The 60,948-nt window shown below is 36.6% G+C and overlaps 2 protein-coding genes and 1 long non-coding RNA gene across 3 annotated transcripts; 1 reads left to right on the top strand and 2 right to left on the bottom strand.

Annotated features, from left to right (window-relative positions):
- Nucleotides 1-370: 370 nt before the first annotated feature.
- On the bottom strand, nucleotides 371-2,716 carry LOC136798813 (uncharacterized). The gene is made up of 2 exons (XM_067055488.1): nucleotides 1,176-2,716; nucleotides 371-383 (listed from the first exon to the last, which is right to left on the bottom strand). The coding sequence occupies exons 1-2, from the start codon at nucleotides 2,714-2,716 to the stop codon at nucleotides 371-373; spliced, it is 1,554 nt and encodes a 517-aa protein (XP_066911589.1).
- Nucleotides 2,717-11,830: 9,114 nt separating this feature from the next.
- On the bottom strand, nucleotides 11,831-13,119 carry LOC136798766 (uncharacterized). Its single transcript, XR_010845432.1, has 5 exons — nucleotides 13,060-13,119; nucleotides 12,746-12,817; nucleotides 12,474-12,575; nucleotides 12,104-12,163; nucleotides 11,831-11,869 (listed from the first exon to the last, which is right to left on the bottom strand). It is a non-coding gene; the product is annotated as an uncharacterized lncRNA (long non-coding RNA).
- A 17,558-nt stretch (nucleotides 13,120-30,677) lies between these two features.
- On the top strand, nucleotides 30,678-34,031 carry LOC136798812 (uncharacterized). The gene has a single exon (XM_067055487.1). It carries the CDS (start codon nucleotides 30,678-30,680, stop codon nucleotides 34,029-34,031), a length of 3,354 nt encoding a protein of 1,117 aa, XP_066911588.1.
- The last annotated feature ends 26,917 nt before the right edge of the window (nucleotides 34,032-60,948 follow it).

The following is a 60,948-nucleotide window of genomic DNA, read 5'->3' as shown; positions in this document are numbered from 1 at the left end:
CGTCCTTCGAGAGTCGTCATTGGTCCGCCGTCCTTCGAGAGTCGTCGTTGGTCCGCCGTCCTTCGAGAGTCACCGGGTAAAAAAAGAGGGATATTTCAATTTTAGAGTGTTTATCTAGTGTTTATTTTCCAGAAAGCCAATTTTTCAAATTAGTGAGATCATTCTTACCTGTCAATTGCTTATTCAGAAACTTTTTACTTATTAATTTATATGTCCGTGTATTGGGTCATAGAAGGATTCTGTATCTATTATTACCTAGTACTAGGTATGAATATGGTCGTATGTCTTGGAAATATATGGAAATACATATGGGATAGCCAACATGAGGCTAAATAAATCTCGTACACAATTTTATAAAATCAAAAATAAATCATAAATAAATCCTAAATCAAAAGTAAATCAGAAATCCAGTGATTTGCCCCTCGCTCTCGGGTACCTAATAAACTCTAAAAATTAAATATCCCTCCTTTTAACCCGACGACTCTCGAAGGACGGTAGACAAACGACGACTCTCGAAGGACGGCAGACCGACGACAACTCTCGAGGGACGGAGGACCGACAACGACTCTCGAGGGACGGTAGACCAACGACAACTCTCGAGGGACGGCGGACCAACGACGACTCTCGAAGGACGGTGGACCAAAGACGACTCTCGAGGGACGGCGGACCAACGACGACTTTCGAAGGACGGCGGATCCACGAAGGACGATAATAATATATATTTTTATTATTAATATTTTAAGGACCAGATTAATTAATTAGATTAAATTGAGGACGAATAAAATGAAAGAGAGGCTCCCACGATGTCCCTCCCAACGACCTCCTGGTCCGACGACGACTCTCGAAGGGCTCCACCCTGACCAACGACAACCTTCGAAAGAAGTCGGCGACCCGACCCACGACGACTAGTCTGGACCGGCATTATGAGACGAACCCCCCCCCCCCTCAGACCGCCCACCGGCGAGTCTTTAACAAGTGCGCATGGAGATTCGTCAGGCAAAGCGGACAAAAAAAATGGAGCAAAAAAAAAAATGGAGAAAAAAAAATGGAGCAAAAAAAAATTGAGTAAAAAAAAAAAATTTGAACAAAAAAAAAAGATGATCCTTCTGTTGTAATGGTGTTTCTTCTCTCTCTCGTTGGCTTCGAAAGCGCTTCTGAGGCTCTTCCTAGAGTACCGTTGAGCATAGGCGTTGAAAACCCGTATGTCAAAAAATGCTCGTTGGCCTCTAGTCCAGAACCCCATTGCAATTATATCAGCCCTTGCTCCTGGTTCTTGGATCGTTCCGGATGGTAGTTCCTCTCCTGTGATGGCTTCGAGAGGGGGTTCGATCATGACATCTTTCTTTATGGTGCTGACTATATTGGCAATAGTATCACGTAACTCGTTGTGTCTCTGGTAGACGAATCCTCCTTTGGCACACGATAGGGCATGATCTACTGAGTATGGTTTTCCACAAGCGCAGTGTGTTGGAAGGTGCTTAAGTGGCCAGCGGTAACGAACAGAAATGGCGTCAAAAAATTCCCTTTTACTCAGATCTGAGTTTTCAGATTTTAAGGGGAGGGCGGTCAACCAATTCGATGCACCGTTAGCTTGGGCAAGTTCATTTGCTTTCAGTTCATCAGTGTTCATTTGTGATCGTAAATCCTCTACTTTCTGTTTATTCCGGACCTCTCTCTCTTTTGAAAGTTTGTATTTCATATTTTGTTCATTACTTTGGTTCAAATCTCTTCTTTGATCAATAATATTGTTTTTCAGGGTTTCACTTAAACGTTCAGAGTTTTGGTGTTCTAGTTTTGCAATTTCTGATAGTATTGGAATACCTAGACCTCCCATTTTTACTGGTAAGGCGAGCAGTTCTCTCTCCAACTCACTACAACGATGTCCTTCTGTGATGGCAGGAATAAACAAATCATCAATAACATTATCGACAGGACCTAGTAGGTCGGAAATGTCACTCATTACTCGGAGATGGTAGTTGAACTTGTGCACAAATCCTCCGACGAACGCGGCATAGGCACATTGGGGTTGCGATTTAGCGATTTTACTTAGTTCCGAGATTTGATCCACCCAGCTGGAAACTTTGGTCTTAAAATATTCTGTTTTGGATTCCTCTGTCCCGATTATTCCTCCTAAATATTTTCGACCAGCACTAGTAATTTTGATGTTAGTGCCTTGAAAAAGTTTTTTAGCCTCCTCTAGTTGGTCCTCCTTTACAATAAGCCAGGATTTTGATGCTTTAGGAAAATATCCGAGACTGGGTCCAATTCTGTTGATCTCGTTCCACCATTTTAACAGATTAATCAGTTTTCCTCCTCCGGCAAGGTCATCCGCAAAGGCGGCTTCTTTTACTTCTGCTGAAATAAGGTCCTCTTTTAGTAAATCAAGGAGAGGCATTAAACCAATGGCATAAGTTGGCATTGCCATGGGGTCTCCCTGTGTAGTTCCTTCACAGGATGAAAGTTCAGAGCCTCCCATTACAAAAAGTCTAGACTTACGTTGATAGCAATTTGAGACATAGGTGGATAATGCTGGGCATAATCGTTTGATGTTGTGTAGAAAAGCATTTCGGTTTAGGGTATTAAAAGCATTTGAAGCGTCTACAAGCAGTATGGCATCTGTACTTTGTTCGTTAAAGATCGAGTTCATGGCATGTACAGCTGCCTCGCTCCCAGCCTGCTGGCCTGCACAAACTTGCAGCGAACCAGCAGCATTCATTATGTCTCCTTTAATCACATGAATTAGAGTTTTTCCAAAAATACGCCTTAGCACCTCTCCTATACCTATTGGTCTTACACCAGGGTTCTTGTCAAGGGGCACAAGTCTACAAGCAAGAAATGCTTCTATGTCTCTTTCCTCCGAGTTTGGGTCTAAAAGGCGTTTGACAAAGGATTTTCAACATGTTAGCCAGCGAAGTTCGAAGATCAGAACCCACGGTACCATAATTCCTCGAGGCAAGGATTCTTCGCCAGCCATCAGCATCAAGGGCGGAGGGACCAGCAGATCCTCTTGTTTTGAGTGCAGCGGACAAGATTGCGGTGCCGTCAATCGATTCATATACGATGGGGTCAATTTGAGCAGGTTCGCCAGTTAACAAAATGTCATTCTGTGCATCAGATCCTTCAGGGTGTAGCTCTTTGAGGGATCTGAGAGTGTCTTCATTTAAACCAAGAATACCACCATTAGGGGCTTGTTCAAGAACACGAAGAGCTGCTTTAATGTTGCCCCTAAGCATGTGCTTTGTAAACTCAGCTGTAGAGGATTTAGTTGACTGTCTTTGAAATTCATTTAGACGATTTTGAATTTCTTTTGCTTCATTTAACAGTTTTTCAAATTCTCCTTCTTGCCACCATTGTAGCCTTCTCATCAGAGTTAAAGAGTGTTCTTTACTGGTTGATCTAGCATGTGGTTTCTGGAGTAGAAGGTTTGGCATACACATAAGCATTTTTATGGACACCTTTGAAAAGTTTGCTGAGTTTGTGTTCCAAAAATCAATCAATTTCGTCATTTCCAGAATGAAAGTCTTTCCAGCTTTACCGGAAGGTAGAAGGAATAGATTTTTCCGGAAGAAAACAATGTCATTATAGCAAGTGTTCATAAAATTAAGGAGTTGGTCACAGGAGTGGGGACCCCATATGGGTTTAGGCGGTGGTGGGTGATTTGATGTAGCGTGGGTTGCTGCTGGTTGAGTCGGGTTTGCATTGGATATAGAGGGGGAAGCGGTAGAGCTGATTGGTGTGCAATTGATCTGTTGAGGAGTGCTTATCGGTTGGGTTGAGGTTGGGTGGGGAGTGGTGGCAGTTGAGATGGGTGATGATGGCGGTTTATCAGTAGTCGGTGAGGGTTTGTCTTTAAGATGGTGGTTTCTGTGATTGGTTCTACCTGACTTGGTGGTAAAAGTCCTGTCGCACATGTCGCAAGGGTAGCTTTCGGCTACTGGGGCTCTTTGTGATTGGCTGGGTTGTGTTAATGGTAAAATTTTCTCAGGATTATTGTCTAAAGATTTATTTGGATTGATACTGTTTTTGTTGAATCTGTGTTGAGTATGGAGGGCATTTAAGAAACTCTCTCCCTGATTCAAGCGTTTTTGGCAGAGGAGAGGGTCCTTGGTAGTTGGTATCAGAAGAGTGGTTGGTCTGTTGTCTGTCTCAAGCAGTGGTGGGGGTGGAAAAATCGTAAAAATCAGACCGTAAAAATCAGACCGAAACAAGACCAATATCAGACCTAAGCAAGACCGAAATCGGACCGGAACAAGACCAATGTCAGACCTAAACAAGACCAACGTCAGACCAAAACAAGGCCAAAATCAGACCGGAATCAGACCAAAATCAGACCGGAATCAGACCAAAATCAGACCAAAATCAGACCAAAATCAGACAGGAGTCAGACCAAAATCAGACCAGAATCAGCATTGCAATCACATTCAACCAATAGGAGGAGATGTAGCTCAACTTCCATTACCGTCTCAGAGCATTGGAGGAGATCTTCATTTCATGATAGGAATTAAATACCTGAAATACTATATATAGGCCATTTCACGGTCGAAATGGATCATGGGTAATCAGGACTGATTGCGCCTCCATTACGGCTTCCCGTTGGCTAGACGCAAAAATCTTCAAATTTTTTCAAAACTTTGGACCAATAGTAAGTCGTTATTAGCGCGCAGTGGTCCTGATTACCCATTACGCTTTGCGACTGTGAAATGGCCTATTTATCCTATCTTTGAATCTTCAGTAAGCAATATCAACTATACAGAATGGGCATCCAAGTTAACCCGGACATCAAATCACCAATCAGACAAAACCTATCAAGAGTTTGGAAACTATTCTAGTCGCGAGTTAGGGAGTTTCTAGTTTCGAGTTGGGGAGTTGCTAGTTTCGAGTTTGGGAGTTAAAAAATAACCGGCTACCGAAAAAGAATAACATACATCAAAAGTACGATTTTGAAAGTAAATGTAATATGAGAGTAATATATAACACATATAATACGTATAATACATATGCCACCTGTAATATGCTTATTTGCCTTAAACACGTGCGCTGAGAGCATGGAAAGCTATTTTCTACAATCAAGGTCATAATATTTGAGAAAAAAGAGAAATCCAACGGGAAGTTTTTGAACCACAATCGATTTTTAAGTGGTCTAAAGTAGGTTGGAAGGGTAGAGTTTTAACTCTGAGTTTTAACATGAGACTTAACCCTATTCGGCCTAGGGGGGGGGGCTCTTTCTGTTCGGAGGTCAAACTATTGTTAATAGCTCCTGAAATAATAGAGCTTTTGCCGTGAACTTTTCTGTAAATTTTAGGAATTTTTATTTAGCTTCAAAAAAAAAAAAAAAATTGACACCTAAATATTTTCACACCTTGAGCATGATGACATTTCTGACAGTAAGGTGTCACAAAAATTGACACTTTTCCAATACAAATTTATTTTCAATGTCAAATATATCGTTTAAACCGTAATTTATTGAATATTTAGGATAAAATAAGAGCATTTTAAACTCAGGGCATCTTTTTTCTAAAGCCTTTGTTAGAATATAATAGCTATTTATAAGAACAAAGGAAATTTTCGGTTTTTGCTCACTTTGGGCATGATGAGTGACGTCATCAAAAATTTTTTTTATCAAAAGCTACCTTACGTCACAAGGATCTTGTGTGCCAAATTTTATCCAAAAAGACCTACTAGATCAAAAGTTAAGGGGTGGTACAGGAAAAGCCCCCCCTAGTTCTGAACCGCCCCTAAAAGCCTAGGTTGAATAGGGTTAAGACTTAGGACCTTCTTAGGATCTGAGGATCCAAAAGTTCAAAAATGGTCCAATAAGACTCAGAATATAGCCTGGAAGTCTGCGAACCCCTCCCAAATTGAAATATTCGATTAAATTAAAAAGATAGCCAAAAATCGACTTTCTCGCCGCAACTTTAAATCTTGAAAAACGTTAAAATAACCAAAATTCTCAATATATTATGACCTTAATTGTACTGTCAATTCATATCCATTTATATTTCCTGCATCACAATGAGTATAAATATAATTTTTGATTAAAGTGACTTTAGAACCATTGTATTTTATAATCTGATCAAAATTTTTATTAAAAAGTGTCAATTCCAATGATAAAATGACAAAGGAAAGTGTCATTATTTTTCTAGCTCTATAAGCTATCTTTACGAATTTTTTGAGGCTAAGATGACTGTCAACTTATATCCTTTTATACAATAAGCATCACTTGCAGTATGATCAATATTTTTTGGAGAATTTGTTTGACAATCATTGTATTTAAAGATTTTGTCAATATTTTTACAAGAACGTGTCATGTTGTCAGCATTATGACAATGTCATAACAGTATTTTGGCTTTGCTAGCCAGCACCTTACCATTTTCATGATCTTAAAGTCAATAATATGTTTGATACTGGCCAATTTGAAATTTGTACTTTTGGGCTACATTAGTTTAAATTAGAAAATTTTCGGTCGCCGTAAAGTTTTACGAACTCCCCAACTCGGAACTAGCAACTCCCCAACTCCCCCAACTCACCAAATAGAACATTACCTAGACTCACCTATCAATGATATCAAGAATTTAGAATCAGTCATCGAGATCTCATCAGATCAAAATCAGACCGGAATCAGACCAAAATCAGACCGGAATCAGACCAAAATCAGACCAAAATCAGACTGAGCAAGACCAAAATCAGACCAAAATCAGACCAAAATCAGACCGAAACCAGACCAACGTCAGACCGAAACAAGACCAAAATCAGACCAAAATCAGACCAAAATCAGACCAAAATCAGACCAAAATCAGACCAAAATCGATTCTTCAAACTTTACAATCCAATTCAGAACTTTGAATCAACCCATACCGAGAAGTCACGAAAAATTCTGTTCGGATTTTGATAAGTGCCCCAACAAGTGCCCCAAGCTAAATGATCAATTGAAAACGCTTTCGGCTGACGGCAATTTAGTATCCTGAAGCTCGCGCTCAAAAATGTAGTGAGGAATGTAGCGAGAGGGTCAGTTTAAGAGTGGAACTATGAAATTTCGTGGACCTTTGGATGTATCTTTTTTGGACGTTTCGAGCATTGTACGTTTTTTTGACAAGTAAGAATTTGAATTTTCATATGGGTCAATTTATTTTAATTTTCAATATTCATCCTCATATGAATCAGGAATAAAGGCACCACCAAACTTTTTGTGTTCAGATTTTTGTAGCTAAATATCCAGACCAGTTTTCAGAGCATGTCATGGCTGCCCCCAAGGAAAAATTATACCATTGAAATCCTGCCCTTAAACTTTGTGTACCCACCAAGAAAGGCTGCTAAAAAACCATATGCAAGTTTACACAAGACAACCAGGCGGGAATGTCACAATCAAACACAGTCAAATTTGATTAGCAATCAAATCAAATATATTGAAGTCAATCAAAGTGATTGGTGTCGAAGAATTTAAGTCAATCAAACTTCAAAAAATATGTAAATCTTTGATTGGCTCTGATTGAACGTTGGATTCGATCGGCTTTGCTCTGGATTATAAAACCAACAAATAATTTCATAAAGAAATGATATACTCATTTAGAACAATATAAGATAGAATTTCAATTCAAAAAGAAATACTTATGAAACATAAAAAAAAAGGAACATTTGGCGAGTTCCTGTACAGTAACTTTTCTTTCCAGTAAAGAGCAGAACCCCGTCTGTACCTTAGAGGTGAAGCAATCACTAATGCATCTTTTAGAGCAGCTGATGTAGACGGACCAGAATTTTAAATGCAATTTTCTGCTTGAATGAACTTTTCTTCTTGCGTATGATGGTGAACATTCAAACCATTAGCTGAAATCCCAACTTTCTTTGCTGCCTTTTTCAAAGTGTTTACAAAGTATTTTTCAAAGTGTCAGGAGTACCCCATTTGTCCCACATGTCAGCTATGGTTACCATGAAAGATTCCCAACCAACTCGTCACTCGTATCTCAGTAACTGTCCCTATTCCAGCTCCATCAAAATTCTCGAACATGCTTTAAAGGGAACGACGCATGGTATATTTATGAAATGCTGATCTAGCATTGGCACAAACATCCATACGGAGGAGTATTTAGGAGTGCTGGATCATAACAAAAACCAAAAGTGACTTTATTCCAAAAAATATATTCAATAAAGTGAATATAATTTACTATAATGTTCAACAACAACACAAAAAGACTTACATAAAACTGAAAGAAAAAAGAATGTCTTTTTCTTTTGAATGAAATCGAGTGTTTCTATTTTTAAATGAAAGACATTCTATTGTGAATTTATTCGGAAACGTCTTTGCAATCTTTTTGTTTACATTTTGTCTTCATTCACTTTCGTTTACTGTTGAAAACATAACAAAGTTTTAGCTATACTCTTAAACCGCGTATAACTGTCGGTTAAGCCAATCAGCTTTCGGGCTGACATCAGCATGTATTTCAGAGTATACCATGGAAGTACCAGCAACTCCGACCCCTACTATAAGTATAGCGCTATTCCCTTTAATATTCTTCAAAAAGTTATTTTATTCGTCCGTCAAAATGGACAGCCCTGTATCATCAGATATTCAATCTCCACTCGAAGTTCAAACCATACCAAACCCACACTCCCGATAATCATTGTGAGGGATCGCGCTCCTTTCATCGGTGGTAGCAGAATTCACGAATGGCCACGAGGTATCACTTTTCCATTGTCATTTTCCATGGAAGCTTTATTTACATTGAGTACACGTTTTTTTTTATAAGGAACACGTTTATAAGGAACTCGAGGCAGAAAATGGTCCTAAAAAAAAGGAATTGTTAAAGAACTGCTCAGGCTGAGAATAAGAAAACAAGTTTTAAGGAATCCAATTTTTGCGAATCCAAACTTAGCAGCTATGTAAATAAGGAATTCAATTAGGAACTTTGAGGCTGAAATTCTCTGTAAAAATAAGGAACTCCAGGCTCAGAGCAAAGTTAAGGTTCCTAATAAAAAAAACAAAAACGTGTATACATTCTCATTTTCTTTTTTTTTTAGTATTTTTTTGAAAACTAATAAATGTGATTTAACGCTTGGTGCAGGTAACTCGCCTGCAAAGAGATTCATCCCTGCAATGCAGGTTCAGTCTGATTGGCCAGATTTCCGAGATATTATTTAGCAGTACTTTCGTGCACATTTTGATAATTTCGATGCGCTCACATAATTTATGGCAAAAAGGATAATAAACAAAATGGCTTTTGGCTGAAAGTTTGTAAATGTGGCTGATGTTTTGATGTGTTTTTTTAGTAGTTTTGAAAGTTTTTAGAGCTCGTGAAAAGGTTTTTGTGGTAAATTGTTTATGTGTGTCTGCCTGGGTTTCGAAGTTCAGAAAGTCTGTCAACAAGGGTTCACACACAGACTGTTTCAAACATTATTCTGTATCAAATTGTTCTACCTGCACCAAGTTCTATAATTTTAGAACTTTGTGACTTGAGATATATTGAGTTTTTCTCTAAAATTTTGAGCTTGAATTCCCAGGACATTTCAAACAATGAAGAAGTCATAAATTTTAAGGGGTTTTAATAATTTTTGTTTGGTTTAAAAAAATATAATTGAAATATATACCTAAGAAATTTAAAAAGAACTATTTACAAAACAAAATATAATTTTTTTTGGCAAAGGAAATTCAAAATTGGATGATTTCATTGTAGTCTATCTTCTGATCATCATCATATCTGAAAAAATTAAAATTAGACAAAGGAGATTAGGATAAACAGCTACCGGGTGATTCGGTGACTTTTGCGGTGGCTTTCTTTTCCTTGTTAGTGCAGACGTAGGGGTCGGATTTTTTACCTTCTCCAACAACAAATTCAAAAGATTATCTGTAAAGGTCCCACTTTTCATCATTTTAGTTTTCTCCTAGAGTGCAAAATTATGGATACAAAATTTATCCTTTTTTTCCTTTTCAAAAGGTATCATTTTCACCTTTATTCAAATTTAGTAGCGCACTCTTATGGGCACAGTTTTGGTCTTCGTTAGTTTTTCATTGTTTGGTGCATAAAATGTGGCTAATTGGTTAGAATAAAAAATAAAACTTACTCAAAGTCTGCCCAGTCAACACTGTCAACTTTAACGCAGTTAGTTTTGATCACCGGGGTAGGCAATGCAAAGATATCAACCAATTGACTTTCGTAGGACGAATTGACAGGTGCTTCTGAAAAGAATAAAGAAGAAAAATTATTTTCATTGTGAAAGAAGATGTCTTTACCAAGATAAGAGAGTAAAGTACTCAAGAGAAGAAAATTCTACCCATGAAGATGTGTTTTTAAAGTTTAAAAATCGCTAGTTCAAACTTTGAAAGGTTTATACCTCCGGATCAAGAAGGAATTAGAAACTCGTTTATAGTCCGTTTGATAGCTTAGAGTATCCTCTTTCTTTTAAGCGCTTTCGGCGCCGCCGCCGCCCAACTTTAGTCTAGCAAGCTAGACGACTAATTTATACATAGTAGAAATAAAGCAAAAAGTAACGAATGGAACAATTTTAGTCGTCTAGAAACCTTTGTGTACTAACTCCAAACAAAAGAAAAGTGTCAATATTGCAATTATAATTCTTTCCTGCTCAAAACAATTCTTGAGAAAAAATAATATGTGTGGATTTGTGTATTGAAAGTTTTTCATTTGAGTTGATTTCGTTTTGAGAGTTTGTTGTTGCTTGATAAATTGTTTTCTCTCTACGCAAGTTTCTGCGTAGCTAACCCCTGTATCTATAAGGCTGGAACACCGGATTCTTCCAGTCGTTTATACAAATTATTATTAGTAGTAGTATTGGTATTATTAGTATTACACGCATTATAAACGACTCCAGTCTACCCAACTTAGATTTTAGCTGCGTGGACCTGACTAAATGATAGAAAGGTGCCGAGTAGTTAAACTTCAAACTGATTCGCTGGAAGACAGAATCAAGTTAATCAGGGCCAAATTTGGAGGTTCTTCGATCACTCGTTGATAAAAAATGGTTAAAAAACGGTCAAAATCTTTAAAAAATGGATTTTTGTCAAATTTTTGCATTTTTTGACATTTTAGCTTAAAATCATGCTGACTTTTTTTTTGCTTTGCTGCGTGAAGTCCAATCCGTTACCTACGAGTAAGACCAAAAATGACGATTTCTAACTCAAACTGGGCATTACAGGAGGGCTTCGCCCTCCTACACAGCCGATGTCTGATATATACGACATTGGCACTTAAAGGATTAATGGGATGACTTTCCTGAATATTTCGCTTGGCATGCATTGCTCCTTAAAATTGGCAAAGACGAACGGTATTCCAGCTGTCCATAACTAAACCTTTCAAAATACTGATAAGCATACTAAGATGAATTTACCTTTCTTTATTGGCTTGATAATTTGTCGATTGATTTTTTCCTGTGATTGGGAACTGAAATTAAAAAACGATGAAAAAAGTTATAAAAGGATCTAAATTATTAGAGAAATTTCGGCCAATATATGATTTGACCAAGTCACATACTTCAATAGACATATAATTTAGAAATTTTATTAAGCCCTACGCGTTTTTTTATAAGAGCATAAGGTTCGATGGCAAAAAGAAAAACAAATTAAAAACATTTTAGACAAATGAATAAGGGTTAGACTGCTGGACGCAATATGCTTAAAGTATGACCCCGGGAATTTTTTCTTGTCCGTAGTAGCCATTTGAAATATATAAACTTCATATTTACAGTGACTTTATAGAAGAATTATTATCTAAACCAATGGGGCGCTGCACCCTAAAAACTTTCCAAGAACCATTTCAACTTCCCTGTGAACTTAGAGTTATAAAAACTTCATGAACATTACCTGTTCAGCCGAAAGTCTTGAGACGAGCCTTTAACCTTTGGAATTTCGAGCGATCCAAAGCCACTACAAGAGAAAAATATAAAACAATCATTATTTGGGCAGATTAGGAGGCTGGGAAAATGCTAAAATTCTGCAAAACTTAGTGCTTAGAAGATAATCGTTCCATCATAAATCACCAAAGACTTTTTTGGCCTTGATGAAAACAACAAATATGAACACAGCAAATAATTTTATAGTGCGGTTAGTAAAAAATGGAAATTTAGGTAAAACAGAAAATCAATACAATATTTAACTTACGGCATATATTGGACATATTCCGCCGGAACAAAAAGATACCCCTTCATTTGTACGGGCTTCCTAAAAAGTGAAATCGAAACATTGAAAGTAAAAGTAGTTAGCAATCCACGTATGTTATCATACCTGACATTAAAACAGTTGATTCGTTCCCAGTGAGGCTTACATAAATAAAAAACATCCTTGAAGGAGTATGAAGCTCTCTGTATTTCAAAAACATGTAATTTCAAGGGCGTTTCTGACTTTCAAATCTAATCTAAACTCGAAAGTGAAACATTCGATTCAATAAAAGTTCAAGCAAATAGAGGGAACAAGAGAAATATCAAAACTCAAGAAAAAAATATTGTTTCAGTGAAAGTTTGATATTACTTACGGGATTAGCAATTTGCCTTTTGGTTGAAGTGCATTTTGTGATGATAGTTGTTTCTGGATTGGCTCAGGTCCACCACAAACTTCTCTTACGACAGTAATTTTCCTAAAACAAGAATCACCCTTATTAGAAGTAGACCTGTTTGTTGGAGTTGTTGAGATGGTAGTTTTACCGTTTTAAGGTTATTCATTATTCTATATAGGTTATATTATTATTCCTGGGACACAATATTCTAATTCCTATCATCGATCTGAAAATGTTCCCTTGAAACTTACTGTGACGGATCGTTCATGCGCCAGTCCCGTGATTTAAATACTACTTCAGATGTATCTTTTGATTTGACAATCCTGTAAAAATAATATTGATTATTTAAACTGAGGATAACTAAAATATTTCAGACTGTGTAGTTTTAAGCTAAATAGAAGAAACGTTAAGTCATTGCCCGCAAAATGTACCACCCACTTTCCGGAAAGGTGTAACGCCAGTATAATCATATCAAACGGATATATTCGCTTGAAACCCATCAATAGCGCATACAGTACGCATTTTTAGATTTTTAAATCAAAAAATTTTTTTTATAAATTCTTACAGTTGAGGTGATTTGATAATCTGCTTTGGCTTGGAAACTCTTTTCGACGATGCGTTGACGGCTCTAAACAGAAAAGAAAACATTACACATCAGGATGGTGGTTAAAATAGCTAGATACTTTTAATTTCAAATATGTTCCCTGTCTCGCAGTATTTTCGCCTCATTTTAGGGATCAAAATTTCTTTAAATATACCAGTAGGGATAGAAATTCTATCGTCCTCAGGTCAATAAATCCAGTGAGGATGGGTTTGGAGTGTAGTTTTTTACATTGATTTTTAAAACGGGGATTGAAACAAAAAAAATTTCCAATGGAGCTTGAAATCGTAGAATATCTTTCCAAATTTTCTACGCGTCCGAGGGTCCCACCGGGTAGTGAGACAAGGGAGTAGTATATGAAGAAACAATGGATTCAGAAATTCCAGTCGCTCCGAATATGATAAAAAACAACCTCAAAATGGGGTTCAAACTGGAAAACGTGAACTGATTAAGGTTTGTTGTAATGAAAATTGTAGGTTTTGTTCTAAATCGTATATACACACATTGAATCAAAAAATTGTATTTTGTACTGTATTTTGGCTAAACAAGTAAACAAAATAAATTACTTACCTTTCCCTGGCCAATTTCAAGTGCAAATCCGCGTTTTCCTTTTTATAATTATGAATCTTTGATTCTTTAGCCAAGCAATCATTGCTGACGATTTTATGCTTAATTTTTAAAATTTCTATTTCCTTTGAAAGGCGAGCAATATTTTGCTTTGACTTTTGCAACTCAATGTTGGCTAATGTCATGGCATCCATTTCTTAAGAATATTTTCTTATAAGAACTGAACAAAACGCGACTAATAACCAACTAACTTAAATTCGAATTGATTCCTTTCCGAAGCAAAGTTGAATCTAAATCACCTTGAAAATAAAATCTGACGTCAAATATTTTCTCTACAATACACAGAAATTGACGTCACCATTTTGGAGCCTAATAGCTTTGCATTCAGATTGTTGCTAATAATGGAAAATGAACTGTGAATCAAGTCGATGATGGGAGAAGAATCTCTCGAAACGTAGCCAAATGTAAATCTCGTGATCCAAGCCACGATAAATTTTCAATATGAACAACACTGGGTCGACAAACTCAAACTTAAGACCAAATCGCTTTATTTTGACCACTTAATAAAACACACGTTTGTTTTACTTATTCCAATAAAGGCCTATTTCCTGTTTTTGCCTGCAAACAGTTTAAATTAGACCTTCAACCATGAACTTCTGATGGATTGCCAAAAAAGTTATCTCAAAGGAAATTTAACGGGCAGCTATGGGTATTAAATCAGGGAGAAATTATATGTTAGAAACAGCCTTAGAACCTTGAACGGAAGTTTTCGATATTGAGGTTTTTATTGTTATAAAACCATTATTAATTACATCCGTCGTTGAATTTTTAACAATTCGATTAGATTGTTAGATATTTCTGTTCATTAATGTCATATCATATGTACAGCCTACCCAATGAGAATCCAAGTCTTTTAGTCCATAAAAACCTTGTTAAAATTGTTTTTCAGCAGGATTGTTCAATAATACTGTAATAGCAACATATTTAATTCACTTTATCATCTATGAAAGATTCGAAACTGTCCACTTATCCCTTTTTGCAAGCGTATCATTGATTTCAAATCCCCGAATTGCATGGGCTAGATCGGAAATTCCTGGATGGAAAATGAAGCTACTTATTTCCCATCCAGGACATGTGACCCGTGTGTTTTTCAAACAAAATTTCAAAATACAGGGGCAAACTAAAGACTTCACTTTTTCTTGTTTGAGAAAGTTTGAAGATTCCTCTCTTGCCCCTTGCCTCTCAGGGCTTCAAACTCAATGACCTGCATATGTTTAGTATTTTTGTCGAGAGTTTTTTCCTTTGCTAAATATCAGATGTAATGAAGTATGTAGTTAATGTGTGTGATATGAAATTTGAGGTCGAAAAAATCTTTTACAGTTTTCTAAATTGAGATGAAATTGAAAAATATGTCCTTTTTATTGATTCGTTCATAGTCTGTTAAATGACGCGCCTTACGCGCCCACGCGCCTTACATTTATTGATGCGCGCTACGCGCCCACACGCCTTACGCGCCCACGCACCCTACGCACCCACGCGCCTTACGCGCCCACGCGCCTTATTATCGACGCGCCCTATTAATTTTTGATGCAATTAGTTCTTTTAAAGCAAGGAAGGAATTGTGTTTAAGGTCAGCATATTCATTTTTCTTATAAGCATCGTCTTTATCAGATACCAATCAATAACTTTTGATTTGTGAGGCAATTAGGCTTTCGGTAATTATGAAAAAAAATTCAAAAATTTTGTTAATAATACGAGGGAAAAATAAATCAGACAATTTAATTTGGAAATAAATGCTACTTGACAAAGTTTACCATGCATCTTTGAATCGATAGTTTTAAAAGTATGCTTACGCACCAGCCCTATCTGATCAATAATAATGTAATGCCTATGTACGCCTCTATAACAAATTCTACCATTCTTACACCCCTGTCTCAGTAACCCGGTTAAGTTTAAAAGCTCACCGGGGTGGCTAAGAAAATAACAGGATTTCACCAGGGCAGATTTTTGAATTAAAAAAGTCGCCGGGTTGGAAAATTTGAGGTAAATTTTCATCGGGGTACAGTTTTTTTCATATAAAAACCAGTAAAATGTTTTGATGCTATGACTACTATTTTGATTTTAAGCTTCAAATTGTTCTAATGCTTTTTATACTCCCTGCTTGTAATACTAAACCTCGATTTGGCTAAGATCGCCCCGGTCAAAAAGGGGAAATGCTTATCGCCCTGTACCAAAAAATTGAGAAATTTGAACCCGGATGTTTATTGGAGTTATTTTTTTATCAACCTATTTCAATGCTTCCAGTGAGTCTACATTCTAAATACAAGGTCAATCTGAAGAGTAGTTCAAGATTTATGGCTAGTTTTCTGTTTAATTAAATCATTTGAAATTAAGACAGTTTTGCCATGAAGGTTGCAATGCCCATAATATATGAAAATGTCGAAATTGACAAACTAAAATGTATTTTTTTCCAATAAATAATCTCAAATACAAAAAATATCTTTGCTAGCGAATACGTGTATCAAACGACCCATTCAATTTTTCAACAGTTTTCAGCGAAATTACATAAAACCCAAACGCTTTAAAGTCTAGTACATTGAATATGAGTAAAATTTTCTCATAAAAACAATCTTAAATGTGTCCCCAGGGTTATGATGGAAAGCTCTTCAAGTTTAAAAAGTATTCGCAAAATTGCAATATATTATTGTTCTGTTTAAAATGTAAGAAGTTTAAGAAATATTTAGAAAGAAAATAATAAATTGAATAAAAAATGAAACTAGCAAATAAATATGGATTTGTGTTGCAATTTTGCGATTACTTTTTAAACTTGAAGAGCTTTCCATCATAACCCTAGGAACACATTTAAGATTGTTTATATGAGAATATTTTACACATATTCAATGTACTAGACTTTAAAGCGTCTGGATTTTATCGGCTAGTTCGAAACGCAGGTTCAGGTTTCAGGTTACAGGTTCAGGTTTCAGGTTACAGGTTAAATCTTCTTGATGGAAATTTCAAAAATAAAATATCCCAACGTGTAGAGTGAAGCTTTGCGATTTCGACAATATATAGATTATTCTATAATTGTTAGTAGTCCTTGAATTATCATACAAAGTAAAATGTCTGATTTTATTTTGAAACGCGTTCAATTTACTGACTTAATATTCATTTTACAGATCGGTGTTTCTAATCCGAAGTTCACGCACTGTGGATCCCCTGATCGAATCCGATCCGATTCGGGTCAAAGTCCCAATTTTTGACCAGGTTTTGATATTTTATGTTTTCTTGGGTGTAGATACCAAAAAAAGTGGTCCGAAGTCCTGAAAAGTTCATGAGAAGGGGGGGGGGGGTCAGAACTCGTACCAGACCCCGGTGGGATGGAAAGCAGTGATACGTTTCTACAACTCGTGAACCACTTGGTACTGACGTACACCTTCAGCCAAGTCTAAAAAAATACTCTGAGGGGTCCCTATTGAGCTCTGGGACAAGCCTGGCTAGAAATATCAACAACATACGGCTTGAAGTTGGCTCAGTGGTACAAGGTGTAGGGTTCACGCACTAGGGGTCCCCGGGTGGAACCGGGTTAAGGTCACCTTTAAGATTTTTATCCAGGTTTCGATATTTCATGTTTTTTATGTGTAGATTCCGAAAAAATAGGTCATAAGTCCTGAAAAGTTGACAGAAGGGCGCTAAATTTACGGGACAGTAAATGACCCCCTCCCCCAGCGCCGGACTGGGTAGGTCTCACGACTTGAAACTTTCTGGAGACGTCAAGCATATCGAAGGGGGAAAGCATGCCAAATTTCATCACTCCACCGTCACCGGTCGTCGGGCTACGGGCCGCGCATGGTACGCTGCAGGACGTCCCCGTACGAACGATTACCGCGGACCGTACGTACGACGTTTTTAGCCGGTCAATTTTTCTCTTTTATCACCCACAAGAGGTATACCAGAAATATATACAGAAGAAAACTATATACATGTTAGAAAAAAAAACTTTTAACATAGTACACAGAAAAGAGAAAAATAATTAAGAATTTTTTTATCCGGTCTGCAAACTTCAAGTCGAAATGATATATCTGGTCTGGCAATTATTCCGTTTTAACCTGTAACCTGAAAAGATATTTTTTGAGATTATTTATTTATTTTAGTTTGTCAATTTCGACATTTTCATATATTATGGGCATTGCAACCTTCATGGCAAAACTGTCTTAATTTCGCATGATTTAATTATAAACAGAAAACTAGCCATAAATCTTGAACTACTCTTCAGATTGACCTTGTATTTAGAATGTAGACTCACTGGAAGCATTGAAATAGGTTGATAAAAAAATAACTCCAATAAACATCCGGATTCAATTTTTCAGTTTTTCGGTACAGGGCGATAAGAATTTCCCCTTTTTGACCGGGGTGACCTAAAAAGGATGGCCTCAAGTACAAATTTCTAAAATTTGACCGGGTTCAAATTTTTGATTATTTTTTGACCGGGGTAACCAATTTTCCACCGGGGACAAAATTTGGCCTGTTTTTAGGCATTTTTTTCACCGGGCTACTCACCGGGGTGGATCTGACCGGGCCACTGACTCAGGGTTGTATATCATGTTTATAAAATATTTGCAACAGTTTATTTAATTACGATTTTCGACATTTTACTTTGATTTTCATGGATTGATAATTTCAGATCCACTCAGATTCTCACATCCTAAATCTAGCCTGAACGATGATAATACATTAATAATTTCTCTCGTCATACCTAAGTTTTTATTGAATCAAACCGGATTCTATTTGCCAAGTCTCACCTAAATCACTTTGGTTTTCCATGAGACGCCTTGGAAAGAGACAAATTTTTCAGAAACGCAAAATGATAGTTTCACAAGACTCTGAAAAATTTCGCGGTAAGTAAAGGTGTATCTCTCTTATTAAGATATTTACAAAATTGTTTTAATACTAAGATATTCCATCGAGACTTAGTATTAAATTTTTCTTATTTTTTAGTTCTTGTTCTAATATTATAATAGAAAAAGTGTACCTAATCTATCTTCGATAGAAGGAAAACTTTTATAAATAGTGCATTATCGAAACATTATCAAAATATATCTCAAATAATAACGATATATTTCACAGTATCTCCAAAGTTTTACAATTAGCTCTTCACCTGGAAATTGAGTATGATAAATATATATGTAGCGTATAAAAAATATTGGACCGGTTGTACTAGAGACTAGAAGGCTAAGAGTTGGTAAAGGCAAGTATGTTCCATTGAGTTTCAAGCCCGAAGGGCTAGAGGTCAATCTCTAACCTTTCTCAGGCAAGAAAAATTGAAGCCTTAAAATATGCGCCGTATTTTTGATGACGGATTGAATCTAGCAATTCCTTTGTTTTCGAGTGATATATTTTTCGAAATTAAGCGGTAAATTTTAGTTTCAATCTGTCATTTGTGTAAAAATCAGGCGGGTCGCTCAAGGCCGCGCAACTTTGGTAGGATTTGTTGGCTTCAAATCCTACCAAAGAGATTGACCTCTAGCCCTTCGGGCTTGAAACTCAATGGTATGTTCGATCAAATACCGTTGTAGAGTAGTACGAGCTTGACAAAAGTAGACTGAGTGAACGTAGTACTAGTGGCTTGTGCCAGACCGGTGTAAAACCAAAGTTTGAATTTAGATTAAGCTATAAAATACTACAAAATTGATACAACTATTGATAACAACTAATAGAACTAATTCCTCCATGGACAGTAAAATAAAGTACGACCAGACTAAGACATGAGCTGCATTTTAGTCTCCATTTACCATATTCCATTTAATCAGTATTTGAAATAATTCTGTGTCGAGTTTGAAAAATCAAGCCACCAATTCGTTAAACGAGACACACAGATATAGCAAATAACCATTTTCACACGTAGCATCATGGAAAAAGTTCCAATCTTGTTCTAATTTACACATAAACTCCATTTTAGTGTCCATCAACAAATTCCAGAATCAGTTTATTGAAATGATTCTGTGTCGAGTTTGAAAATCATGCCACGTCCCATTAGCATTATTGTCACTGACCGTTGTTAACAGCGACAGATCCACAAGTAACCTTTTGTTCATCAAGAAATATGTTTCAATCTTATTCAAATTTACATATGAGCTGCATTTCGGTTTATTCATTTCTATATTAGAGGCTATTATTTCCTAATAATAAAGTCTTTTTGAAAACAAGAAACCAAAAATGAAAGTGATTTAAGGTAGAATTTTCACTCAGAAAGCTTTATGAAAACTTGAGCAAAAATTATAAGATATGACAGAATGTTGAAAAAGGTTTACAAAGAAAAATGCCTACAAAGTTTCTTTGCTTTGAAAGTCTCTTAACCACTAAAGCAAAGAAAATGTTCAAGAATTAAGTATGAATCAACACAAATCAATCTCCTCGCTTCGACCGCCATTTTGTTTTGTTTTGAAAACATTTGTTGTTTAAGGAGCGCGGAATCAGAAAATATATCTTTTTTAGCCAGTACCCGACTTTAGCAAACTTTTCCCTGTCCAGACGGCAAAAAGTGTGTTACTGGTATTAAGCGCCGTTTCTACCAAAACGGACAGACAGAAGGAAACACGGACAAAAAATAGTGAGACTGTCTTTAAAGGCCCACTCGCTAGCGCTGGGCCAAAAAGAGGGTATTATTTACAACAGTTCATCAGAAACTGTTCATCAGTGTTCTAAAATCAAGTTTTCCTTATAATAAGGTGAGTCACATGCGCCGAAGAAGCAATCCAAGCCTGCCAAACAAATGTTAAACGTGCCACAAGATCATTTAGCAGACATTTACGAAGAGCCCGAAGATGAAGATGAGAATCCACAAGGATATCTTCAAACCAAACTATCCTTTGATCTGGCTAAAATTGACATCAAGTTTTAGTTGAAACCATCTGATATGACATTTATAGATGAATTTTTAGCGAGGACGGATGATTGGTTGTTAGCTCTATTCACTATCTATTAGTAACCTGTGTGTTGATGGAGACATCATGTCCACGCAAGCTATGAAGATGAGTGTTCGATTGGACACTTTGGATGATATGAGACCTATCGAGGAGCATGAAGGTTGGTATTCATCTTAGCTGTTTGTCCTAATCACACATATCTTGAAAACACTATATAAAGCTACTCTGTATTTCCCGAGCAACAGCAGGTGAAGCAAAATATGTCGCCGTCTTTGCTGAAAGTAGACCACAATATAAACCTTTGTTTTCACGGTTGAAACTTTTTCGACACTGTAATCACTTCAAAATTCAAGGATCGCGCAAGCTAGATTTTGACGTCACTTCATTCAAGATGGCGAATTATTTTGTTTTCGAAAAATCTCTATCTACAATCATGGTTGTAATATTAGTTGTAATAGACTTCAAGTCTGTTCCAATGAAAGTGGCAGTCCGCACATTTTGATTTTGATACATCACTCTTGAGGACAAAACATAAAATGTAAAGTAATACCCCGGTGAAAAGATCTTAAGTGGGTCATTTTAAAATTTCGTAAATGAAGATGAAAAAAAAAAGATTTTTAATCTGCACTGGTGATCAAGAAAGACCTGAGACTAAAGTCTCTATTTTCGTCCATAACCCGCAAATCGTTTTACTAGCAGATGCAAAGGATGTCAAAAAAAATGCAATCTTTCTTACAACCAAAATAAATTTCCAATATTTCGAATTGCGAGATACTCAAAAAATAACTGGCGCTGTTTCTAACACCGCTATTTTGTCGACTGCTTTGAAGAATGAGCATCAGAGTGATATATCAACAGTGTTGTCATTAGATTCCATCAATCTCCACTCGTAAGCACCCATCACTGGTAAACCTCATATGAGTGTCAGCACAAACTTTGATCAAACTGAATATCTCACCCAAAACCATCCGAACTTTATCAGCGTGTGCTGGTTACATCACCAATGATCCAACAGATAAAGAGATCAAAGAAGCCCGAAAAGCCATGCGTGATTTATGGCAAATTCAAACGTTCACCAATAAGCGACCGTGGTAATACTTTTGGTAAATTCTTAATTTTTTTTAATACACCTGAGAAGAGGGGGCTGGGTTCAAAGTTGCAGTGACGGCGCTTTGTATTGATGCATTCATATTTGTCTAAGGAGTTTGATGACATCACATTCATTTCCGTGATTTCTTAACTCCAATCCAACCTTCTAAAGTCTATTTCAAATTGGCTGGCAGTGTTTTTTCAAACCTCAATAACTTTTGATCGAATTTGAATTAAGTAGCGATTTTGTGCTCGTTGAAAAGACAAAATGGAGTGGGATATTGTCATAATAAAGATCGAAAAATGAAGATTGAAAACGAAGAAGAAGTAAATCAACTTCTTCAATGATTGTGCTATAATTATCTTTTCACACGAGTGATTCTTTGATCTTAGAACATCATTAAAGGTCTCCACTTGCACGCGCTGCGATTGCACTTTTTGACTTCAATCCTTTTTGCTTGGAAAAAAGATTACGTCATAAAAATGAAGCGCTCGCTCGAAAATAAAGCTGAACACATTTCAACTTTTTTCAACCGTTACGTCAGATTGCACCAATGGAGTTTCTTCATTTTTCCTTTGGCCAATAGCGTGGAAGTATTGCTCGAAAAAGTGCGATCAGAGCGCGCGCAAGTGGAGACCGCGGTCTTAAAGGTTTTGTTTTTAACCCTTTAAGTGCTAATGTCGTATATATCAAACATGGGCTATGTAGGAGGGTGAAGCCCTCCTGTAATGCCTAGTTTGAGTTAGAAATCGTCATTTTTGGTCTCGTATGAATTGGATTGGGCTTCATGGCGAAGCAAAAAAAGAAAATCAAAAGTGAGTCTTTTCAGCGAGATTTTAAGCTAAAAAGTCAAAAATAATTGACAAGAATCCACTTTTGGCCATTTTTGGTCAATGAGTTATCCAAGAACCTCCAAATTTGGCCCTGATTAACTTGATTCTGTCCTCAAACGAATTAGTTTAAAATATCACTCGGGTGCCACTCGGCACCTTTCTATCATTTAGTCAGGGCCTGACTGCTTTAATTTCCCTTACCTTCCCCCCCGCTTAGCAACCACCCACCCTGTCCTTCCTTAATTGGGCGGCACTGAAGGCGCTTAAAAGAAAGAGGAGACTGTAAGCTATTCAACGGGCTATAAACGAGCTTCTAACTCCTTCTAGAGCCGGAGATATAAGCCTTTAAAGTTTGAGCTAGCGATTTCCTTTAAAAAACTTAGAAAAAATGACCTTGGCTTAAAGAGTTAAATAAGAGTGATATTGTTTGATACTCATCAATTTCAATTCGCAAGCTTTTTCACATTGGAGTGACACGGATGTGGAGCAAGATTGGTCAGAAGTAGGAAAAGAAAAACGTTTTTACGTTTTTTTTTTACAATACGAAGGCAGTATCCTGATATGAAATATGTGCCTGATATGAAACGGGAACACTGAAAAAAAAGTTTTTTTTGGACTTTGTGAAATATTTTATAATTAATTTTTCCTGATTTTTTGCATGAAAGCAGGGTACCACCATCGGTAAAATGTGGTTGAAGCAGATTTTCACGCCTCAATAATTGAATCTTTATCCATAAAAATCACTATTTATAAGAATTCATCAATGTTCCTAGCCAAATTACTCAATTTTTTTGATGAGATAGATGTTCTTTTCCTTCTAATCCCCTCCCTTGAAACCACCCCAATGGGCATGGGGGACAATTATGAAAACAAACGACGAATTCTAATAAATCGTCACTATTTGTGTTGCGAATGATTGTTTTAACGGTCATGCTCAAGTAGATATCAATTATATATGTCGTTAAATGCATAACGAGGTAAGTCCATAAAATTATCACTTGTCCATCTTTGTTTTTCCATGTTTTAATTTTTTTTTTCTTTTTTACAATATTCCACTCCAGATTATCTTTTTAACGAGAACAAAACCGCTAACTAAAGTCTATTCACGATAAGTGTGCACTCTTTTTTCTTTTACCTATAACTTTTGAAGGAATTCTTCAATCTTTATAAATTTGGTATCGTTGGAGAGATATTTGTGAGTGGAACAATTTGAAATAAAAAAGTCTTCAAAAAGATTCTAAAAATGAAGATGAAAATGAAGAAGAAAAAAATGAAGATCTTGTAGAAAAGTGCTATAACTTTCATTTTCACTGGAGAGATTCTTTGATCTTTGGAAGTCATCACTGTGAAAAAATTTCACTAAAATATTTATTCAATACAAAGTTATGATACAAAGTTAACAAGTGATTGACCCCAAAAAACAGCAGAAAACAGCGTTTCTAGACGTCAATTAGCTTATAACTTTGTTTGATATCTTTTGACTGAATGATTATTTTTGAGAAATTTTTTCACAGTGATGACGTTCGATGATCAAGGTTTCACTTCAGTGAAAATGATAGTTATAGCACTTTTCTACAAGATCTTCATTTTTTTCTTCTTCGTTTTCATCTTCATTTTCAGAATATTTTTGAAGATATTTTTATTTTAAATTGTTCCACTCACTAATATCTTTCTAATGACACCAAATTTATAAAGATTGAATAATTCCTTCAAAAGTTATAGGTAAAAGAAAAAAGAGTGCACACTTATCGTGAATAGACTTTAATTCAAATTCTATCAAAAGTTATTGAGATTTGTAAAAACACTGCCAGCTAATTTGAAATAGACTTTTGATTGTATTAATTGACCTAGCGCTAGCGAGTGGGCCACTATTTTTTGTCCGTGTTTCCTTCTGTCTGTGCGTTTTTGTAGAAACGGCGCTTAATACCAGTAACACACTTCTTGCCGTCTGGACAAGGAAAAGCTTGTGAAAGTCGGGTATATGGCTAAAATATATATATTTTCTGATTCCGCGCTACTTAAACAACAAATTTTTTCAAAACAAAACAAGATGGCGGTCGAAGCGAGGATATTGATTTCATGTGTTGAACATCTTCTTTGCTTTAGTGGTCAAGAGACTTTCAAACCAAAGAAACTTTATAGTGATTTTTCTGTGTAAACTTTTTCAACATTCTGTCATATCTTATAGTTTTTGCTCAAGTTTTCATAAAGCTTTCTGAGTGGAAATTCTACCTTTAATCACTTTCATTTTTGGTTTCTTGTTTTCAAATAGTCTGGAGATTCATACTCTCTATTCAAACTTACACCACATAAGCAAAAATCTCATCAGAAACTTCTCATTGAGAGTATGGTATTTTTGACCCAGTTTGAATTTGTTTACATTTGGTTTGAATTTCGTGCCAAAAAGCCGTTGATAAGGTTAGCCAATCAGGGTTGCGCACTTCAAATCAAAACAATAATATCACGTGATTTCAACAATTGTTTAACAGACAATAGAATTATGCGACCAGATTTGGCATTTACAAAAATACCCGGCTACTCTGCTATTTCTATATAATTATTCGTTTTAACTAAATGTTTTAATTCGAAATCAAACGAACAGAGTAGACGGGTCTCTCAGCTAGTTTTCAAAAAGACTTTATTATTTACCGTGTAAAGCACAGCTCAAAATCATATATTTACGCTGTGCCGACGAATCGAGATTCTATTCATTGCGCAATCACCTTGTCGGTTTGTTTATCATTTTGTTTTGCTTGACGCAGTAAAATTTAAAATCCTTTGGCCGTCTCTTTCCTTGGGGAAATTTGAATTCTTGTTAAACACTTTTTGGAATTTTTGTGGAAAAAAATTTCACTTTTGCTGGGCCTTCACGCCCAACGGGCTTCTTGTTTGTGTATTAAGTCTACTTCAGACTTAAGGTTGACTCAAAACTTCAGTTTATTCCAGACTTCAGTTTGACCCAAGACTCTGTATTTTTTAAAAGATACTTAACTTAAAGTAGGTATAATGGTCGTTGGCTTATAGGCAACAAAAAGCGCTTAAAAATGATCACACCGGGCTTTGGCCACATGCTTCACTTGTGTACCCATCACATCCAGGCTTTTAGACCTGCCCCCATTGTTATATTACATCAGACATTCACACACAGTCGAGGGATAGAGCGTCCAGTTAAACGGGGAAAGAAAAATTGAATATTTTGGACCAAAAATCTTGAATCTAGCTAGGTATGTTTTTGTGAACAGAGTTTAAATTTCAAATTATTGTTGCCAAGTATTTCAGAAGAGGATAACGCTAACTTGGTGTATTTTTCTTTTGGTGCCCCCAAAAGTCGTCCGATTAGGGGAAGGGGTTTCAATTTCCTTGATTTTCTCGCTCTACTCACAAGTTTTTTGAGTATTTACATACTAATACAAAATGGTAATGCGTAAGAAATTCGAGTTTAAATTTGTTTAAAGCTCTATTTTTATTACCCTCGTGATGAAAAATGACAGGGTAATGGGGACTCGCAGGATTCTGTACATTTTTCGGACCTACCTGGAGGTTCTGAATTAACCGATGTCCAATCTCAAGGTTGGCTCATTAGTTTTTTTCTGATTTTTGGCGCAAAGATGCGTATTAGCAATGCGATTTTGAGAAAAAATAATTTCCTGCCGAAAATCGCCTTTTCCTTATATTTCTTTGTTTTGTTTCACACAAAAACATAATTGATAACAATGCCCACCATCATAAAACTGATTTTTGCAACTGGAAATTTCTTTTTTCCCTACACCTCTTCCCTCTCCCCCCATCAACAATCAATGATGAAATTTAATGCGTTATGCAATTGCGCTAAACGCTATATTTTCTGACTGATTGTTTATATTTTTAGTTTCCTTAAAACGGCTCTAACAACAACCTTCATAATTGTCATTGAAGAAAAGCATAAAATGACGCAGGGTTTAATTATCATTAAACTAATTAACGATATCGTAACTTGACTAAATCTAAAATAAAAGCGCATTTCTTTTTTCCCGGTATCTCGGATCTAAACTTTTTTTTATAAGAACATTTAAAAATTGGGATTCTCTTATCTTTTTGGCCCTACCTCAGAGGTCCTTTAAATTAACCAATGTCCGCGTCCACGTCCGTTGGTCTGTTACAAGCTTTTCTCGGGATTGGCTGATTAGTTTTTTTCTGATTTTTTTTTTAAATGATGAAATGTAAAGGAGCCCGATTTTTGAGAAAAGAGAAAAAAAATGGGGGGGGTGCCTAAAAATAGGGTTTTTGACCTTTGTGCGGAGTCGCTTCATTTGTTTTTTCTGAAGTTTCTCACAAAGACAGAGGGCAAGCCTTATTTGCCTTAAGAAAACTTTGGGGATATACTGTGACGGCCGCTGGCCTTTGTTTTGATATGTTTTAATTTTATATTACGTCATTAGTCACTTGGGATTGCGTCTCTCATTGTCTTCAGTGTATTCGATTTATTGCGTCTTTTGTGTGTCATCTTAGTAATATTTATAATGTATATAATTAGGTCATTAGGGAATTGTAGAATTTTGAGGCGTATGAATTAAATTGTAAACGAATTTTCTACATTTATGTAACAGTAGTAATGTTGTGTATGTGATGTGAAGTCCAATTTTTGGTGTGCTTGTTTTGGTGTCGTGGAAAACTTTTTTAGTTAGTATCTATTTTGGTTTGTATTTAGTCAGTAAACTTTTATTTCTATCCTATCTATGTTCTAATGTGTTTGCTTGTATAGCCCTAGGTTAAGATAGCTTTAGGATAAAGTTTTTCGTTTGTACATATTCTAAGAGTTTGTATTTTTTTGTGTTTAGCGTTTGGAATAGCAATCCAATCAGTGAAAATTATCGCACACCTTTCGTATCCTCCCAACGTCCCCTGTGGCCGTTACAGTAAAAAAGTTATCACCATATCGTATGCTTCGCATTGCTATCTCAACCGTTTCGTTTCGATTCTCGTTTCTTACCGATTCTCGTATCGTATCGAATCTCGTATCTAATTTCGTATTTAACCAGTTTGCAAAAACTGGTCTCGTATCTCGTATCCAATCGAATCTCTATTGACTCGATTTCGTATCGTATTTAGTCGATTCCGGCCAAATCGACCTCGTATCCTCAAAATCATCAAATGTTGTTTTGATTTGAACTCGTATCGATCTAATCGAATTTCAACGATTCTATCGAATCCAATCGAATTTTATCGATCTAATCGAATTCAATCGAATTTTATCGATTTCATCGAATTCAATCGATTTCATCGAAATTTATCGATTTCATCGAATTCAATCGATTTCATCGAAATTTATCGATTTCATCGAATCCAATCGAATTTTATCGAATTAATCGAATCGAACCGATTTTCATGTCTCATCGATTCATATCGTTTTATCAAAAAATCGACTCGTGTACAGTCGCTTTGAATCGAATTTATCGAATCCAATCGTGTTATCGATTTCTGTTCGCAATCGTATCGCACATATCGTTATCGCTATTTTATCGTTTTACATCCAGCCAGTTTTCTACCGTGTTCATTCACTCGCATTTCAATGGCGTCTAAACGCGCGGGCCGCGGCGTGCAGCACCGCCCAGTAACACGTGGTATATTGACACAGCACGCCCTTTGGCAAGAAGATCGCTTGAAACTCCAGAAAATCGTTAAAGAAAAGATTGCTAAAGTAAAGGCTATGTTAGAGATCAATTCAGAAGATGTCGAAGAAGGTTATGCAGAGTTAGAAAGATATTTCAAACAGTTGCTAGTGGCTCACACAAAATGTCAGATGTTGTTAGAACATGACGAACCGAAGTATTCTGACTTGGTCGAAAAGCTAGACAAATCAGTTCATCTTATCAAGAGAAGAATAATTGAAAGATCGTTGAATGGATCTGTTGGTCCCAGTAGTCAAGAACCAAGAACTCCACAGAACTCCACAGAACTTAGAACTCAACAAGAAGTCGAATCAAGAAAGCTAGAGTCTGAGGCAGGTGCTATCAAGAACGCTCATCTGATGGAGTTAGCCAGACTCAAACAGCTAAAGTTAGAGCAACAGTATATCACGAAAAAGAGGCAAGCTCAAATCGAGGCAGAATTGATCGATAATGAACTCCAAATTGCCATTGCTCAGTCGAAGCTAGAAGTATTCTCCAAAACAGATCCATTAGTAGACATACCTTACGACATTCCATCAAATGAAAGCTATGTCACTGATTATGTTGCCAAGCACAGTACTCCTGCTGTCGATGCTCCAATCACGGTGCCACACCCTCCATCTCTGCCAAAATCTTACGCTGTTTCTTCTGCCAGTCTATCTTTCAGAAGACGATTGTCACCACTGAATAATGATGCTTTGTCTGTAGCTCCATCTCAGAGTATCTCCGTCGCTCCACCTTTTCCAGTTTCTGGGTACACCCAAGGAAACCTGCCACGCCCTCAGGCTGCTTCAAACGACTTGTTAAATCACCCAATCAATTTATCAAAAAGGGCGTATACCATTCGAAACAATCCACAGAGTTCTTCTTCTTCACTTGCTGTGGCTGAGACCTCACCTCGTCATTCACCACAACGACCGGTGGACCAGACTTATGACCTGTTTTCACAGATGATGGGTTATCTTCAAGCCCCAGATGCTGATATCAGTCCATTCTATGGAAACCCCTTGAACTTCGAATTCTTCATGGCTTCTTTCCATGAGGCTGTCGAACGGAAAATTAGAGATCCAAAAGGCTGTCTTACAAGACTTCTCCGTTATCTGAAAGGTGAACCACACGAACTCGTTCAAGGATGCATTCATATGGCTTCAGATCAAGGATTCAAATATGCCAAGGAATTGCTGAAAAAACGTTATGGAGACCCATACAGAGTGTACAGCGAGTACATGAAAGAACTCAAAGAATGGCCAAAGATCAAACCAAATGACGCCCAAGCCTTCAGGAAATTTCATTCGTTTCTGATCAAATTCAAGTCAACTACAGATTGTCACAAGTCGTCAAGATCGAACAGTCCAGAAGTGCTTCAAACCCTCAGTAAAAAGATACCATCTTACCTGCAAAACCGTTGGGGAAAGATTGTTCTGAAGGTACGTAAAGTCGGTGGCGAAGCTACATTGGAACATTTCATTCAACTCATCGAAGATGAAGTTACGTTGGTGAATGACCCATTGTTTTCTCATGGTGCATTGAGTGACCCAAAGTCAAAGCCGGAGAAGAAAGGACCTTTCGTGAAGACTGGACTCAACAAAGTACCTCCTTCTGACAACAGACGTAAACTTAAGTGCATATTATGTGATCAAAATCATGACTTGGATGATTGTGCCAATTTCATCAAGCTACCTCCAAAGGATCGCCATGACTACGTATTCAACAAGCGACTCTGTTATTGCTGCTTGAAGCCAACAAGCAGTAAACACACAGCAAAGACATGCAACCGAAAGAAGAAGTGCACATCTTGTGAAGAGCTGCACCCAACAAGTCTACATGACTACTATGTCCCGCCAACGAAAACAGGACGTATTGCTTCTAATCTCGACGACTCGATTGGATTATGTGTCGTACCAGTCAGGCTGTTTCACAAAGACAGTCCAAATTTCGTAAAAACCTTTGCTGCTTTTTGGATAATGGGAGTCAAGGGACGTTTATCAACACTGATTTTCTACAAGAAATCGATGCTAGTAGTACCACAACTTCATTATCCATCAAGACAATTCATGGCGAGAAAACAGAAAGATGCAGGGCTGTCGATGACTTAGTGGTTTCACCTGTTCATGATGATTCCATTCGTATTCACCTCCCTCGTACATACAGTCAATCAGACTTGCCCGTTGACGATGAAGATGTACCAACAAAGGAAAGATTGATCCAGTGGAAGTACCTACAGCCAATTTCAAGTTTCCTTCCTTCTTCAAGTCAACACATCAAAGTTGGGCTTTTGATCGGAAGCAAATTGCCCTCAAGCCCTTGAACCATTGGAAACCATTGCTAGTCAAAAGAATGGTCCAAAGCATATCGAACAATTCGAACATTTTGGGATGGTGTGTTTCAGGACCAATCAATTCCTCCAATTCGAGCTCGAATACACAAAGATTATCAGTCAATCGAACCGGTAGGCCTACCGAAAAATCGTTTTCGTGTTTTCGTAACCAAACACAAAGTCAAGGAGGTTGATCTTAAAGAAATGCTACTCACTATGTACAGACACGACTTCAATGAAGCTCCATCTTCTGGCCTTGCAAGTAATGATGAAAAGCAGACGTGTTTTTCCCAGAACGACAAGAAGTTTATGAAGATGATGCAAGAAGAAAGCAAGTTCGTAGATGGTCAGTATGTGTTACCATTACCATTTCGAGACCGAAACACTAATGTTCCAAACAATCGTGGTCAAGCTGTTAAAAGAGCCATTTACCTCAAGAAGAAATTGACAGCTAATGACAAATTCTTCACAGATTACCAAGCCTTCATGAAGACCATCATCGATAAAGGCTATGCAGTACCATGTCAAACTGAACCTAATGATGGTAAGACTTGGTACATCCCACACCATGGGGTTTACCACCCCAGGAAACCTGACAAGATTCGTGTCGTGTTCGACTGTAGTGCCAAATTCAAAGACATATCTCTAAACTCGATGCTGCTACAGGGTCCTGATCTCACAAATCAACTTGTTGGCGTACTGTCCAGATTCAGAAAAGAGCCAGTTGGATTTTTCGGAGACATCGAGAAGATGTTCTACAGAGTCAAAGTTCCTGATGATCAACAGGACTTCTTGAGATTCCTTTGGTGGAAAGATGGAGACTTGAACTCAGAACTGAAGGAGTACAGGTTGACTGTTCATCTACAAGGTGCAATTTCATCTCCAAGTTGTGCCAACTTTGCTCTTCGAAAGACTGCAGACGACAATTCAGAAAAATACGACCCAGAAGTAACATCGATTCTGAAAGAAAGCTTCTATGTGGATGATCTACTGAAATCCACGACCACTGAGGAGAAAGCAAAACAGCTATTATGGGATACCAAAGCACTTTGCAATGATGGTGGATTCAATCTTGTGCAACTTGGATCTACCTCAAGAGCAATCATTGATACAATTCCAGTTGAAGACAGAATGAAAGGAATCAAAAACCTCGACTCATCCACATCAACCTTGCCAATAGAAAGAGTGTTGGGTGTGTCTTGGTGCATCCAAAACGACGAGTTCAACTTCAGAATTGTTCTCAAAGACAAACCATTAACAAGGCGTGGTATATTGTCATCAGTAAGCTCAATCTACGATCCACTTGGATTTGCAGCACCTGTCATGCTGCTCATCAAACGCTTACTTCAAAAGCTCATCAAAGACGACAAAAGCTGGGATGACCAAATCTCTGGCGAAGAGCGTGCCATATGGGAGAAATGGAGATTGCAGCTTCCCAGTCTAGAAAACGTAACCATCAAACGATGCTTCAAGCCTGAAAACTTTGGCAAAGTCGTCAAAGCAACTGCCCACCACTTCTCTGACGGATCAACCATTGGTTATGGCCAATGCAGTTATCTGCAGCTGACAGATGATAAAGAGCAAATCTCAACAAGTTTCCTGATGGGAAAATCACGTGTTGCACCCCTAAAACAGATTACAGTTCCTAGAATGGAATTGACAGCCGCTGTAACGTCTATCAAAGTTTCTAACCTGCTCAACCAAGAACTGAAGTATGAAAACCTGGAGCATGTGTTTTGGACGGACAGCAAAGTAGTCCTGGGTTACATCAACAACGAAAGCAAATCCTTCCATGTATTCGTCGCAAATCGAATAGAAATAATTCGCGACAACTCAACCAACAAACAATGGAATCATGTCCCAGGCAAAATCAATAGTAGTGATATTGGTTCAAGAGGAATCGAGGCATCAAAACTCAATGAAAGTAGATGGCTTCAAGGCCCTGAATTCCTCCAGAAACCCTACAAAACTGAAACTGAAGCCGCAATCTATGACGTTTCACCTGATGATCCAGAGGTGAAAACAAAGAAGAAAGTCTTGATGATCAAAGGTCACAGTGAGCAAACGAGCTTCATCAATCATCTCATTTCACAGACAAATAACTGGTGGAAGCTGAAAAGAGTTATTGCAAGAATAATGATATGGAGATCAAAACAGTCTAATTACACCCAAATCACCTTAGACGACATGCAAGCAGCAGAAGTAACAGTCATCAAGCTGATACAACAGAATTCATTCCATAAAGACATCTCTTCTCTGACAAACAAAGAGGAGAAGTACACTGGTCAGCTATCTTCATTGAACCCATTCGTCGACGACAATGGTTTACTTCGAGTTGGAGGTCGTCTTCGAAAATCAAACCTCAACCCAGAATGCAAGAACCCTATTATCTTACCAAAGAAACATGCATTGTCAAGAATGATTGTCAGTTGGTATCATTCAAAAGTAGCTCACTGTGGAAGAGGAATTACAATGAATGCTGTTCGCACTGCTGGCTATTGGATTGTCAACCTCAACTCACTCACAAGATCAATTATCAAAGATTGTGTCAAGTGTCGTCGCAACAGAGGAAAGTGTTCCACACAACTGATGGCAGACCTACCTACAGAAAGAACAGAAGAAGTCCCTCCATTCACCTACGTTGGGGTCGATATGTTCGGCCCATTTCAAGTCAAAGAACGAAGATCCACTTTAAAGAAGTTCGTCGCCCTTTTCACTTGCTTAAACACACGAGCAGTTCATCTAGAGAGCTCCGGTCATATGGACACTGATCACTTCATCATGATGCTGAGACGCTTCATTGGTCGCAGAGGTCAAGTTCGACTGCTTCGCTCCGACAACGGCACCAACTTCGTCGGCTGCGACAACGAAATGAAACGAGCAATCAATGAAATGGACGACAAGACAATTGAAATCTTCCTCCAACAACAAGGTGGCGAATGGATGGGATGGAAGAGAAATCCCCCCTCATCAAGTCATATGGGAGGCGCTTGGGAGCGCCTCATAAGGTCAGCCCGGTCAATTTTTTCTTCTTTAATTTACAATCATGGGCTGAGTCTTAACAACGAGGCGTTTCTCACTCTTCTAGTTGAAATTGAGGCTATCATCAACTCTAGACCTTTGACAGACACTTTGTCTGATGATAGTGAACTGCCACTATCACCAATTAATCTTTTAACAATGAAAAGCAGGGTAGTTCTCCCGCCACCAGGAAACTACTCTGCCAACGATCTCTATTCCAGGAGACGCTGGCGACGAGTACAACACATCGCCAATGAATTCTGGAGCAGATGGAGAAAAGAGTATCTGCAAACGTTGCAACGACGATCAAAATGGCAACACAAGATCCGAAACTTTTCAATCGGCGACGTTGTCCTACTGAAAGAAACCAATTTTCGAAACGATTGGCAGTTAGCAAGGATTACTGAGGTGTTCAAAGATGAAAACAACGTCGTCCGCAGTTGTCAAATTCGAACGCAACGTGGCCTGTTCAACAGGCCAATCCACAAACTCGTTTTACTCGTCCAGGCTGATCGGACAAGCGTCGAGTCCGAATAAAACGTTCGCTCCTGTGCTGTGTTCCTGCTGGGGCCGCCGGTGAGGCCGAAGACCTTTCCTGTGCTGTGTTCCTGTTGGGGCCGCCGGTGAGGCCGAAGTCCTTTCCTGTGCTGAGTTCCTGCTGGGGCCGCCGGTGAGGCCGAAGATCGTTTTAATGGTTGTATGTTGTAGTATGTTGTGTTATGATAGTGATACGATACTTTTATATCACGAACTGAATTTGGTATGTTGATTCCCCGCCGAGGATGCTCAATAAGAGAAAAGATGAACTTTTCTGGGGAGCCATGTGACGGCCGCTGGCCTTTGTTTTGATATGTTTTAATTTTATATTACGTCATTAGTCACTTGGGATTGCGTCTCTCATTGTCTTCAGTGTATTCGATTTTATTGCGTCTTTTGTGTGTCATCTTAGTAATATTTATAATGTATATAATTAGGTCATTAGGGAATTGTAGAATTTTGAGGCGTATGAATTAAATTGTAAACGAATTTTCTACATTTATGTAACAGTAGTAATGTTGTGTATGTGATGTGAAGTCCAATTTTGGTGTGCTTGTTTTGGTGTCGTGGAAAACTTTTTTAGTTAGTATCTATTTTGGTTTGTATTTAGTCAGTAAACTTTTATTTCTATCCTATCTATGTTCTAATGTGTTTGCTTGTATAGCCCTAGGTTAAGATAGCTTTAGGATAAAGTTTTTCGTTTGTACATATTCTAAGAGTTTGTATTTTTTGTGTTTTAGCGTTTGGAATAGCAATCCAATCAGTGAAAATTATCGCACACCTTTCGTATCCTCCCAACGTCCCCTGTGGCCGTTACAATACATTTAATTTTTTTGGGGAAATCCCTTTTGTCACTTCTACTGTTTTTGTATTTGTGATTTCTAAGTTTGCTTTTTCCTACTATTGTTGCCACGTTCATTTAAACAAGGAACTTAAAAATAATCGGATTGAAATCTTTTTTTTTCGTTTATTACTTATAGTACCGATTTAGCTAATAAATTGAGTTTTGTTTGACTCAATGTGACTAAAAGCACGAAAAAAAGTCATAATTGGATGAGTAACTTTTTTTTTCAAGTCATTTTTGTCAAGTAGAACCAAAATCCCCCGAATGTATAGAAAAATTGGATGCACAGCGGATTCAAAAGAAACTAATAGATTTTTGACGATATATTCTTAAAAATATAATCATTTAAGAAACGTTGAATCCGATTAAAGATAGTCGTGTGCAATTTTTTGTATTTTGCTTTTCACATTGGCCTTCAAATAAGGTACTGTAGGTCCATTCAGCATGTAGCTTGTCGAATTTTAAGCCTTTAAAAGTGTTCTTAACATGTTCTTATTATCACCATCTTGTCAGTATTTTTGACTAATTTTCTTAAGAAATCGAGCATTATGGAGCCCGCAAGGCCCTAAATAGACGATGTTATCGTCCGTTACAGTGATAGTAAAGGCGGGAAAAATGGCGGTATGGCGTAATGGCGGTATACGGAAAAACATCGGCGGGAGAGTTTCGAAGAAACAGACCATAACTCTTTTGCATAAAAATGTTTTTGCGATTTTGCTTGGACTAACCAGTGAGACTGGTTAGTCGCTCGGTGGTGAAAACCGCCTAAGTTTAAAGACCGAGCTTGGTTCAAACGATCAAAAACACGCTGGTCTCTGGGTAATCTCATAACCGATCACCATTGCTAAGGCATATGATGATCTGAAAAGTTCATATTCAGCGGAATTTTACAAAACTGCGTTTGCGGGGTCTGGAAAAAACTATGACACGTGACCAAATACCGGTACCCGATTGGCCCGCAGTTTTCAAGATTTATTTATCATTTTATAGGAAACAGTTTTTTGTAAGAACTATGTAGCAAAAACCTCTGTATCTTTTGAAATATTTAATATTTTCCAAGAATTTTTTCAGATGATAACAGGCAATTATACATGGAACAATCTGAATCTTCACCTGTCAAAAATACTAACTTTTTTGCTGAAATCATTTGATAATCCCTAAACTTTAGCCAAAAGCTACACCTTTGCATTTTTTCTAATAGAAACAAAATTACAAATATCTTACACAGTACATTTAAAAAAGCTTACCATCGTCAGAATCTTAATCAGTAGGTGTTCGGCCAGGGGTACCAAATTGAGGGTCACCTGCTTTTTTCACCTTCATTCCAAAAAATGATTCTCAGTTCAAAAATCCGAAAAAATTTAAGTATATTATATCTTCACTTTCACGTTTATCTTCACAAAATTCTTCTTTTTACATTCTCTCAAATTTCTCAAGTTCTCTATTTAATTTATTTTTGCAGTCAAAATTATACTTTAAAGTTTATCCAATAATTCAATTATTACATGGACCCCGTCAATGGGGGGGGCCGGGGGTCCATGGCCCCCCCCCCCCACTTTTTGGAAGACCATATCGGACCATATCATACGTTTTTAAGAGTTACTATTTTAAATTGGTTTGAGACCAAATCAAACCACAAAAACTATCATTCTCCCCAAATAGATATCGTTTTAAGGTGTTTTGAGAGTGTAAAAAGTGAAAAATGTTCTTCGTCGCCCAACCGTGGTGGGCGACATTTTTTTTCAAAATGTAGGCCCCCTCACTCAAAATGGCTCGCCAGGGCCCATGTATTAGCGTTTTATGGGGGGGGGGGGGTTGTAGGGGTTCGAAATACCGTTTTCCCGTCAAAACTTTTGCTGAATCCCGGAATCCCGAGAATTGAAAAAATAATAACACCGTCACACCGGCTTGAACAGGGTAAAAATGTACCTAAATACCGTCACTGTCTGCTTTTAAAATACCGTTTTCCCGTCTCTTTTTTCGCCAAATCCCGTAATACCGTACTAAAAAAGGGCCAATCCCGTCACACCGTAAAAGTACAAACCCCCCCCTTTTATATATCCATGTTGATGGAATTTAAAAATTATCGAAATTAGTAGTTGCTTTATCATTGTTTTACTTAGGAAAAGTTTCTAAAAATGCTCGATAGAAAGAATCAAAAGATTAATTTACGTCATATTGACGCCTTACTTTCGTTACTTACATATTGCGAAATCACAAAATCAATTTGAAAATCAAAGAGAAAAAGAGGGTTAAAAAAAAGTGGAAATTTCATCTTTTTGAAGAGAGATTTTTGACTTTTTTTTGTCTTTTTCATGGACTTTTTGACTTTTTATTGATTTTTTGACTTTTGATTTTTTTTGACTTTTTTTTGACTTTTTTTTGACTTTTTTTTGACTTTTTTGCGATCGTGTACGAGAATCTTTTGAGTGATTTAGGCGTGGTATATACCAAAAGTATATGGTACTAAATTTCATATGCCAATTCAATCAATGGATATCAGTAACTAGCATGAAAAAGACGCCAAATGGATGTTAAATGGACGTTAAATATTTAGTGATATTATATCGGGTCTCCTAAAACTTTCATGAAAAAAACTAAGTCCATCCACAAGCATCCAGCGACGACCTTTTTTTGAATATCTGCTGTTCACGTATATTCAACCTAGAAATTTTGATCTGTTGGTCTCAATGCTGGAAAAATCCTACTCCTAGAAATTCACATCTGTTGTTCTTCGATTCCTGAGACCCTAGTTTTGTACCCTGTCCCATAGAAAGTTTGATCTGCTGTTCTTGGGTTTGTAGTTTTGTACCCTGTCTAAGTAAGTGTCTCAAGAATTTTGATCTGCTGTTCTTTGTTTATAAACCTCCTTTCTCACTGTCTCAAAAAAGTTGATCTGCTGTTCATGGGTTTATACCCCTGTCTCACTGTCTCAAAAAATTTATATGCTGTTCATGGGTTTGTACCCCTGTCTCATAATGTCTAGAAAATATGATCTGCTGTTCTTCAAAAATATCCCGACAGTTTGTATCTCATGAAATTAACAAAACGAAACAGCAATTGGATAAAATATTCATTATAAAGTTATTGCCTAGAAAAACCTATCTGCTGTTCACCGATGACGTCATTACCTAGAAAATGCTATCTGCTGGTCACTGATGACGTTATCTCCTGTAATAGAACAACAGATGTTTTAAAGTAAATTGAACTCCTAAAAATGAGACCTGCTGTTCACTTTTTCATAAAAAACCGTTCCCTAGGAAGAACAGCAGATATTTCGTAAAAATGGCTCATCGAATGCTTCTGTCCATCTGAGATGAAATTTTCTTTTCAGATTTCAATATTATGACTGAAATTCACAAAATGTAATTATAAAACCGCACACCAATTACATTACTGCGCAGCTCGAAAACTACATATCTGCGCAAGATAATTACATATCTGATGCGCAAAATAATTACATACACGTTTTTTTATAAGAACATAAGGCTTCGAGGCCCAAAAATTTAAGAACATTCTAAGAACATTCTAAGGCTTTGGAGACTTAAAAACATGCATTTTCTTAAGAAATTACATCAAAATGCTCAAAAAATGATGAAAATAAGAACATTTTAAGAACATTTTTAGGCTTCAAATCCAAAAAACTTAGAACATCCGAAGGCTTCGAAAATTTTTAACGCTCTTATAAAAAAAAACGTGTATATGCCCAAAAATTACATAACTGCGTACAACATTTGGCATTCAATGTCAAATACAGAATACAGAATACAGAATGTGGCCCCCAAAACGGCGATCAAATTTGAAATTTCTCTCAAATCTAGAGGAAAAGAGATTTTACAAACATTTTTGCTGCATGAAAACCTTTAACATCTCTACTTGTTTTCCTGGAAGTTCTTTTTCAAAATTTTCAATTTCATAAATATTTTTCAATCGCTTAAAGATAGGTAGCTTTTTTCTAATGGCCCCCAAAACGGAGGTTTGAAATTTTAGCGATTTCTCGAGATATCTTTAAGATATGAATATAAAATTTTGACCATAGTTTTGAAATATGATTAAGAGGGTTTTGGGCATAAATTTATTTGATACAATTTTTACAGTATACCCCTGGTTGTCAAAATGCAGGTTTGGGGCCCCCAAAACGGAGTTGTAGCTAAAATCAAATTATTAAGCCCACTGATAATAGGGGGAAAAACTATGAACATATTTGTGTTTTCCCTTAAATGTACGACCTGATGGATGTAAAATTTATGTTTTTTTATGAAATATTTCAGGATTTTCGATATTGCAAAGTCCAAACTGAAAATTTAGAAATTTTCAAAATGACAATTTTGATTTCACAACGTCTTAATCAAGTTTTTGAAAACAAATTTCTTTTGAAAATAGTTCCATTCATGTATGGAATAAGCTGTGAAAATTGTAGAAAAAAAGCTTAACTGAAACTGAAAATATTAAGCTTTAACCCTACCTACTGAGAGGGGGGGGCACCTGTTAGAAAATTGGCCGGCATTTTTTAACTAGTGAGGCTATGAAACTGAAATTTTATGACTTTTCATCAAATCTTATGGGGAATGTTTTGGTTTAAAATATTTTTTCATTGGTCAAGTATTTTAGTCCCAATGACAGGTTTGTCGGTGACCACTACCATCCCACAACTGCAGTGCAGGTTATTTTTGCTCTTTTTTCTGTGCTTACTCCAAGATACTATAACATGTTACCAGGTATACTTTAATAGTCCATTTCATTTGTATTGCTTCTATTTCATCTTACAGGAGAATTAGCAGCAAAAAATAGATATAAATATGACAAAAAAAAGTATCAACGACTTGAAAAAGTTGAAATGTTCTGATTTTACACGGTTTTGAAAGTTTATAACATTTTCTTCGGTTTTGGCACGCCATAGGAGAACGTTACGACAAAATTGTTAATTTAGATTTTAATTTCCATTTAGTACATTGTAAAAGCTTTCAAATAAAAGCAAAATGAATGAGAATGTGTTTCTCCATCTGTTTCAATAGCAATTTTAAGAAATATCATTTTTTTTGAGTTTTTTGAATGATTTTTGCCAATTGTTGAAACGATTGATGACGTCATCAAAAATTGCATTCAATTTTCAAAAAAATTTTTTGATAAATTTGTATGTTATAGGTTTAAGCATTGCTGTACCAAATTTCATGACAAAATAATGTTCCTATCCTTAAAGTTATCAACGGGGGGCACTATGTGCCCCCCTTTCAGTTCTTATAGGGACCCAAATAGCTCTCAGTAGGTAGGGTTAAAGATATTTTTCTCCTATACTTTGCAAAAAAATGACAGAATTTGCCGTTTTTGCTGATTCAGCGAAAAATTTTATATATAATGTTAATTTTTTGTTATAAACTATAAACTCAAGGTAATAGGAATAGAATTCCAAGATTTTTTGCTTTTTCTCATATTTAGAATTTTCGGTTTTGTCAATGCTGATTCTAGGGCTCCAAAACACTGGTTGACCTTCAAGATGCTATATCTTTTACCCAGCTTCTAAATTCACAGATGTATTTACATTTTCTGAACGGTATTAGGTGTAGAAAGTTTCTTATACCCCGTTTTCATAACTTATTTTCAATATCCAAGGAGCTAGAGTGAGTTATATGCAATTTTTATCTAATTTTGGTGTTAAAAAATTTCCTTTAGACGCAAATATGTTATTTTGAATCCGTCTCAAACCAGCAAACACATGCTAATTTTTAAGTATAACCATCATTCTTTCAAAATAAACAAAAATCGTTTAATTTTGATAAATCTACAAGTCAGAATCTTCATTTTAATGAAAACCTCCGTTTTGGGGGCCGTCTCCGTTTTGGGGGCCATATACTGTATATAATTTGACGGAGTTTGGAGGTATGTTACGTAACTATGTCGTATTTACTGGACGGAAAATTTACCACGGAAAGAGTTAAAAGATCAAAGATCTCAAATTTTTCTTGATTTTATCTGGTATGGTACAAAAATAACCCCTCGGAGACTAAACTAGACTAGGTAGTACAGAAACTAGGGTGACTCATCCTAGTTTCTGTACCGCTTAGTCTAGTTTAATCTTTTACACGTTTTTTTTTATAAGGAACCTTAACTTTGCTCTGAGCCTGGAGTTCCTTATTTTTACAGAGAATTTCAGCCTCAAAGTTCCTTATCGACTTCCTTATTTACATAGCTGCTAAGTTTGGATAACCATCTCTTACTGTTCCTTAAAACTTGTTTTTTTATTCTCAGCCTAAGCAGTTCCTAAACAATTCCTTATTTTTTGGACCATTTTCAGCCTCGAGTTCCTTATAAACGTGTTTCTTATATAAAAAAAAAACGTGTATTCACAACTCAATGAAATTTCACTATTATCACTTATGTTATGAATTTTAATAAATAATGCTATCATTTTTCGAGATTTTAAGCATTGGCTGCTGAGATAATTAAATCATTTTCTTATCTGCTAATCTTTTTAAAACTTATTCGGTATTCAACTTGTTTGCCACCAGACCAATCTTGCACTTATTTCTACCATATGTGTAGATATGTAAACATTCGTAAATCTACCATATATGTGTAAATATCGTAAATCTACCATATGTGTAGATATATAAAAATCCATAAATCTACAATAAATACTATCCAGACAATCTAAAAAGAACGACAAATAACGTTTTAAGAAGAACGACAAACCCTAACCCTAGCTATCAAAGAACGAGATATTTCAAACCCTAAAACCTAACTATCTAACGTTTCCAGACAATTTAACGCTAATTTAACCCTAACCCTAACTATCAAAGAACGAAACGACATATTTTGCTGTCCACAACCCCTGAAAATCTATTGTTTAAAAAACGAACAAAAATGTAAATATCTCAAGAACCGGAACACGAAACAGCAGACGATGATTAGTTACGTATTCGGGAAAAATAGAGGGAATGAAAAGAAAGACAAGAGCCTGGTGGGAAAGAAGGAAGGAAAAGAAGAAAGGAGGATGATAATAATAAAATATAAATAATAACGATACATTTCGCAGTATCTCCAAATTCACAATTGGCTCTTTACCTGGGAATTGTGTATATTATTGCCACTGCAACGAGCGCAGCGAGTGAGGAGGCAGTTATAGCTTCGAGCGTAAGGAATATAGCACTGGAATCTCAAATTTTTGCGCGTTTTGTTTCGTTTCGTTTTGTTTTGTCGCGCAAGCCTACCCGTAGTTAGTCTCTTCCGTAAATGCTCGGTTTTTTTTCCGGGACGACTTTTCGACCCAAACAGTTTGTCCCCAATAATAAACAATGATTAAAATGATAACAATGATTGAATATGGACAAAAGTGATTATTGTTTGTGGTTGAATTGGCAACGAAACTAAAAATAAAAATTGAATTTCTCAAGAATGGTTTATCCAATTGTCTTCAAAGAAGATGTATCCTACTAAAGTTGATCATTTGAAAAAATATTTTTTTGAAATTTTGATGACATCAGCAGAAAATATAGGATTTTTCGTTTTTTACTTATTTCTGCTGAAGTCATCAAAATTTCAAAAAAATATTTTTTCAAATGATCAACTTTAGTAGGATACATCTTTTGTGAAAGTTTGAAGACATCGGATAAACCATTCTTGAGAAATTCTATTTTTATTTTTGATGACGTCATCGATTATTACGTAATAATCAGTTTTTGCGGTTTTTCCCGAAAGTCAGCGAAAAAACAATTAGGTTACACATCAGGTTAGACTGGAGTCGTTTATAATGCGTGTAATACTAATAATACCAATACTAATAATAATAAAACGGGATTTAGTTTGTATAAACGACTGGAAGAACCGGTGTTCCAGCCTTATAGATACAGGGGCTAGCTACGCAGAAACTTGCGTAGCGAGAAAACAATTTATCAAGCAAACAAACAATCAACAAAATCAACTCGAATGAAAAACTTTCAATACACAAATCCACACACATGATTTTCTCAAGAATTATTTTGACCGGGAAAAAAATTATAATTGCAAATATTGACACTTTTCTTTTATTCGGAGTTAGTGCACGAAGGTTTCTAGACGACTAAAATTGTTCCCTTTATTACTTTTTGCTTTATTTCTACTACGTATGAATTAGTCTTCTAGCTTGCTAGACTAACATCAGGTTAGAAACTACATCATAGTACCATTCACGTTCAGTCATTTGTTTAGTCATTTTCTGTCGACTAATGCGATCTAAAAATTATGGTAATTTTCAGTTTTTGAGACATGCTATAACTTACCCGAGCATTTATGGACCTCTACCTGCATGAAAAATGAACACTTGAACAATCCAGCAGTTCACATGATCTTAACATGTGGTAAACTGTGTTTGAAACAAAGCAAAACAGTCTGTACCGAATCATATAAAAAAACGTGGAGTGGATATGCATTATATTATATTTAGCACATTGTTATTCTACCTCTCTACACAAAAATTCAGGAGAATCTCATGAACAGATTTTCTACAAAAACCCTATTTTTGGGCCTAATTTGGACTAATTTGGGCAAAAAATTTTTTTCTTTAAAATCAAATTGTTCATTGACTGATGAACAGATCTCATTAATACCTAAAAAACCCTATTTTCGGCCCAAATTAGCCCAAAAGTTCTTTTTTCCAAAAATGAACTAATTCATATTGAACAATGTTATTCTACATCTCCGTACAAAAAATCAGGAAAATCTAACGAATGAGCTTTTCACAAAGTCAAAAAAAGTCTTCTTTTTGGCGTTTTTAGGGCCAAATTGGCCAAAAATATATTTTTTTTCGAAAAATAAACTAAACAGTGATATATTGCACTTCTCTGCCATACTTTGCACTCGCCTTATTTCATTTGTTTTACTCATAAAATTCTGGTCATCAGATTGAATCTCATGTTTCCAGTGTCCAGATTGACAAATAATAAAAATTCACTTTCGTTTTTAAAATGTACATATGGCTATTAGGTATAATACACAATGCAAAGTATGGCAGAAAAGTGTAATATATCACTGCTCGACGGTACCATTTCAGCAAAAAAGATTGTCAAAACCATGTAATTTTGGTAAAAAATTTTGACTTTAAAGTGCCAGATTTCTCAAATTGCTCAATTGCGACTTTTATATATTTGCTCACAATTTTAATCCTGCAAAAATTAACTAGTATAAAGTAGTTAAAACCAATAATTGAACGACAACATAACTTTGTGTCCATATCTTTACACTTTAAAAGGCTCCATAGCAGTTTTCCTGTGCGATTAAAACTTTGAACCACCATGATTTGACAAAATTTTGAAACGTGATGCATATGATTACACAAATTTTGTCCCTGTATATAGGTATCACAAATTGCATGATGAACATCGGTTTCGTCATTTTACGTGATGTGTGATTATTGTGAACCTGAAAATTAAGTGTGATCGCATATGCTTTTGGGTCATCACTGCTGGGAGCCTTCTTTAATGAATTTCAGCCAGCAAATTCCTTATCACAGCTCTCTTCTGTCCAAACTTAAAAACTGAAAGAATCTGTCAATTTTGGGGAAAAGAATGCTTCAGTCTCTTTCACAATTTATACAGGAACTGAACTTGAGCACATTTTATAAATTCCAGTATCATCTTCATGTCCCTCTCCAAGCATTCCAGCAAGACAAATTAACAATGAAAGAATCTGTTATGTTCTGTATAAGAACTGTAAATTAGTATATCTTTGGCACTCCAGTACTGTAATAACTTTCTCACAAACAAGCAAGTGTAATTTAGGACAATGCCAAATGTATGCCAATAAAAGAACCCATCTGTGTCTGTGACTGTGTTGTAAGTTGTGAGTCATGATATTTGTTGCCATCATCAACCATCAGGGCGTACGGAAGGCATTTTGACATCTGAACATCCACCTGAAGAAAACCCTTTTTAACGAATATTTCCCTTTTGAAAAACGGGAAATATTTAATTAAACTAAATACTATGTCATAAACTAGTCTCTTCTTTGGCAACGTGAGAATGACACGAAACTAATATTGAATTAGTAGAGGAAATCGAGATATTATCACTGGTCAAAATAGTATGTAAAATTGTAAAGTTGTGTAGATGCCAACTGGGTAACTGGGATTAGAAATGCCTGGAGAGATGAAAATTGGTGTTGCGCAAGATCATATATCGAATACATTGATCGGATTAAGTTTCGCGAGTTTCGCGAATTTTGCCCTTTTTCGCGAAAGTTTGTATCGCGAAAAATCTAAAATTTCTCATTCGCGAAAGTTTATCTCGCCAAATTTTGCAACTTTTCCAATTCCTAATTTCTCGAACTCTGGAGCTATTGAGCCACTTCCAAATGGTCAAATCTTCACAATTGCATGGCCCTGGTGAGAACTAGACCCTTTGGAGTTGGCTGGGTTCTGTGGTTTGGTGGTTTGTTTTTTAATCAATTTCTTCATTCGCGAAAGTTTATCTCGCGAAATTTTGGGATAGCTCCAATTCGCGAAAGTATATACGCAACATTTCGCGAATTTTTAACCTCGCAAAACTTTATCTCCCGAAAGTTAATCCGATTAAAGTAGTTAAGTTAAGTGAGAGCAACGTAACAGACTTATTAAAATGATTTATCAAAAGGGTCTTGCAAGTACCATATTTTGAAGGATTTTTCATTCCAGCTCTATGTCCAATGAAACGAGCATTTAACTGTTGTGCAGGTCTCACCTACGTATTGAAGACGACAAGTGGCGCAAGTGAAGAAATATTATATAACATTAGGGCTGTTACAAGTGATCTTAGTTGTGCCCGGTGGAACAACACAGTCGTAATCTATCATAGTACAAGAACTGGTAAAATTATCGATCACAGCAAGTTTCTCCTTCAATTGACATCTACTCGAATCACAAACTGAAAAAAGCTTCTTGCGAGTTCTATTTGTAGGCAATAAAGAATCTGTTCTGTTCTGTATAAGAACTGTAAATTAGTATATCTTTGGCACTCCAGTACTGTAATAACTTTCTCACAAACAAGCAAGTGTAATTTAGGACAATGCCAAATGTATGCCAATAAAAAAACCCATCTGTGTAGGCAGCACATGATGGCTACGAACTTTCAAAATGTCACGGAGCATAACTTTACAATCATATTTGTTTTTTTATTTAATTTTTTTTTATTTTGAACATCAGAAATTTTCAACGACAACAGATCAATTTCTCTTCGAGGCAACATGGTGAATATATGTATTTGAATTACCTTAAGGGAAGAAATCTTTGGCGGAATTTAATTTCGCGGCTCAAGGTTGAAAATTCGCAAGTTTCATGGAATTTAATTTCGTGGTTGAGGACATTTTATGTCTACGAAAAGCCCTATTTTGCCCTAAAAAGACCAATTGTAGGGGTGATTTTTTTTGCCAAAAAACCGCAAAATTAAATTCTGCAAAGATTTGTTCCGCGAAAATTTCTTCCCTTAAGGTAGGTTTACTTGAATCTTTTTGACTTCTTGTAATCATGGTAACAATATTTTGGAACTAAAAATCATAAAATGCTGGACGAAAACAAATGACAGCAAGGAATAAGATTATTGGAGATATCCCTAGTCTCGATTTCCAGAGCATTAAAACCCCATTAGAAAATAGAAAATAAAATAAAAAAGCCGTACGGAATTAGTTTAATGGTCTGGAAACATTGCTCACTTTTTGACGATTTTGAGGTTGGAAAAACTCAGGCAAATAGCGCAGAATTCTGCGCTACAGATTTTTAGAAAGTTTTCTTCGCGGCTTGTTCAAAAACTTTTAATTCATGATTTTCATATCAAATTTTTCTTCTTCATTATGTTCTGTACAAAAGTTTATTTTAGATAAAAGAAAGAAAAAAATGTTTTATCCATAATAAATGAGAAATTCAGGAATGTCACTAGACTATTGATTCCTTTTTGTCTCCAAGAATTCTTTTTTTTTCGCTTCTTTGTATAATGTTCTGTAGTGGTTTTTATGGGCATACCGGATAAGTGGGATGGGGGAACCTGGGAACCTAAAGTGGGAACCTAAATGAACACCGGAAAAGTGGGATGGGGGAACCTAAGTGGGAACCTAAGTTGTTTAATTATTAATAGAATTGAAATATTTTTCTTTAAAAACAAATACATAAGCGAAAAATAAGACTTGCTCGATAGCAAGTCTTATCGTAGTTTAAGAAGAATTCGTTTATGTTTAAATAAATAGGTCTATTGAAAATGGCGATTTGTGTTTACTTTTCAAATTTTGAAAATTTTGAAAACATGTGCACATATTTTTTACCTGAAAAGGGGGGAACCCGGGAACCTAAAGTGGGAACCTAATTTGTTATTATTATTATTTTTCTTTAAAAACAAATACATAAAGATAAGAAAGATATTATATGCAAGGAAAGAAAAAACCTTTTATCATAATAAGAACACCAGTTATTTACTTTTTACATTACGGTTCGCAAACAATAATGTTGAAAATAAAACAAAGGGAATTTATTTATTCAATTAGCTCAAAAAAGTATGTTTATTTATCAGCAGTTTTATAGTGCATCTTTTTGAAGGTTCTTTTTAGTAAATTGACTTAATTGACTTTAAACTTTAAACCGTCATATCTTCAAATCTAGAAGGAATTAGAAGTTCGTTCATAGCTCGATGGATAACTTAGAGCCTCTTCTTTCTTTTGCACGGATCTAATTTGCTTGAATACAGAATCTAGTAAAACATTATTTACGATCTAGTTTTTGTTCACTCTTGATGCAATACACATTGTTTTTTATTAGCAGCTCCAATTTTCGAGTCAGGGCTGGGGTCGCTTAGCATTTAACGGATTCTAGCTCGTTTTTCTTTCTGTACCAACCAAACAGTACAGCGTGTGAATACACTTCATTAATTAAAAATGTTTGATAGTAAAATAGAACATATTGCACGGCTTGCCACGTTTCAATACACATAAGCATAGATCCACGGGGGGGGGGGCACTCAAGGTAAACGACCTACCGTACGTGCGGCCCTTTTTTCCAAGCTTCCCAAAGTACACTGTAAGGGTGGAAATTAGTAAAAATGAGAATAAGTGCACTCTAAGGGTTTAAAATTTGGTCAAAGCCAGTCCGGCTTTTAGAATTTCATCCGAACAAGTGTCATGTTTTAACACTGGGTAAATTTTGGAACATCAAATATGTCCATCCCTATCAGGATCTGTTCTAGAACATGTTGACCAAGAAAAAGATCTAGGAGTGATAATCGATAGTGACCTGACCTTTGAAGCCCATATATTCAGTAAAATCAAGAAAACTCTATCGTTGGCTTGATTAGCAGGAGCTTCGAATTTCTCTCACCAGATATGTTTCGAACGCTTTTCATTGCATTTGTCAGACCCCATTTGGAATATGCACATGTAGTATGGTCTCCAAGGCTAATCAAACATATCAATGCAATCGAGGGCGCCAACGAAGAGCTACAAGGCTAGTTAGTTGCTATAGAAACTACTCATACGAAGATCGGCTACGACTCATCAATCTACCTAGCCTAAAGACCAGGCGGCAAGTTGGTGATATGGTGGAAGTTTTCAAGAACCTCCACATTTATGACGAGTCTATAAGATCAGAGAAATTTACTCCTCGAACACAACCACGACGTCAGCATGATTACGAGCTTCAAAGGAGCTTTGCTAATGACGGTATGAGAGGCTACCAAAGCAACTCTCTTTTTTACAGAAGTGTGAAACCTTGGAATGATCTAGAAGAAGATATTGTTGAAGCACCATCCTTACAAGTCTCCAAAGAGCGTTTGATAAAAGAAAGGGAGAAAAAACTTTATAAAATGTAAAATCAAAAGTTCTGTTTCATAGGAGGTCAATAGACGTGCGAAATATATTGCTATAAAAAAAAAATAAAAAAAATAAATAAAAAAGATAAAAAATTAGGTTCCCACTTTAGGTTCCCCCATCCCACTTTTCCGGTGTTCATTTAGGTTCCCCCATCCCACTTTTCAGGTGTTCATTTAGGTTCCCACTTAGGTTCCCCCATCCCACTTTTCAGGTGTTCATTTAGGTTCCCACTTAGGTTCCCCCATCCCACTTTTCAGGTGTTCATTTAGGTTCCCACTTAGGTTCCCCCATCCCACTTTTCCGGTGTTCATTTAGGTTCCCACTTAGGTTCCCCCATCCCACTTTTCCGGTGTTCATTTAGGTTCCCACTTAGGTCCCCCCATCCCACTTTTCAGGTGTTCATTTAGGTTCCCACTTTAGGTTCCAGGTTCCCCCATCCCACTTATCCGGTATGCCGTTTTTATGTGGAATTAATAGTCTAGATCTAGACTGAAATATCTGTATTATATAACATTTTATTTTAAAGCTACGTCACGTTGTAGTAATAGGTCACGTGTACTTATTTTTTATAACACGTGTTTTTCTTTTGAAACATTTTTTAGTTCAAGTTTAGACCCGTATCGGACAGTTGTCAATTTTTCTTGGAGATTCTTTTTAATATCCCTAGATCCATTTACCGTAGCAAATGCAATTTACTCTGCATCGGTGATTTAGCCTAGCGTACATCGTGCTGTTACTTGTAATCGCACGATGGGTTATTTTTTCTTGTTTGGCACTCCCTCAAAGAGAGCAATTAATCGCTAATTGCATCCTGTAGAGGGCAATTAATCGTTAATCACACTCTCCAATGCCACGCCAATGTTTACAAAATTTATTTTATTATTCTTTCTTACATTTTATTTTGCATCGAATGTTTTAATTGCATTCGAAATTTATTTTGTGAGCAAGAAAATCAATAAACAACAATAAAGGGCTACATACACTACACAATATATTGTCAGGCAATATATTGATGATATATTGCTGAATGTCGACAATATATTGAAATAAGGTGTGTGCAACATATTGTCAGCTCGATTTGCAATATTCCAACAATAAAGGGGGATTGTTTACAGAAAGAAAATTCCTTTGTATAATAGAGTACCAGTTGTTTACTTCGTACAATACGGTCCGCAAACCATATTGTCGAATATTGTCCGTCAATATATTGTGTAGTCTAAGTAGCCCTTTATTGTTGTTTATTGATTTTCTTGCTCACAAAATAAATTTCGAAGAGAAAGAGAAGAGAAAAATATAAAAATCTCTGTGTAATTTCTTTCCTAACTGGGAAAAATAGTGAAAGCCATTGTGCAATTAGCTCGTAATCACAAAATAACTGGTACAATTCGAAAATTGCACTCGTTATCATGTGATTACATATACTAAGCAAAATCCCTTATAAAATTTAATTTTGAGAAAAAACACCCCTATTTGAAGGTCGCTTGCGGTGATCGATTACCACCACTAGAACTCATTTACCTTTCCATTCCTAAAAATATAGGGTATTAGCAATGTATAGCTAGCTGGGAAACTTTTCACCTCAAATCTGCCTGGTCTAAAAGACTTTATGATGAAACATCGATTAGATCTTGGAAATTGATTAAGTTTCGAAGTTTATTTTTACATTTTGTTTTAGCCTAGAACGTGGGGCAGCCAAAAGATTTTGATGAAATACAAAGTACTCTTTTCATAACGTTCTTTCATCGTAAATGATGAATGCCTTTCTTTTTGCTAATCGATTTGCCAGTAGAAAGCTTCAGTGTAAAGTCGCTTATACTCTTTTACCGACACTAGAGAAAAAAGAATTAATCGCCTTTGAAATTAAATTGGAGTTCGATTATGATATTTCATTCCATGGATGATTTTCAACTGTCAAGATTAAACAAGTGCTTAAATCTTTTAATCCATTTTACAATATTTTCATTATCTTATCGAAAGTAACCGTGACCATTCGAAACAAAAAACCTACAATTACAAATTCCAGTTTGATAAGCAGCGTCGACATATATACACACCCACTCTGTTGTACCCCCTTAAACTCCATACAAAGGGTTCATTGTTCATAAATATCTCTATATATAAGATCTGGGGTATCGGAGAGTTCATTGCAGACGGGATTGCAGAAGTACATCGTGTAGCAGATACTAAGGAAAGCACAACAAATCTTTGCTGGTAAGCTTTTTTTAATCTATAAGCATTTTTTACGTATCGCTTTTGTTATCATTCAGACAGTTTGTATATATGTAACTTTTATAACTCTTATCGGTTTCCATAAGGTGATCAAACGAGTTTTGTTTTTTCAATTTTTCTCGTATATTTACCTGTCGTGGCACAAAATAAAAGTCTCACAAATTCTCTTTTTTCTTTTTAAGTTTTAATTCCAATCCACCATCATCATGAAGCTTTACATCATGATCGCTCTCTTGGCTTTAGCCACCATCACCTCTGCTCGTTATGCTTACCGAAAAGATCATCCCCGAAGAAATGATGATTCACTTTGGTTTTCACAATTCAAAGATGCAGATCTCAACAATGATGTTTATCATCCAGGGAAATACGATGAATTGAGTAAGAGAGGGACATGCAATGGTTTTTGTTTTGGTTTTATTGGAGGATGCTCATCTGGATGCTTCTGTAACATGGCATTTAATAAGTGTACGCCAAATGAAGGGTAAAAGGACATGACAAAAACCGCTTAAAATAATTTCATGACAACACCGGGCACTCGTCATTATTATTTGTTGATGATTATTGTATTGTATTTGAGTTTCAATTTTTTTTAAAAGAAAAACATTACATTCAAACTGCAAACTTATTTTTTCCTTAAAATTTAATAAGCGGGGGGAGGGGGTTGGAATAAAAATGTCCTGGGGGGAAAATGTTTGAAAAGGAGGCTAATACAGCAGAATTAAGACAAAAAAGGGAACTTTCAAAAACATTTTCCCGAAAATTAATAAGCAGGGGGTTTGGAATAAGAACGTCCTGGTTGGAAAAATTAATTAGCGGGGGGGGGTGGCTATTAGGTACCCGATAGTACTAGGGTTGAAGAATGTCAATTGGACCTGAGAAAAACGGGCTCTAACAGAAAATAAAGTTACCCTTACAGAGACAAGGCGGAAAAGTGGCTCTTAGAGCACATTTTCAAAAAATTTTCTAACCTTCTAATAACCTTAAATAATTCAGAGACTTGGAAGGTCAAAAACAGAACCTTAACATCAGCACATACCTGGTACCTATTTATACCTAAGTGCTCCCCCCACCTTCACCATTAAAAGAATGCAAAATAGAAAGGGGCTAGAGCTTTATTGTTACCCAAATGGGAACTGTCCCAGTGTGGCCAAGTTACATATCAATATATATCTTTGACTATTTACAAAAATATTATAATGTTTACACCTTGTAGATAAATCAGAAAACAATATTTCAAAAACTTTTAGTCATATAGATTGTTGACCTCTAATATATCTGTCCAATTCCAACTGTATAAAACTTTCTACTTTAGCATGACTTGGTGCTGAGAATTTTAGGCAAAGTATCTACTTACTTTTGAGCACAAATTTGGAAAATTACATAAATATTTTAAATTTTATGGAAATTTAAATTAAAATTTTTAAGGCCAATTTTTTATCTGCAAAAATGTTTTACCTTAAAGCTACTGATACTTTATTACTGCTGTTACTTGCCTTGCATCTATATCATTGAGAGGTGGAGTTATATATTTTTTGAGAATTTATTGATTGAATAGTAGGAAATCGGAGAAGGTCAATCAAATTTGATTGATTTCCATTTCTTTTTTTGATCAATAACCAATTAATTTGTTCCAATATTCGATATATAGGTAATGAAGCCCATTAGAAAATTTTGAGTATTGATCATTGATTGGATTTGAATGATAGCATAACATCATCGAATACCTATCAATTACTGTACGTTGGTCTAATGTCAACATCCGAAAGCATCCAACGAGGACCTTTTTTTAAATATCTGTTTCCCAGACATAGCTTTCCTGGAAAATTTGATCTGTTGGCCGAATATTTCAAAAATCTTATTCCTAGAAATGAAGATCTGTTTCTCCGCAAAACCTAAATTTTTAATCTCAAAGTATCTTTCCTAGAAAATTCGATCTGTTTCCACAATTTTCAGAATTAAAATTTTGATCTGTTTTCCCAAATAGGATATCTGTTCCCCTCTCCTGGAAATTTTCATCTGTTTCCCTTTCTTTTTGTTATTGATATCTGTTTCCTCCATAAAGTTCAATCTGTTTCCAATGCAATATCATCTTTTTTGGAAACAGATATCTGTTTCCCAATCCAGTTTATTATGTCATCTCCTAGAAATATTGATATGTTTCTCTCTGATGACGTCATCAGCTGGAGCGGGGAAACAGATAGTTTTAAGGAAAAGGTCTCTCCTAGAAAATCGGATCTGTTTCCCCATTTCTCAAAAAAAGCTCTCTCCTGGAAAAGGGAAACAGATATTTCGGGGAAATGGGCTCGTTGGCTGCTTCTGAACATCCCTCTTCTAATTTCAACATCCTTCTTTAATGATAGGAATAATTGGAAGGTCAGAATCGCTGATGGAAACTATTTTTCTTTGCTTAGCAATCAGAGTAGAAAATACCTTTTGTCTATAAGTGATCCCCAAGGTGATCCCAACCTTCCTATTATTCCTATCTGTAAAGAAAGGTGTCAGAATTAGAAGAGGGATCAGAGCCCACGCCATGAATTTGAAAGTGGGGGCCAATAAATATAGAGTCTGAGGAGTTGCTTTACTTTGCAAAAAAGTGGGGGGGGCATGGCCCCCCGGTGGCGTGGGCCCTGGGGATGTCGACGTTAGACCAAGTTACGGTACCAGAACCAATCGATATCCAGTCAATTAATTTGTTATCGATGTGTCATCGATTAAAAATGAATCAATTGTTTTGAGTGGGAGTCTGGCACTGTATAAAAAAGTTTGTCTTTTGAGTTATATATCTGATCAATCAAAACTCAAATCCATTGTACAGTATTCAACCAAACTTGATACAAATTTATTTTACAGTAAGATTTTGATATAAACTTCAACAACAGTTTTGCCGTTTTCCCTCGCATTAACTTCTATCACTTATAGATTGACACCCCCTGCTATAAATTCTTCTGTGAAATAGTAAGTAAATGATAATCTGTCTTACAACACAACTTAATCAAATATCAACAAATAATTCTACTTATAAAAATGAAGATCATACCTGTCTGTGTTGCCTGTATTATTTATTGTTGTTGTGTGTAGTGATGTTTAATGAGCAACTCTAATTGTAAGATTCCTATCACTTTATTGGTGCATTTACTAACCACACAAATATAAAATACTATGCTAAAAGAAATATAAACCTCTTTAAGTACTCTAAAAACATCAAAAACATGATAAAAATACAAAAATTCAGAGCAAGTCTGAGAGCATGATTGAATCCGCCATTTAAAAAACGAGCAATGTTTACGAATGCTTGGTTCCACCTACCTAGCACTTGCGGACTGGAATCAATAAATTTTATTTTAGCGAGTGAGTCCATATTTTAGAATCTTCGAGAATGTTCTTCTATGTTTTCAACTTACTTTACTTTTCTAATTTTTTTCCGAGCACACCGCCGCAGAAAGCCTATTGCAATACTTTCGCTATGTGAAATTAAAAAGTGTACTATTTATATCAACTAGAGAATTACAAAAACTAGTAACACAATAAAACATTTTTTGGTCATTTCCATTGAAAGAAGCTTGTTTTAGCCAATCTAGCAAGCCTGATTTTCAAAAAGGTGGCACCTCCTTGGTCACTTAATCACGTGACCCTACGACCACTTTTTATTTCCCCTGCTTATCCTCACTCTGTGAAGGGTGCCTCCCCTCCATAAAAATCCCCTCCTTTACACATGTACTATTCATGATATGCACCATTGCAATGTCTTCCGTTCCACCCAGTAGCTGATTGGTTGAAAGTGACGTATTGACTGATTTTACGTCACTTTCAACCAATGAGCTACTGGGTGGAACGGAAGACATTGCAATAGTGCATATCATGAATAGGGTTTCTTTCGAGATTGGTATTCGTTATTAGACCTTTTTAAAGTCGGTATTACGTTATTTTAGAAAGATAATTATGTTTATGACGGTATTTCAAGAGCCTCGCTGAGACGGTAAAAACAGCTTTTATGTACAAGCATTTCACAATTTTCATCATTTAAAATCGAGATTGGCTTTTTCCCTTCGCCAGGTGCTAATGTTAAAATTGCATTGTCTATTTCTGTCTCTGAGGGGGTGCGAGACATCAGAGTTGTTTCATTTGCACTTGAACGAAAGGCGTCGAGCGTGTTTGCCGCTGTTTATTTTCAATCATAGCTTCATCGTCAAAAATATTACTGACATCAATTATTATGTCTTCATAAAGAGGATTTTTTTCTTTCAGATAACTTAGCATTTGCTGAAAAAAGTCAGGTCTAAATGGCTCAAAAACTACATGCCCTTTATATTCCAATTTTCTTTTAAGTTTAACTATAACCAGACCATTATCGCTACATCTTCTTGGCAGAGTATTGACAATATCTTCTACATCAATGGGTACATTACAAATTGAACCTTTTAATTTAGGAAACTGACCTTTTGGCATTATTGCAATTTTTTTGAACGAAATTCTACGAGATATCAAAACCTTCTCAATCTCAAGTCTTCGAAGAGTACTAAATTCAGCTGGTAAATTATCAACACCTAGTTTGTTTTTAAGAGATTGGCATGGCAACTTATCTTTTTTTAGCTTAATATGGCATGTTTTGCAAATATACTGTTTACCATAAAAAGAAACTATTTCAGAATAATAACTGTCTTTTTACATGTTGTATTGTTCAGACAAAAATTTAATAACTGATCGTCGATAGAGATATCTGTGGCAAGAAAACACATACATAAAAAGGACCTTCAAGTACAAGGTTTTTAAATCTTGTCACTGGGTCGTCAGTCATCTGCTTAATAGATTTCTGTTTAGCATAGATTTCTTTTTGTTTTTATTTAAAAATGTCTATATATTAATTTCGCCTAGCAAAAGTATTACGATATCCTTTCGTGGCGGCGGCGGCGGTGCGGAATAAAATTTAGAAAACGAAAGTGTCTGAAACGGTTGTCAGACTTACTAAATTTAATTTCTGCGTAGCTCAACAGGCCGTGTAACCACGGCCACTTTTTGTGCAATCTTTATATATAAACTACGGGCGTGATATTGTAGAGATAATAATATGATGTACTTTTTTGCTTTTTTGTACCGTTAGCTCCACAGTTTCAGTGCACAGTTTCTTTCCTCCTTCATGAAATGAAAGCATATGAAACAAAAACTACCTTTTCAGATGAAAGTCACTCCTTGTTCAGCAGTCACTTTACCAAAGTTTTAAGCTAAAAAGCAATCCAGAATCTTTTCCATCAAGAAGAAATAGTAAGTATAAACCTTTCCACTTTGCTTTTTCCAGTTCCAAATTGATTTATTTTTCTAAAGGATCTGTTCAAAGCACCTTTTTGCCCGTTCACTTTGTGATTGAGGCTTCTTTTTTTTCTTTTTTTTTTTGCCATTCTCAGATTCATTCACTGCACTGAATCTGATTGTGGTTTTTTTTCCCGTCCTTCAGATTCATGCACGGTTCTCGGCCACTGAATCTGATTGACGCAACCCATGGCCAGGACAGGAGTGGATTCTGTGCCTGCGACCGATCGAGCTTGTACGTATCGACAGCTCATAAAGAATTCAACTGCGTTGTCAGTTAAGAAATACAAAGCTGCGTTGTCAGCTAAAAAAGAATTCAACTGCGTTGTCAGTTATCAAATACACAAAGCTGCATTGTCAGCAAGTATATATTTAATTTATACTCACAAGAAAATTTTACTTTACCAGATATACTTTGTCATATATTTAGTTAAAGTTAGTTTTTCTATCTGCGACTGTACTCTGTACTTAAGTGAAGATGATATCTGTTGCATTATATCGCGTGCAGGCATAGGAAGTTTTGCTTTTACAGCTCAGAGAAACGTCAAATGTGTCGCTAAATCTATTATTGTTGGTTCCAACCTTTCCAATAATCCATTCTCAAAACTTTTTAAACCTCTACGTTTCATAGCACTTTTTACCCTCCTATGTTTTGCAATTCCAAAATCGTTTGAGCTAACAGAGCTTTACACACCTCTAGATTTTCTCAATTTTTCAAGAAATGGAATTTTCGTTCAATATCCCAATGTAACAAATGTAGCGGGACATCCAAACCCTTACTTTTTTCAAAGTTAATTACACACTCCTCTTATAAGGCGATGTAGAGCTTAACCCAGGTCCAAATTTTCAAGGTTCATTTCATCAGGGCAACGGTAAATTTGGTGAGACAGCGGGTATACAATATTCCTCAAATTGTTTTTTTTGCTATTTGCTATGCTAAGTTTAGAAAATTATCACTAAGGAAGAGTCATGATTTGGATTATGTTTTAGACCAAGGTGATTTTAATTTTAAAAAGCTGGGTATTGAAGGGCAGTCCCCATATATATTGAGCAGTTTTCTAAGACCATTGATATAGGAGAAAGCACTTGTGCACTAAATTTCAACACTTTTGAAGGCTCTTTTTGAGACTGGTAATATTGCAGTGAACTTTGCTCAGGAGGAACTCTTAATTCAGCATTCTGGTGCAGTTTTAGTAATAGCTGGAAATTGCCTAGCTGTAATGCTGTCGTGTTGCTCGAAGCTTATCATACCTGAGCTAATGACAACAAAATTTATATTTAAAACTTTTTCCCGGATATCGGCCTGACTTACCGCTGGAAGGCAAGGAAACAGGTTGGTACCCGTTGTAGTTCCTGGGTCATAGTTCAACAGAGTGGACACGAATTTAGTTCAATATAAGTACTCTATATTAAAACACGATACCAACAATAAAATTCAAATAAATATATACAAAAAGTTCATAAGAAATCCGCGTCCGGAGGCGCCGCTCACCACGGTTTGTTGTGAGTTGGGTTTTATTTCGCTCTGCGGAGATCCCCAACTCCGCAGTCTTTTCCATCCCTGGGTTTAAATCCGGCATGCCATCTTTATCAACTATTTCTTCTGCTTGGTCGAGCCACACTGCCGGCCAAGACTTTATTTTAAGCGCCACTGATTTCAAAATCGAAATATTCTCTTCATAGCTCGATAGCTCTTAAATAATTTAGATTGTTCTACAGTTTTTTCACCATGACAACAGCCGGGGTCCCCAAATATTTGGCCCCAAATGGCATTTTCCACCGGAATGTAACAATTATAGCTTAAATTTTACCGTTGATTGTCTTTATTAATACGTCAGTTAACCAGTTACCAAAAAAAATACATTTAAAATAAAAAATTTAAGTGTTTCGTTAGTCATTTAAGTTCTTTTCGTCGGGCTTCCATACTCGCGTTCCGCACTTCATCGTTATCGGTTGTCGCGTCGTTGCGTCCACAAACCGCTTGTCCGACCACAAGACTTTCAGTTTCCCCAAGGGGAGAATTTCATTCAGCTGCTCTGGAATTGCCATTTCCATCACGTAGATGCTTTCGGACCAATTAGATAGTACTTTTTCCATTCGGATTTTCAATTCCAAACAAAAACTACCTAGGTATGGGTGGTTTGAATATTCCTCCATCTGAGCATCTGTAGTGTACCCCGACGGCCGAGTTGAGGTTTTTGTCGTAGTTGTGATTCCGTCCCAGCTTTCGAGGGTACGAAAGGCTGTTTCGACCTTGGGGTGTGGGTTGGTTGTAAAGTTCGAGTTGTCTGCACTGTATTTGATGTTTTTGCGGGTTTCCTGTACGGGAGTTGAAAACATCATGACTAGGAGATAGTAACCTAAAATCATTAGCGCAATCAAGACGCTAATGATAGCAACTACGCATCGCTTCACATTTTTGTTGTAGACAAATGGCCTACAACGGCTGGGAATAGCACGTGGCATTTCATAGGCCATTACCATTATCGCGGATCTAACGTTGATTTTCTGCCGTTCGAAATCCAGAATGGCTTCAACGCGGTGAAGGAAGTCCGTTCCTAACAGAAAATTGTGGAAGATGCCTTTCGCTACGGAGACTTTTTGCGTTCACGTGTCAACCCCTATCGACACGGGAACGGTAACGCTGCCAATACATTCAATTTTTTCGTCCGTGAGGCTCCTCAAATCCTTGGCTGTCGGCTCTAAGGATGGGGTGATGTCCAAGCCTTCCAGAATAGTATCTTTCATGATCGTGATCGAGGTTCCTGTATCGATTTTTTCACTATATTTTAACAGTCTTTTATCGACAAAGATTTCAACGTCACAAGTAGCGTCATCAGCAATAAACTTTCCAGAGCGATGTCGAACGGTGGAAATCCTACTGGAGCGACGTGAGCTACACGTCGTCGGTCTTCCATCTGTGAAGTGCATTCTTGTTTCTCTCGGTCTTGGTGTTCTCGTTGGGGTAGCTGGGCGTGGAACTTCATAAAGCTTTGAAGCCTCATGAAGCGTTACTAGTTCTGTTGGTGCGAGCGGTCCGTTCTCATTATCAGCACCCTGTGAATTTTTGTGTGATTCGTTCGGGTCGGAGATTGATTCTTTCTTGTTGTAGTAGCACCTTTTCATGGCTTTCATCAACGCAGCTCTGTTCATGTAGGCAACTAGAGCAACCAATAACATTATCATTGCCCATTTTATGATGTCACTGACTCCACTCCTCCGAACATCCTTCTAATTCCTGTAGTGCTCTTCTCAACTGCATCGCAGTCTCCAACTCCATTTAGTACGTCTTTTATCCCACTGCCGATGCTGCTAATGATGGATGACGTGCTTTCTGTGTTCTCTTTTATCAGGGCACCTAAGGCCCTTCTTACTCTGAGGAGGAAACTTCCCTCTCCAACATTAGCTTGGATATTTTTTACTTTTTTGATGGCGTCATGAACGTAGGAGAACATTTGGAGCATGGTATAAGGTTCGAGATGGTCGGGAATCTTTTTCAATATCTTTTCGTCGAAACCTCTCAGTTTTCTTAGCTTCAACTTATGCGGCTCCTTTGTAGTGTCGGTCTTCAGCTTGATTAGTGTGACATCCCCTTCGTGGTCGACTTGGTAGAAGACTCCCTCTGACTTTTTGATAAATGTGCGTTGAGGCCTTTTGGTGCAGTTTATGCAAGCGTTGACGGAAACAATTTGACAGTCCACCAGTCTCAAGAAACTGATTCCTTTCTCGCGTACTGTAATGACGGGGAAATCGAAATAACAAGTGCTATTGTATGTTCGGTTAAGGAAGATGTGGTAATTAGATACTCTCATACATCTTCCGATTTCAGCGCATCACCAGCAGGTGAAACGGTGACTCCTGCTTCTTGATTAATCCACTTCCCAGAAGAAGTAGGAAAAGTTGAAATCATCCATTGGTGTACCCTGGTCATCTCGTTCTGTATGAAGCAGATAGGTGCCCACTCCCTCATCATGAGGTCATGAGGTTCTTTTTGTTCATAATTGCTGAAGAAAGGTGAGCTTCAAGCATCGGGGCCAGGGTGTTATCACAGATCTTCTTGCTGAAATACTTGAGTCCCCAACGTAACTTCTTGTATAAGCCTTCCGTAACGTTTGGATTTTTGAGTACGATTCCGTTGTCGAGTTGTATTAATCGGCCCTCATTATACTCTCTTTGTACGGCTCCTGCGATCAAAAGGGTCTTCAACGAGAATGTAGTCACCCGACCTCTTCACCTCGTGGACCCCAAAACTGTCAATATCTGTGGTGTTTTGCTTTGGTTCCTCCCATACAATAATTTTTTTTGGTTCATAGAACGTTCGGCATGTCCCAAAGACATCGTCTCGGTGTAGGCAGCTGTGCATTTGTATTCCTCGTCATAATCCGTTTCCCATGAGTTGTGTCTGTTTATTTTTCAAATCGATGTGATCATCAGTGGAGCTGAGGATGAACAGTTTTTCATTGTGTCAGTTTCTCTGGATTTAACCAGGGATATAAAAAAATTTTGAGTGTCACTTTTTTGAGGGAGCACATATAGATGTCAAATTTTGAAACTTTTGGCGCATACTTCAAGATTTCAGCGTTAATAGTGAACATGTCATCTTTGCCTCCCTCCATATTGTGGTCACAATCTTTCAAAGATGAATATTTGAAGATACCGACTGGCTTTACCACAGTACAATCGTAGAGTAATCCAAGGTTAAGTGACTTCGAGTTGTTTTGAGCGGCACCAACACACTTCAATAAG

This window comes from Clytia hemisphaerica, unplaced genomic scaffold (assembly GCF_902728285.1).
Source record: "Clytia hemisphaerica strain Z4C2 unplaced genomic scaffold, Clytia hemisphaerica genome assembly, whole genome shotgun sequence".
Classification (NCBI taxonomy): Eukaryota; Metazoa; Cnidaria; class Hydrozoa; order Leptothecata; family Clytiidae; genus Clytia; species Clytia hemisphaerica.
The sequence above is the reverse complement of the archived record's forward strand: the minus strand, read 5'-3'. Positions and strand labels throughout refer to the sequence as shown.

Excerpts from the sequence above, each read along its gene's own strand:
- LOC136798813 (XM_067055488.1), bottom strand. The coding sequence starts at position 2,716 with ATGAATGCTGCTGGTTCGCTGCAAGTTTGTGCAGGCCAGCAGGCTGGG.
- LOC136798812 (XM_067055487.1), top strand. The coding sequence starts at position 30,678 with ATGCTACTCACTATGTACAGACACGACTTCAATGAAGCTCCATCTTCT.